Raw genomic sequence first — 56,137 nt, forward strand, 5'->3', positions numbered from 1 at the left:
GCAAGGTTAAAACATCTGACCATCCTATGATCCAGAAACTCCAAATAAGGTGCATCAGAGGACACGCAGGGAAATGTTCATTGCACTGTGTTTTTAAGAGGAAGAAGCAAAACAAATATGAATTACATAAAGTGTCATATCATCACACAATAGAATACTACAAACACTAGTGGAGGAATCCCACTTACATAATGTTGAATCAAAAACACAGGTACTTCAACACACTTTCTGTAAAAAAAAAATACAGGAAAAACAAAGAAATACATTTTTAGGTACATGCATGTACTTGATAAAACTAAAAGTAAACATAAAGAAAAAAAAAAAAACAAAGAGCAAGGGGATTACAGCACAACTTCAGGGTAGTGATGAGCTCTGGTCTGGTAAGCACAGGACAGGCACGGGGAAGAGCCTGTAGGTGACTTGGTTAGCAATTCCCAGTAATACTGCCAGTTTGGCAAAATATTCATGGATATTTCATTTCCATTATATTATTAAACAAATAAGAAAAGCAAAATGCTGTTTATAAGAAATGAACCTAAAACACAAGAATATAAATTGAAAGTGAAAATGTGTTAAGGTGGTTAGTCAGAATATTATAGTCCATTATATACAGTAGTGATGCATAGTTTTTTAGTAAATAATTTTATATTATAAATAGTATAATTTTTGTTTATGTACTGTGTATGTATTGGGGTAGTAATTCAGGCTAATATATATGTATATAAAAATATGTACATATATATATGTATGTGTATATATATATTATACCAAACTGTAATAAAATAATGTTTAATCCCAGTGGCTTGAGTTGGAGGCAGGAGATTGCAAGTTCAAGGCCAGCCTCAGCAACTTAGTGAGGTCCTAGGCAACCTAACCCTGTCTCAAGAAAAAAAATAAAAATGAACTGGAGATGTGGGTCAGTGGTTAAGTGTCCGTTACAAAAAAATAAAAATAAAAAAAAAAATAAGAAACTTGACTGCCAGTAGCCCTAAGAACCTCTTGGTGAAGTGTGCCAACAGATAAGTACAAATATATTTGTTGTAGCATTGTCATTTGTTACAACAAAACCAAAAAGCACATGTGCACTACTCATGGAAATTGAATAAGCAGCTGCACATTTGGGATGCTACACATCACCGAAAAATAAACAAAGCTATGGGCATCAAAAGAGATGAATCTCAAATTTTAATGTGAGGGAGGAAAAAGCAAGTTATAGAAGCACATGGTGTGATCCTATTTATATAAAGCTTAAAGGTAGATGAAACTAGACAGTAGTTTAGGGATATATGCATATGACAGAACAAAGAAAGGCAAGGGAAAGACTAACATAAAAACCCAGAGGAAGGGGCAGGGCCATGGATAGTGGGTCAGGATGGGTCCCCAGGAGACTTTTGAGGTACTGGTAAGCACACGGATTTGTTTTATTATTGTTGCTATTTAAATCATTGAACATGTGTTATAGATGCTCTTTTGCATGTATGAGAAATTTATAAAACAAAAGGAAAATGCCAATGGCAGCTTGTGCTCCTTGGTCCCGGCTCCCTCCTCTGGTTTAGTCAGAGCCTCACCCCAGATTTCCTGCCAACTCTGGGAACTGCCATCCCTAGCCCAGTTTCTTACCTTCCTGTTATCTTCCACACTGTTATCAGACTTACTTTCGTAAGTGACATGCCACATCAGGCCACTCTCCTGCTCAATCACCTTCTGTGGCTCCCTGTTGTCCACTCTCAAACTCCCTAGCTCCACACATTTTCCCCCATCTGAAGTAGCCTTCTCTCTCTTCCACTTTCCTTCACTTTCCCACTTCAATCCAGGGACTTCCATTTTCCCATCTCAGCCACAGGATGGCCTCTTTCCATCCCCTGTCTCTGAGACCTCCAGGTCAGAATTTTGCGACTGAAACAAGGTGAGGTCACAAAGCCCTCAGGAAGGAGAGGCCTCAGGGGTGAGGATTCTGAAGCTCCGTGGACTGGCGCTGGGTTTTGATGTTCAAGAGACACTGGAGGAAATTATAGCTCCTTTCACATGGTGAGACTTGTCCAGGTGACTCACGGGTCACACAGGGATCAGGGTCTTGGACTCCACTCAGATCTGTGGGACCCAGTCAGGCACAAGCTTTTCTGTTGTGTCTACACCTTTAGGGAACAGGAGCAGGAACCGGTGGACAGTGGGGACATAGCAGAAATTTGTGGGAGAGGATGTTTTGTATCTGTTCCCAGCTGTTCCTCCCACTCCATCTGCCCTAGAGAGAAATTTGCAGTGTTCTGGTGTGAAGTTCCCACTCTCCGGGTTGAGGGGTGTGAGTGACTTTACTATCTCTCGGGGTAGAAAACGCATCCTGGGGCTGGGGTTGTGGCTCAGTGGTAGAGCGCTTGCCTAGCACGTGTGAGACTCCTCAGCACCACATAAAAATAAATAAGCAAAATAAAGGTATTGTGTCCATCTGAAACTAAAAATATTAAAAAAAAATGCATTCTGGCTCAGCATTGACTGGCAGGGTCCCTCACACCTCTCTGAGCCCTTATTTCCATGCACATGGTAGGTGGAATGAGTACCTGCTCACCAGGGAAAGGTAACAGACAGTTGGCTCCACCTGGCCTACTTCACAGGTAGACGTGAGCCGCCCGTGAGATGGTGGCAGGAAAGAACTGGAAAAGTGTCGGGCACTGTGCCCACGCTGTTTATTGCATGTGGAGGCAAAAGTGCCACCAGCTTCATCTCCTGTTGACAGCACTTTCCACAGCAGTCTTGGTTTGAGGAAAGAGTTGGGGCTTGGATCCCTGTCACTGGGTTCTGATTTATAGCACCCATCAAATTAAGTGGGTTTCCTTAGATTCCTAGATTTGGAAAAGTATTTTTAAAGTTAGAAATCACTTTAAAATTATATCAAATGCTTTTTATATTCATTTTGGTGGTCACATGAGATAAACTGCAATGATCAGTTTCTTGGAGTTTAACTGTCCTTCTGCTGGGGATAAATGCTGGATGCTGAGTCCTAAAGCTCAATGCAGCAAGTTGCTGTCCAGCTTGGTGCCCTGCATGGCGGAGTTGGACTGCCTTTGGCATCTCCTGGCCTGGCCGCCCGGTGCATCGTGTTCTCCCAACAACTCTGGGGATGCGACAGATTGTCATCCCCTTTTCAGGTGGACATACAGATATCCAGAGAAGTGAGTTGGCCATCCATGATGGCCGTGGAGGGTGGGCACTGGAGCCATTTGCTCCTGGTTTGCTCTCTCTCCTCCCTGACCTCTGCCCTCTTCTGTTGCCCACCCCAGTGTGAGGAGATGGAGGCGACCACACAGAAGCACATCCAGGGCCTGAGGCACAGCAAGGAGGATCTGAACAGGCTTAACCAGGCCATTCAGCAGCTGGCTGTGGAGGTGGACGGTGCTCAGGGTCAGGTGAGGCGTGGGAATGGGGGTGGCAGGCTGGCAACAGAGGGAGGGTGCCCATTAGTTATGACAAGTATTCCAGACCCTCACATCTTTAGCTAGAAACCCTCCAGAGTTTTCTCTTTGTAAACATGTGAGCAAACAGAAGCAGGCTGCATGTATGCATCATGCCTACCTTAGCCTAGGGCTCCATGTACCTCATGTGGGTAACTAGCATGTAGTAAATATGTAGGAATATATGATGGTTGTATAGTTATGTTTATATGGGCATTACATTTTTGAGCCTTTTTTGAGTCTTTGCCTACTTCCAAAAAATGCAAGATTTTACCTAGAATTCCTGTTTTCATTAAAACACAAACATCTGGCCATATTAGACCACGATTCCCACATGGTAACATCTGGTTAGAGAAGAGACATCACTTTCTCCTCTATCATCTTCTTACGGGGTACAAGTTCTGGCGTGCCTCAGTGCCCACCACTCCCAGTTGTATCTTTGGGAACCTAGGGAGGAGACCCTTTGACATTTTTTGCACCTTGGCTTCGCTCTTCCTTGTGGAAGAGAAAAGGCATGGAACTCTGGTATCTAGAGAACCCAAGGACTGAAAGCCGGAGAGGGGTCCTGGGTCATCAGGGAAATGGAAGAGAGTGTTTCTCTGTGGAACTGGATACTGCTGACACCTGTTTAACACCTGCCCTTCACCTCTAGTGCTTCTAGCCAGGCAGGCCCCTGCAGGCGTTTGTGTTTGTGACTGGAGCTTTAGGCCTTAGAAAGGAGAGGATCCTTATGGATGCGTCCTTTCTCCCAGTTTCTCTTCCTCCCAGCCCTCTTATTCCCCAGCAGCCCTCCTTGTTACATCCCCCTGGAAGGGCTTCTGCTTCTGCTCCCAATCTTGTCTAACTTTCTGCAAATGCGAGTATCTCAGGCTTGAGGGCCATTCACCGTGAGGGTTTTTTTCCTCCTCCAGGCACTGATGAACTTGAAGGAGGAGGCGCTGTTCAGGCTACAGGGCTGGCAGGGCAGGTGGGTGGGCCTATCATGGTTCAATCTCCCTATTCCTCAAGCAGCAGGCTTGACTCAAGTGTGAATGTTTGTTACTATTATTATTTTTCTGAGACCCTATACTTTAGTGTCTATGGGGGAAGGTATCCTTTCTGTTGGTTTTCCTCATGAGACACGAATCCCAGAGTTACATGCTCAGTAGTATCTGATGCTTCCTGGATCCTAGCTCTCATGAGGGGTGTCACCAAGCTAGATTGCAAAGTGCTTTCTCTCAGCCATCCCAGATGGCTGGCACCAAATCTCTACTCTGAATGCAGGAGGTGGGCAGATTTTTCTTTGCATCCTGTAGTTTAGACACAGACCTAGCACAGGCCCGATCTCTCTCTCATAATCATGGACCATTTCCAGTCCCTCACTGGCCCTCCAGCCCCAGAGAAAGATCTGGATCCTAGACAGCAGAAGAGCAGAGACCAAGGATGTCTTCTGTCCTTGGTCTTCCCTTCACCCTCAGCCCTGTGAACTAGAGAGAGCCAAGAACCTGGCAGCCCTGCAGGAGAAGGGCACCTCGGGTGGTGCGAAGGGCAAGCTGGCCTGGCTGGAGGCCTCGCTGCAGCGGGCCAAGAAGGACATTGCGCAGCAGCTGCGCGAGTACCAAGAGCTCATGATGGTCAAGTTGGGCCTGGACTTGGAGATTGCCACCTACCGCAGACTTCTGGAGAGTGAGGAGAGCCGGTGAGGGGGAGAAGGTGCTTCTGGTTGCTGTGGGTGAGCAGGGCATGATGGAGTGGCTGGGGAGGGGTCCCTGGGAGGGGAACTGGTTCTCTTGGAGCCAGTTTCCCCACCTTCTTACAGCTTGGGAACAAAAGGGCTCTGCTGATGAGAACTCTGGGCACCAGGGAGGGCGTTAGCCCACAAGTCTTTTGCCTCTCCCGACTCCCCATGTCAGACAGCAGGGGCCAGTTTGCCCATCGAGACAGCTGCAGAGACCAGGGTGGGAATAAGGTTTCTAGTGTGCAGTGCCTTCACCTCTGCCTCTCTCCCCCAGGCCTGGGAACACAGAACTGTTTGGTAGGGCTGGCTTGTCACTATACATAGCAAGAGGAAACCCAGCATTTCCAGTGTGAACCGCAAATGCCAGGCTGAGGGGCGGAAAGGGGTGAACTCCCAGCAGGCAGGATCCACACAGACATGCTGCAATGATCGTCTCCTTTAACTCCTACAAAAGCCTAGGAGGGAGGGGTTCTATCTCCACACAAGTGACGGGTCTCAGGGCAGATAAATGACAACCTCAAAGACAGGTAAAAAGTGATGGTGAGACTTGAACAACGTTCTTTAGATCTCTGAGCTGTCTCTTCTGTGGTCCCTTTATAAGTTTAAAATGTCCTTTTCTAGTTTTCAAGTCAGTTTAGGCCAAAGAAAGGGGGCCATCTTTTGCTTCCTTTTCTTCCGAGAAGTCATCCACTGAAGTGAAATATATGGATGAAGGCAGGCGGACTGAATTTAAAGGTCTGGAAGGAGTTTTGATTCAAAGGACTGTGGGGATCAGAAGGACCTATGGAGCTTGCAGAATTGAAGTCTCTTGGCTGTCTGCGGAGCGTCAGAGTGTCTTTCTTGGAGAATGGAGAGCATAAAACTCAGTAGGTAGATTCATTTACCTGCTTGCTTCTCCCTACAGGCTCCGCCTGGGATTTGGGGCAGGGAGTGTGGGTAAGTAAACAATGTATCTTGGGTAGAGGTCAGCTCTTGTGTTGCCCCTCCCCCGCATTGGGTGCCTCCAACCTGAGGGGTATTTCTGTCCTTACATCTGTGACTGCCATCTCTGTGTAGCTTGCCTTGGTTGGGGATTCTTCTTCTCTTGGGGGCGATTCTTTGGGTGTTGGGAGAGGACTCTGTTCCTTTGGGGCAGTCTGCACAAGTGTCGTGGTGGGAAGGGTCTGGGTATCTGTGCCCTGGAGAAGCTTGTGCGGTCGGTCTCCTGGGCGGGACGGGCACCGGAGGGTTCCCTCCTTCCCACGCCGCTCTTCGTCCAGCCCTGGGTAGCGCCGCAGCCAGCAGGCCGGGTTTGGCCTCTGGCCCTACCTGCCGGCTGGTGCCTCGAGTCGGCTCTGGTGCCCTGGACGCGAGCGCCCCCAGCGGCGGCGGCGCGCGCTGTGGCTGCCTGGGCTGTGTTGGCGGCTTCAGCTGCAGCGGCTGCCGTGGATGCTGAACACTTCTCACTCTGCTCTGGAGAAGACCAGGAACCCCAACTTCTGCCCCCGAAGATTTGGCCCTTTTGTCTCAGACGCCCTCTCCCATGGAGCTGGCCCTCTCTTCACCTCTCCCTCTCAGTCCTCGCTGCGGAGCCTAAGGTCTTGGAACGTAGCTCACAGAACTGTGACAGATTTGTCCCCAAGGCAGATGGCCTGGTCACTGGTGCCATGGGAAAGGCATGGCCTGTGGCTTCCCTGGACCCAGCACCCTGCCGCTCTGAGCTGCCCCCACCCCTCTTTTCCAGGGACTCCTTCTTTACAATAAACAGTTCTGCAGTGACTGAGCTGCTAGGATTTTTCTCCCGGGCCACCCCAAACAAGAACCGAATTTATTCCCATTGGCATGAGGGAGGGGGGCAATACCAGGCTGACATTTTTAGTAACTTTGCTATCAAACCTTCGGATGGGGAGGGCGAATCAGAGGGTCCTTGGGGAGAAGCAAGAGAAGGGGAAACTCTTCCGGGAGGTCTAGCTTGGGATCTGCAGTCGGCTCTCCTGGACAGAGTTGCTGAGAAGAGCATTTATTCACCCACTCCTTCACTCTATCAGTAGTTCTTTCTGCGGTACTGGGGTTCGAACTCAGGGCCTTGTGCTTGCGAGGCAAGCACTCTACCAGCTGAGCTATCTCCCCAGCCCTATCAGTAGTTCTTGAATGACCAGTCGCTCAGGGTCTTTCATAGTGTTGGGCACTGGGGATGTGACTGTGACCAAGACATTTTAGACCTGGCTCTCTGGAGGTGACTTCCTACCCCAGGAGACAGACGTAACAAGGAAACAGATCTGAAAGAGAGGAGAGTGGGATGAGGGAGCAAGACTGTCTTCTGCTGCCCTGACAAGGCACTTGAGGACAGGCTCAGAAAAGATGGCCTCTGCGGGTGGGACTAGGGGAGGTGAGCACAGCTGAGCAGCCCAGGACTGAGTTCTGGGTTAGCAAGTGACCTGAAAGTGGGCAGAAAGAAGCATGGGTACCTCCAGGCCGAAAAATTAGTTTGATCTGAGTTTTTGGAAGGCAACTGGACTTTGGGGGCCGAAGACAGGACAGTTTGGGGGTGGGGTGGCCAGAGCAAGGCTGAGTTTCTGGACTCTTTCCTTACCATGCACACTGGGGAGAGCAGCTTCTGCTTAGTAAACTCACATTCTTTTCTGTTGCACAAAGGATTACATCATCAATGTGTCTTGGGAACAATAGTTCCTGCTTTCTATGTCTCTGGGTGGGGCTAAGGTGCGTCATTAGCCAGAGGCCCTGGCTTTACCTTTTAAGGTACTCTAGTGCCAGAGTGTCTGCTGTGTTTTCCTGTTTCCCTGTCCCAGAACAGGTATTCAAAAGGCCCCCTTCCTGGGTAAATAGAACAGTCTCATGCAAAAGGAATGAGAGAGAAACTTGACTGGCAAGTGTCCCCCACCTGAGGGGTAGGGCATGTATCCCTGCTAGACTCATGTCAACCACCCTGGATCAAAGGTGACCTACACCAATGGTATAAATATTCTTCCTACAGTTCCCAAAGCAAAAGAGCAGCCCAAAAGCAGAGCTGCCCTGCTTCCGGATGCTGGATCCAGATCCGTGTTCTTGCATTTTGCTAGGAGGTAATGAGATTCTGTGATTTTCAAGGCCAGTTTTTCCAGCTTCTGCTGCAATGAGCATGTCGATGAAATACTTTGTGGGAATTGTAGACAGAAGTGTCCCTGAGGACTGTGGGCAGGGTTTCAGGTGTGTGTTCGCAGCCTGCATTTCTAAGGACTGAGCCTGCATCCCCCTTCCAGAGCCCTGAGCCTGAACTTGCCTCTGATGTCCAGGAGATTCCCAAGGGCTTTGGGTCAGTTTGGAGTCTCTTTCTGGGTGAGGGCCACGTGGGTCACCAGCAATGTTTGTGGTTTGGGGACCCATGAGAGATTACCCTGGCCATGGGCACATTCCAGCCTGGGGTGGGAGAAAACTGCTTGGTGCTTTTATGGAGAGTCATTCACCAGTCCACTTACATGCTCTGTGAGTCAGGTGATTTTTGAAGGGAGGAGGGTCATCAGTCTGTTGTTGCTTCTTGGCATCAAGGGACCATAAAGTGTCATCCTTCTGCTGGTGCCACACGCCTGCCTCACATTTCATAGCACTCAAATAAGTCGGATGCTATCTTAGTTGTGTTCACAGGCTCTGAGTCCCCTGAAGGCAGTGACTGTCGCATTCAAGTATACCCTGGGCCTTTCACAGAGTGGATGTGAATGGGGGACTAAGGCTTTGCGGTTCAGGTGGATCTACCCTGTCCTGGGATATATTGGGTCCTATTTTCCTATCATCAGCATATCTCACCCTACATAACCCCTTGAAAATTTTCTGTGGAATCCAAATGCAGTCCTTCCTGTGGCAATTCCATCTGCAAGATATCAACCAAACCAGCTTGGAGTAAGGAAGGAAAGACCTAGAGTCTGCTCCAGTCTTGCTGTTACCTGGGCCAAACTCTTCCCCTATTTCTGGGTCTCAGTCCCGCCCCAGATCAGATCTCAGATCTAAGTGGTGAAGTCATTTTTCCTCCCTGCTTAGTCTCTCTGAGCCAAAGTTTATCTGTAAAATAGAATGGTACCTTCATAGGGTGTTTGAGAATGGAAGACACTGCTGTAGGTAAAGTGCTTATAAAGCGTTTAAAACAGGAAGAGTCAAATGCATTACTATTTTAGTTACTGGAGTTCTTTGGAAGATTTTTTTGTTTGGTTTTGTTTTGGGGATGCTGGCAATTGAACCCAGGGCCGTGCACATACTAAGCATACACTCTACCATTGAGCTATACTCCCAGCTCTTTAGAAACATTTTGAATATCTTTAAAGAAGGCTGTCAAAACTGTAAGGCCCTCTGATCTCTTTCTGTCCCAGCTAGAGCTAAAGTGACAGATGGGCAGGAGGGTAGGCAGGCAATCCCGAGGGTAGGCAGGCAATCCCGAGGGTTAGAACAATGACTCCCTAGCCAGAGGACGCCTTCCCAGAACAGCATCCCAAAGCACCTGCCCATAACTTCTCCCACCTGAGCCTGTCTCCATCCGTGACCCCTGCCTTACTACCACACGTGGGTCCACTCAGTGTACCCATGCCCATGTACCCACCAACCTCCCTCTTTAGCACATATACACATGTAAACACACATCTGCATGCCTGCTCACACAGAGAAACCTTCACAGTCACACACATACGAGTGTTTCCACACAGCTGATAGAGTTGGGTGTGTACCAGGATATAATCACCCTGCTTCACACACAGCCACCTATAGACCCCGAGCTAGCAGAACGAGCAGATGTGCAGACAGCACACACCCACGCAGCACGGTTGCAGGGAGCTCGAATTCCCTGTTTCCCTCCAGCTCCAAGTCCTGTCCTATCTCTCTTTTTAAGATTGGTTCTTTTTAGTTACACATTACAGCAAAATCCATTTTGATATAATTATACAAACATGGAATATATCTTATTCTAGTTAGGTTCCCATTTAACAGAGCTTTAAATTGGTAAGGGACCTTAGCAGTCATCTAGTCCAGATTAAATTATAATCTATCTATAATCTATATTATAATATACATAATATAATATAGAAATTATTATACAAATTATTACATACACAATCATAAATTATTAATCATATATAAATTAAATATATATAATTTATATATAATATAATTTATTTATAAATATATAAATATAATTCAATATACAATATAACAGATGATATAATATATAAATTATATAAAAATTATATAATTATATAAATGATTAATTATACATAAATAAACATAAATTAAATATATGTATATATGTATATATGTATATATATACATATATATAAATATAACACAATATATAATATAGATTATATATATAAATTACATGTATATAATTACACATATGTAATATATGTAATTTATATATATAATCTATATTATATATTGTGTTATATTTTTAAAATATATATATATATATATGTATATATCTAGTCTAGACTAGTGAGTACATTGAATCCCATGGATGGGAGGGGACCTGCTAGTGGTCACACAGTGAAGAAGTCCATTGCGTCACTGTTCCCCACAAGGACATGGTGTGTCCACCCTGGCGGGAGCCTGGAGGAAGGAGAGGCTTGTGGAGCTGGACTGGGAAGGGGAGCAGCAAGACCCCCAGTAGGTCAGGGAATGAATGAATGGCAGACCTTCAAGGCCCAGTCGGGCTGGTGTAACCAGTGAGACAGGAGGGGAGGGATCAGGGAGTCCATGAGGACTGGAGAGGCAGGTGGCTTCTGACCGTGGGGGAGAGGCAGAGGGGCATAGCTGGTGTTTGGGCCTCAGGACTAGACTCCTGGCTTCGGCCCTACGTCTCAGCTGTGTGGTGTCACAGTGCAGAGAACTGGTTACAATAGTGGCACACCATGGAACTCTGCAGGCTGTCAGAATTCCAGCTCGGAATCTCATGAGGAATGTCCACAAGACCTTGACTTGATTCCTCTCCTTTTAAGAGCCTTTGTTCAGACCACTCACTTCTCCTTTTTCGATTTTTAATTTTTTCACATTTCTCTTGTCCTGAGAGGTGGGGGTGGGGGAATTTCACTTCTGCTACATTTTCTGGTCTTGGAACTTGGAGTTTAGAGATTCACTCTGCTCTAAAGATGTTCGTTCAGGAACTCACCGTGGCCCATGGTGCTGCTGAGCTGCCATCCCCACTCCGCAACACACACGCTTATAAGATCCTTGTCAGTGTCATGAATGCCTCCCTGCTGAAGGGCTCACTGGCCCGGAAGATGTGGAGCTTTCTCCCTGTACTCGTAATCTCTGACCATGAATGAGCGTAATAAGAGGCTGGCCACAGCCCTGACCCCTGGAGACACTTCTACTTTGCACTCTGCAAAATAATTATACTAGTGAAAAATGCATATATTATTTTGTGGCAGTCTTAAGTATTTTATGTACAAAATACTAAGCTGATCTTGCAATAAGTGCTCAGTTATCATTATTTAGAGATATGCAAATAGGTATAGAGAGAGCCAGCACATTGCCTGAGTTCCTTTGGCTGGGGAGAAACAGTCATTTTGGACCCAGACAGTCTGGACCAGAGTCTCTGCTCTCACCTCTGGGCCACATCATCTTGCTATGAGTAGTTTTCTATCTTTGAGGCAATGCATCAGTGATGGCAGGTCTCCACACCTCAAAGAGACTCCAGTTTTGAAAAAGAAAGCCATGTCAAGACTTTCTGAAACTTTTAATCATATTCAAGTATCCACCCCTAAGGAATTCCAATAAATTACTCAGGCATGAGTCTTCCCCACCAAAGCAATGAGTGATGTTTCTTAAGCTTCACGTCACTAGGGAATCTAATATTCATTATCCACCAGTTTACAGATGTGCACAGAATGTCTTCTGGGAGGAAGATATGGTCTAATGGAAGGAGCACAGGGTTCACACCACAGTTGAACCACTAAACCAAGTGGGAGGTGGGTCTAGTTACCACATGTCTCAATTTTTGATTTCTTCATCTGCGAGATGTATCATTAAGGTTGTGTGATAAAATCATTAAAGTTGTGTGGACTAACATCTGTCATGTAGGGCCTAGCACAAACCTTGGCTAAGTCAGACTGTTGTGAACCCAGAGGCAGAGAAACGTGCAGGAGGCACCAGCCCTGGGTCTTTTTCTGTTCCATGTGACTTTGAGGCCCCTCTCAAACCCCAGTACCTGAGGAGGTTAACATACATGCACACAAGGTCCACTCTTGACTACATTGATTTATTGGAAACACAGCAAGACAGAGATGAATAGGGCAGAAGAGGAAGGGGGGAGGCTGGGGGGCTCTAGCCTGGGCCCCACGGTATCCCAGGGTATGACCCTGGTCCTGGCCCTCCTGCCCCTGAGCCCCCTTTCTAGGCTCCAAGGGGACTTCTGGGTTAGCTCTTCCCAGTGCTGGGCGGCAGAACCCAGGAACAGGGGATCACACAGGGAAACCAAAGGGGCTGGGAGTGAAAGGGACCCGTCCAAGTGCAGAAGCAGTGGAGCCCTTGCTTCAGGCCCCTAGGCTGGGCCAGGCTGAGCTGGAGACTCAGGAGAAAGGCCCGGACCTAGGCTGCAGCCAGAGCGACTAACATTTCCGGCAGCTGCCAGCGCAGGAGCCCACTCCCAAGGAGCTAATGCCGCAGGAGCCCACGCCGCCAGTGCCCAGGCCGCAGGATGTGACGGAATTGCAGGGTGCACACATTCCCGTGTTCACCGCCAGATTCCCACTACAGGGGGCGTTGCAGGCGCTGCCAGTCACCGGCCGGGAGCCGGACACACAGAGGTCCCCGCACACGACTCCGCCCCGGGAGCTGCTGACACCTGCAGTCCCAGAAGGCTGAGTCAAATTTGGGAGGCAGGGCAAGGCATCCTGCTTCCCTAGGGCATCTTCTCAAGGTCTTTCTTGTCCCTCCTGATGTGACAAGCTGAACATTTATATTCTGCTCTCACTGATATCCCTTTTTCCATATACCTCCCCCACAGAGAAGGGATAACTCTGTCCACACCGGGCCCCAGTACTCACAGACATTCACGGCCCCAACACCTTCACACAGCCTGAGGGTGGACAAGAAAAGGAAATTAGTGACCGGGCCTGAGCTGCAAAGAGAGCTCCCAAAGTCTTAGTGTGGGATCTACAGGAAGAGTCAACAAACTAGGAGCCAAAGGCCAGAGGAAACAGGTTGTCCCTACATACCCTACCTTCCCAAAGTGATAAATCACAGGCTTCAGCCCTGACTCCTGGCCATTGATCAGCCAAGGAAAAGGTGGGTTCTGGGCAAGGGATGGTATGGGGGAGACAAACTATCAGGGGCTGGGCCCACCTCTGCTCCTCGCCCTCCAGCAGGCGCCGGTAGGTGGCGATCTCGATGTCCAGGCCCAGCTTGGAGTTCATCACCTCCTGGTACTCCTTGAGCAGGCAGGCCATGTCCTGCTTGGCCTTCTGCAGGGCGCCCTCTAGCTCAGCCAGCTTGCAGCGGGCGTCGCTCAGGGCCGCCTCGCCCTGCTGCTCAGACTGGGTCACGGCCGTCTCCAGCTTGGTGTTCTGGGGGCCCAGAGAGGACAGGGAGGTCAGGGCCCCTGAGCGAGTCTGCCCATTGCCTGGATGTGTCCAGGTGCTCCTGACAGCTGGCAAGCTGCCAGAAACAGGCCCTCTGGCCTTGTTCACCTGGGTCCCCCGGAGTGAGCACACTGGGGAACCCGGTCAGGCAAATGGGCTGCAGAACATGTGGTGAGGTCCACACAGGCCCAGGCTGGCCGTGTGGCACTGGGTAGGCCCAGCCTCCCTGGTGTTGGGCACGGCAAGCCATACCTGGCACTTGGCATTCTCCACCTCGGCCGTCAGCCTCTGGATGATGCGGTTCAGCTCGTTGATCTCCTCCCTGGTGCGGCGCAGGGTCTCCCCGTGCCTGATCACCGTGGCCTTCATCTCCTCACACTGGGGGCGCAGACAGGCTCATGAGGCTCAGCATGGGGCACGCACGGGCCGGGCACCCAGACGCCAGCCCGCCCTGCCACCCCCACCCGAGAGCCGTCTTCCTCCTCCCACCATCCCAGGAGGTCAGAGTCCCCAGGCCGAAGAGGCCTTGCTCAGAGATGCTGCTCCGCCCTCCAGCCGCCTGGTGCGGAAGGCAGGGGTCCCCAGTCCTCACCTTGCTGCGGTACCAGGACTCGGCCTCAGCCCGGCTGCGGGTGGCGATGTCGTCGTACTGAGCCTTGATCTCGGCCACGATGCAGTCCATGTTCAGGTCGCGGCTGTTGTCCATCTTGACGATGACCGAGGTGTCTGAGATGTGGGAGTGGAGAACGCGGATCTCCTGCAGGACGAGGACGGGGCATGTCAGAGGCCTGTTGAGACCGCAGCCCAACTCGGCATACCAGTGCCAGCTCCTCAGACTGCCCTGGTCCCCAGACCCTGCCCCTCACACAAGCCCAGGCCCAGAGCCCCCACCCAGATCCCTGTCCACCTCTCCCCCTCCCTCGAGCCCTCTGCCCGGCCTAGCAACCTCACCTCCTCGTACAGTCTCCTCAGGAAGTCGATCTCCTGGGTCAGCGCCTCCGCGTTGGCCTCCAGGTCTGACTTGCGCAGGTAGGCACAGTCCACGTCCTGGGGACATGGGGCCTTGAGCTTGGGGGTCCCATGAAGACTGTGCCCCCAAACTCCTGTCTCCTCTCACCCATTCCATGCAGGCCAGGGGAGCAGGATCCCCAGTGTCCCACTGCCAAGCATCTCCTACCTGCTGACCCTTCCCAGACGCACCTGGCCACCTCCTCCCCTGTCACAACAAACCCTTGGATATGGCTCAGCTGCCTGGAAGGGCCCCTCCCCTCTCCTCTCACCCTCTGCTCCTGCAGGAAGTCCTGCCCTGGCCCTTCCCCATCCCACAGCAGTCCTCCAGGAGGGCACCCGGCCACTCCTGGTCCTGCTGCCCCGTCCCCTAGACTCTGGGACGGGATCCTCACCTCCTCCTCATCAGACTTTCAGCATGCCACAGACCAACTCCCCCACAGCACACAGACTAAACCCCTGCGCTCCAGGGGACCCGGCCCCAGACCACAACCTCAGAGCAGAGCAAGGCAGCCAGAGGTCAATGCAGCCATGCCCCTGCCCCAGAGCGGGTGCCACTGGATATCTCAAGGTCATTTCCCTTGTCCAGCCCCGGGAGTGCCATTTGATGGCTGCCTCCCTGGAAATAGCCCATCCTGACGTGCAGAGGTCACTGCACCCCACCCTTTGGTTGAGCCCCCACAGTGCCCCCAAGAAGAGTCTGTCCCCAAATCCCTCAGGACTGCTTCCCTCGGCCATGACACTCACCTTCTTCAGAGCCACAAACTCATTCTCAGCTGTGGCCCTCAGAGAAACTTCCTCCTCATACCTGAGATGGGAGAGAGGGCGGTGAGGGAGGGCAGGTAGGTGACGGCAGACCCCACCCTGCTCGCCCGAGAAGGGGCCCTGCCAGGTCCCTTCTGGCTGGAGTTGGGTGTGTCTGGGATCCTGTCTCCACTCTGAGTGGAGGATGGAGAGGGCTCACCAGGGACCTTCCAGTCCCGTGGCCAAGGCTGCTCTGAGGTCACCTCGGGAGGCAGATAAGGACTCGGGCCTGCCCCATGCTGGCAGTGGGATCATGGCCTCTTGGGTGCTGCAGCCCAGTGTCCTCTCTCCATGGTGTCAATCCTAGCTCAGCTGTGAAGTGTCACAGACCCAGCGGAACTCAGAACTGAGCACCCAGGGCAGTGGGACACCTGGAGTGGCCTCAGAGGGTGGAAGGGTGAGGTGGGGGCGGGCACTCCCAGCCTCAGGGCTGCTCCCAGGCAGAGTGGACAGACACTGCTCCATGCACGGATCCTGCAACTCCCTCTGCCTGGCCCCGGGGCCACCACCTCCCTGGGCATTCTTATCGTCTGTGCCCAGGGCTTTCCCAAAGCCAGTCCACAGGAACGCCACCCGGCCACACTCACTTCTTCTTGTAGCCCTCCAGCACCTCCTGCACGTGGTTGAGCTCAGAGGCCAGCCTCCCGCTGTCGGCCTCCGCACACTCGGCCTCCCGCCTCAGGGTCTCAATGTAGCCCTCGAACAGGGGCTCCAGGTTGCTCTCGCAGCACTTGCGGTTCTGGTAGAACTGCCACTTGGTCTCCAGCAGCTTGTTCTGCTGCTCCAGGAAGCGCACCTGCCATTCGGGGTGGGAGGGGGTCAGGGTCAGCCAGCTCTTGGTGTGGGGTGAGGTTTGAAGTGGCTTCTGACCCTGGAGCTCAGCAGAGACGAGGCAGAGGCGGGCCCTGGGAACAGGGCCACTCCTCCCTTCCTGCTCTTGATGCACGGTGGGAACAAGGGCCCTGCTCTCAGGTGAGCCCAGCTACCCATCCAGATGCATCCGAGGGACACGGGTCAAGTGCCAATTCAGGGCTCAGCAGCCTACTCTGAAGCTAGTGGGGCTGGGGCCCTCAGCCAGTGCACCCGCTTTCAGACCCCATAATGGGGTTCTAGTGACGGGCAGTATGGGGATGCCAGGCCATCTGGGACAGAGCTGGGCTCTCCTGCCCCTACCCACCTCCTCTGGTAGACATCCCTTCCCTGCCCCAGCGCACAGTCCTAGCTGGGGCTCCCCAGGCCTCTGGTCTCAGCAGCAGCTGCTGCATTCGTCTTCAAGCAGAGTAGCTTGTGCCCAGAGCAACCTGTTTCCTCTCCTTTTTTCCATAAGGTCTGCTTGTCTGTCAGTGGAGTCTTTCTGGTTCTGGAGTGCCTCTCTGGTTCTGAGTGCCTGTCTGTGTGCCTCTCTTCCATCACACTGTGCACTCAATGAGATAGAGGTCTTTCTGCCTCTGCCTCTCCTCTCAGTGCTCAGGCCTGGCTGTGCACCTGTGGTGGGGATCAGGAAGGGTGTGATCCAGGACACCCACCTTGTCAATGAAGGCAGCGAACCTGCTGTTGAGGCACTTGATCTGCTCCTTCTCCTCATGCTTCACGCACTGAGCATTGGGGTCGATCTCCAGGTTGAGGGGGGCCAGCAGGCTCTCGTTGACCGACACGGAGGTGATGCAGGGTGGGGTGGGTCCACACACGCCACCGGAGCGGTAGCCGAAGCTGCGTCCGCAGGATCCGGAGCGGAAGGCCCCACAGACACTTTGACTGCTGAAGCCCCCAGAGAGGCCGCGGTAGCAGGAGATGCCGCGGTAGGGGGCGGCGGTGATGCAGCAGCGGCCGGGCCGGGGCCCGCAGGCCGAGGCGCAGCTGAAAACTCGCCCTCCGAATCCTGATCCACAAGTCATGGTGCTTCTGAACGTGTTTGCTGCAGAGGAGAAGATGGGAGATCTGGAGTCCTCGTGGAAACTCCAATGTGCATGACTGGCCACTCCAGTCCTATTTATGCTCAGGTTCTGAAGGGGCTTGGTTATGGAGATGGGTTGGGGCAATTTGAGCTTTATGGGCTTGGGCGGTTAGCCTTGTCCAACGCCTCTCCAGAATGTTCTTTAATGGTGGAGTGGCCCGCACCCTCTTCTTTGTAAAGCATGCCAAACTCTGGGCCCTTGGGGACTCAGCATGTTTCCACTTCAAAGTGTCTTGCTGGCCCGGCATGCTCCCATCTTAGGGTATGGGGGAGGGCTGTGCAGAGGGCCAGGAGGGGGAAGAATGGGGCCAGGGAAAGGGGACCTGTGACTTGAGTGTGATGTGAGGAGGAGGGGACTGAGGTGTTTACAAATCATAGCTGGCTATTTCCATTCCATAGTGACTAAAACATCAATTCGCATGTCCCCAACCCTAAATTCTACAATGGGTGGCTGAAAATTAACTGATTTTCCTAATATGACAGCTCTCAGCAGATTATTAAATCTTTTTTTTTTACATATTTTCAACTTTGATTATGAGTTTTTTTCAGAGAGAAGTTGCAATAATACAACAAACACAGATAGATGCTCCACCTAGATACCTAAACAGTTGTTAACATTATGTTACATTTGCCCCATTATTTGATGGTTTCAGAAAGCATCGCTAGTAATCCTTAAATACTTCAGCAGGCATTTATGGTGTGTGTGTGTGTGTGTGTGTGTGTGTGTATGTGTGTGTGTGTGTGATGTTGGGAATTGAACCTGTGGCCTGGTGTTTGCTAGGCAAGCTATACTCTAGCCCCATCAGCACATTTTTCTTAAGAGTAAGGATGGTACTTTTTTTCACATGTAAGAAAATTATAATTCCAAAGTGCCACTCAGTAGCCATCCCTTATTTGAATTTTCCTAATTGTTCATAGATTTTTTTGTGTGTGTGTGTTGTGTGTGTGTGGTACATGGGATTGAACCCAGGGATGCTCTGAGCTGTACCCTCGGCCCCTTTTATTTGATTTGTTAATTTTTTGTGAAGTCCAGAGTGTCATGCATCCCAGGGGATAAGCACTCAACCACTGAGCTACCTTCCCAGTTCTTATTTTCTAGTTTGAGACAGGGTCTTGCTAAGTTGCTGAGGCTGATCCTGAATGTGTAATCCTCCTTCCTGAGCCTTCTGAGTCACTGGGATCATAGGAGTGTGCCACCACGTCAGGCTGCCCTAGATTTTTTAAAAATAGATTTTATATGATTTATCTGTGGCTTTCTCCCTTGTGTTTTCTATAAACTGGAAGTTGAATCTACAACTGAATTGCTAACGTGGTAGTTAATAGATACAAGTGGCTATATAAATTGGTATCAGTTAAAATTAAATAAATAAAAAAACCTAGTTCTTCTGTTGCACTTTGTATATTTAAGTCCTCGATCACTACATATCACTAGTGCCTACTTCATTGGTGAGTACAGATTAAAAAAAAACATTTTCACTACCCCATAATTTTTTTTTTTTTTTGGACAATGCTGGACTGGGATCTTGATTAGTTGTAAATTGAACATTTTGGGGCAGAATACTTCACAAAAGATGCTATGCCACATTATATCAGCCCAGGAAGCACAAAGTGTCAGATTGGTGATGCTAATTATACACTTGAATATGTTTTTATCTTTACAGTTGGAAAGAACTCTAGGGAAACATAATCCTATTATGATTAAAGGGTATTTTATTGTTTATGTACTATGTGATCATCATTATATGATTTAAATGATTTCTAATTCACACATCAGCCAAATGAAGTATGTACCGTCATCCCAATTCTACAGATGAGGAAATGGAGGCTCAAAGAGTTTAAATAACTTGACAGAGCCTCACAGCTGGCAAGTGGTTGAGCAGGAGATATGGTACTTTCTCACCTGTAAATGATGACAACCCTTGTTATTCTTAATCCCTATAGAGAAAGTTGTTTAGTAGGGGATATCTCTGGATTTAGGACGGGGGAGAGTCAGGAAAAGGGGCAGAGTCAGAGGGGATTGGAAAGATTAGAACGAGGAGGGCACGAAGGGAGGAAAGGTGGGGAAAGGGAAGATGGGACGAATCTAACAGAACTTCCATAGTACATCCACGAACTTGCCATGATGAAACCCGCCATTGTGTTCATCCACAAGACTGGGGTTCTAACAAGAATAAGATATTCCACGCTTGCATAGCTGTATCAAAGTGGGTTCTATGTCATATATATCTAAAAAAAAGTCCAATAAAGTTTAAATAAAAAAGAACTGGAGTGGATGAGGTGTGCGAGTGGCTTAGGGCACCCTGATGCTGTTTGAAGGCTGGACAGGAGTTGGGTAGGATGTGCAGGGCAGGCCGGGATGGACACCACCTCTTTCCGCTCCTGATATGACTCTGGGATTTCTAGACCTGTAATTCTCTTGATAGATTGCAATATGTCTGATTTACCTATGAACCAACCATACCCCAAATGAACAGGTCTAGAAAAACTACTGCATAAAATACAGGGGTATGCATTAAACTGAAGAGAACAGAGCTGTGAAATGACTTGACTCATAGCCCTGGGGGAGAGGGGACGAGGCAAGCAGAGCCACCATAGGGAAGGGGCAAGGGGGTGGCTGGGGGAAAGAACAGGAAGGGGGAAAGCAGGGCAGGGCTCAGTGTGTCTGTGGAAAATATTCAGGGTGGGGCCTGTGACATGATTGACATGGGGTCACAAACTCCTGGGCCACCTGGTCATCTAGAAGAGGATGTGGCAACTGCTGTTACCTTATGTGTTCAGGGGCAGCTAGGCCAATGCTTCCGAAGCTTAAGTTCTGGGCAATGTCCACAAACAGCAGTGTCTCCCCAAAACCAGCTGGCTGGGTGTCCGAGGAGTGTTGAGTCAAGGTGCATCTCCCACACACTTGAGTTTTTCTGCTATGTAACTCCTTATAAAAATGCCATGCATAAACACGAGCTAATTACTAATGACTGGCCCTTGCTAAGCAATTTTCAAGATGCAAGAAACAATTTCAAACAAGATATGAAGAAACTCAAGTGTGACACCACTTCATTAAACTTCTCAAATTATTGATTGCTGCTAATTTTTGAAGACCTGAAAGGACAATTAAACCTGTTTTTGTCAAGTGGAAAAGTTTGTAGTGGAGGAGGGGGAGGGGCGGGGGCCTTTGGGAGACTCACCATTCTTGGCTCTGGCAGTGTGTAGTAATTTTATGAAAGTTAAAATTATTTTTGTTGTGAAATATGTCAACACACATAGAAGGATGTGTAGGTGTGTACCTGCCCCTGTAGGAAGAAAGAACATACTGGTATCTTAGGAGTCGTCTATGTAGTATACCCCAATAGGTTTGTACTTCCCTCCTTCCTGGCTAGGGTGACCCCTCTCCTGGACTTTGTGCTTAATTTCCCCTTGTTTTTCTTTATAGTTTTGGAAACAATGCAAGCACCCCTCAATGGCGTATTGGTTTCTCAGTTTTTGAACTTCGTAGCAATGGAGTCACACTGTAGTATTCTTTATTTCTGGTCTCTTTTGTTCAGGGTTGCTTCCTGCAGTTGTATTGCGTGGCTTTCACTGTGGAGTGCTCATCATATGAATAGAACAGAGTTTATTCACTTTTCTACCTCCATATACTCGGGCGTTTTCTGGAGTTCTGTATGGTGAGCTGAGTTGGCACCAATGATCTTTTCGTGTATTTTGGTGCATCTGTGCAAGAGGTTTTCTGGAGTGCATTTTTTTTTTTTAACTGTGGAAGTAGTGTATCTTCAGAGCAGAATGCTTTTTTATGGATATTCTTCCAAACTCAAAAAATAACAACCTGAGCCAGGTGCAGGGGCACATGCCTGTGATTCCAGTGGCTCAGGAGGCTGAGACAGGAGGATCGAGAGTTTAAAGTCAGCCTCAACAACTTAGTGAGGCCCTAAGCAACTTAGAGAGACCATGTTTCTAAATAAAATACTAAAAAGGGCTGGGGATGTGACTCAGTGGTTAAGCACCCCTGGGTTCAAGCCCCAGTACCGGAAAAAAAAAAAAATAAAATAAAAAAATCCTCGATGTTTATTGTTCTCCATACTAGGTACCTTTCTGAGAACCCAACATGTGTTAACTTAAGTGATTTTTACCAAAGACCCCCTGAGACTTGTGTTCTTAGACACTGAGGCCTGGGGAGGTTAAGAGATTGCTTAGGTTGTGAGTTTAAGATAGAGTTGAAACTCTCAGCCTGGTGCTCTGGAAGGGCTGAGTTTGTCCCATTGCCCCTCTATCTGTCCACCACCTGCCATCAACAAAAGTAGCTCCCAGTGGTGGTGTCTTTATGCAACACACCAGCACACACTCACACTTCCATTCCCCTGTGCCCTCTTCAAGGCCCTGCAGGGTGCCATTGGGGCTCAGGACCAGAAGGTGGAGGAGAACTCACCCTTGACTCAGTGAGCTTTCAGTTTTAAGAGAAAAGCTGGATGTGTAACCAGATCATGACAAAACTGCAGCACATCAGTGTGTACCGATGTTTTGTTTGTGGATATATTCCAAGGACTTGGCACATAGTAGGTGCTCAGTACATATTTGTTGAATGAATAAAATGTACCAGCTGCATATTAAGTGCTGAGTAATGGAGCCATCAAAGTTTTGTGGCCAATTTTGTAAAGCTTTGTGGTAGGATGGGGTGGGGACCAAATGAAGCAGAGCAGAGGGTAACCATTCCTGGGAGTGGGATGGGGAGGAGCGATGTTCCTTGCTGGGACCTGAATGAAGTGAGGGGGATGTGTCCTTAAACAAAGTGAGCCAGCAATGGAGGCAAGGATCCTGCAGGCCTTGGGCAGAGCAGAGATGAGGGTATAGGCTTGGGGAGGGAAAGAGCGGCATGGATGGGAGGGGATTTCTATGGAAAATGGAGAGAAGGAGATGTCTTAGATTGTTACTCTAGGGGGCCACTTGGAAAAAGGAAGGAGGCCGGCTATGGGGTGGTTGGGGAGAATGGGAGGGAGAGACATGATCAGGGACTGTGGGAAAGGATCCAGGGGTTAGTGGTGGCGGGGGGACACTCCAGGGATGGAAGAGCAGAGGAGGAGGAAGAGGAGGGAAGGGGCCCAACATGGAGGGCAAGATCCAGACCTGCTGGAGTGATGGGCAACCTTAGCTCCAGATTTATAACATCGGAGTCCCACAGGGCAGGGCTGGGGTAGGCACGGGGCTCAGCCTAGTTAGTGGAAGGCTCTCAAGAGGCAGAGCTCCTGTGTCAGGATCCAGCCCCACCCAGGCTTCCCTCAGGGACCTTTGGCTCTTTTATCCAATGGGACTCCCCTCTGGTGGGTTGCAATGAATAACTGACCAGTGTCCTGGGTTCTCCTGGCTGAGGAGGCAGGGCTCTGCCTTGAAGTGCTCCTCAGTTTGCTAAGCCCCTGCCCACCTAGTGGCTAGACCTGAGGTGAACCCCCTCAACAACAGCTCGGCAGTCTGCTGTTGTGTAAACAGCAATTCTGTGATCCCATCAATGTCCCTCACTGGAACCCATCTGGTTCACAGAAAGCCAGAGCTGCAAGGTTAGAGAGGACACAGCCCCTTGGACATCGGCAGCCTGGCAGGCAAATGGTTGGTATCCTCGCAGTCGGCAGTCTCAGAACAGGTCTGAAGGGTGACGCTGGCCCTGCTTCACAGCTCTCTGCCTCAACTGGCTTCCTTTCTCTCCCTCTGTCACAGTACCTCATGGTCCCCTCCACTCCTGCAAGGGTCTGTGGGCTCCCCAGTCGTCCACTCTCTGAAGTATCTCTGTGCACACCTTTTTGCCAACACTGTCCTGTCCGTCTCCTTCCCCAAGCCTGCCCTCACTCTTCCCAGGAGCCCTCCTTGCTTTTCCTGTCAGACCAGCTGCATTTCACACGACTCTGGAATGGACACAGGCAGTAGGCATTGTGTTCCTTAGCATCTGATGGAACATCTGAAAAGCAGCCGTCTCCAGACATCTGACCTTCGTCACAAATGTGGGTCTGTCTTCCCTGGCAGACTAGGAGCGTCTCCTTCCTTCCCTTAGTTTATTCTTCCCTCCAAAATTAAGGCAGGGTCCAGCATACAGCTGGGGCATGTCAGCCACCCCATCCATGAATGTCCCAACGGGAAGGTGACATCTGGTCTTAGCAATCCTCCATCTTGGGAATTCTCCTCAGCACAGGCTGCACAGGAAAAGGCTGGACTGAAGGGAGCTCTGAGTGAGGACTTCCCAATGTTAAAACCATTCACTTTGCTCATTTTCCCCAGGCATCCCTTGGCACAAAGTTCCACTTGGGCTGAAAGAAGAGACTGATGTCCAGATGGCAAGGTCTTTTTGGTTGACATATCTTCTCAAACAAGATGGCCAGCCCAGAGGGGATGTTTTCTTTGATAGAAAGTTTCCCTGAGTGCAAACTCTTTTTGGAACTTTTGGAAAGTTCTTCCTCGACTCCAACTTCCATTTGTCCATCTGCAGTGAGAGTTTACCTTCTCTTGCTCTCTCTGGCTTTCCATTATACTTGCATCTTCCACTCCCAGCACCATGGTATCCCCTGGCTACCCACAGATCAGGAGGTTTTGGGATCAGGCCAAAAGCAAGATGAGTGAGCATGACATTGTTTGATTTATGACTGAGGTTTGCTGATCGTCAGTTAAGGTCACATAATAAACACAATCTATGAATTATTCACCAATTACGGACTTCAGATGAACCAAACTTCTTTTCTACTAGTGTGGTTGTCCAAGGATGAATGATATTTTTTCTTGGCTAGGATGAGAAATTCTCCATGGGCCTTGCTGGGGCAGTCAGCTGGACTGGGTATTGAAGTAGGGGCATTTGGGTTCTTTCCCAGGATAGGAGAAATAACTAGAGTTAAAGGTTTCAGTTCTTTCTGCCACTTGGACAGGCCCATATGGTAGAAGGGTGGTATTAACATTTACTGAGCATTTTCTTTGTGCCAGGTTCTGTATTACACATTGCCCATATATTACTCTATTTAATCCTCTTGCTAGTACTGGAAGACAGGCACCATTAATGTTAATTGAACATAGATGGTTTAGGAATGTGGGTGGGTAAATCCATCAAACACTCCAACATGTCCACAGCAGCAGCAGCAACAAAAACAAAAATGATTGTACACTTGGAGTATGTTGGGCTCAGTTCTAAGAGCTTTGCATGGACAAATTCCTTTCATCCTTACAACAACTTTATGAGGTGGGCGCTATTATTATCCTCATTTTACAAATCATGGAGGAGGTACAGAGGGGTGAAGTAATTGCCTGAACATACACAGCAGAGGGTGGCCAAGCTGGAATTTGACACTAGGCAATTGGGAATCTGGTTCTGTCTTCTCAACTGACATGTATTTTCCACTTTTGTCTTGTAACCATATTAAGACATATTTGACACAATGACTGAGTGTACACACACATACACCACAACTGAAACCAAAAGGCAATGGAACAATAGTTATGCATAGGAAACAATATAGGGGACGGGGATATAGCTCAGTTGGTAGAGTGCTCGCAAGCACAAAGCCCTGGGTTCAATCCCCAGCGCTGCCAAAAAAAAAAAAAAAAAAGAAAAAAAAGGAAACAATATGGGGCACTCTGATATTTTTCTATTCTACTCTGTTTGATGTTTTTTCATCTAGTTTATTAAAATAAAATTTTAGCTGCTCCCATTGGTGGGTTACAACACGAACTTCAAAAATTAATCAATTAATTAATTAAACAAACAAACAAAAATCCAAGATAAAACACTGCCCTAGAGCCAATGGCCTCTTAAAGATAACAACGAAACCTATATGCATTGTGCTCTGGAGTTTACTGAACATGTACACATCTCTAAATTTCCAAGGCTGCAGTATGTGGCAAAGCCTTAACCCATTTCCCAGGAGTGAAAGGACTTGCCCCTTGTCCTGCCCCCAGGGCTAGTCAGGAAAGTGCCTTGGCCTCTACTCAGTCCTTGTAAGTTCAGGTTCACACTGGATGAACAGCAATATGGATCTGTTCTGACACCTGTCAAGGTTCTGACAAATTACTGTGCAGGGAGGGGCGTTCAGGAAGGCAGAGCATGGAAAGCAGCAGGACCCGGGGAGGGAGGTGTGGGCAGGCCCCCTCCTCAGATAGCTCTATGGGATGTAGTATTCAGAGCCAATGATATGCAGACTCATAAAAGTGGGGCTCACCCTAGACCCTGGAGGAAACACAAAGGCTTGGGGTGAAATGTCAATATTTGGTCATTGCTTGAGGGCTTGGGGGAAAGGACTGGGCTCTCCTGGGGACGGTAAGCCAGTGTGTGCCCCCCAGACCTTGTGGAAGATTCTGAGGGAAGGCATGCCTCCTTTGGGCATAGACAGGCCCAGAGGCCCTAAGAGCCCATCTGTGTTCCAGTGAGGGTGGGCAAAGGTGAAGATGTACCACTGGGTGAGTGAGACTGTGGGAGGGAAGGGCAGCCAGTGAGTGGAGACAGTGAGAGGGAGCAGGCCAGGGAAGGATGGAAGGAAGAGGGGAAGGGGTGAGGAGAAAGGTTAATAGGTACAGGTAAGGGTTTGGGAGCAGGTGCGAAGGTGTTGGATTCCACTGTGACAGACTAAGTTAGAAAATTTTGTAAATGTGGGGCTTTGGGGGTGCAGAAAGAGGCCATCTGGGTCAGGGAGGCCATCAAACATATCCCAGGTTCCACACCATCTGAAGTGCTGATCCAACGTTTCTGACCCAGTTCGATCAGCACCACGGACAGCGGCGCCGACCTCACCCAAAAAAGCAGCTCACCTGAGCCACAGTCCCGCCCCTGGCCCCTTCATTCCAGCTTGAATCACTGCGCCCCACGTCTCCCAACCTCTGCATTTCTGTCTTAGAAGGTTGAGGTGTGTGTGTGTGTGTGGCAGGGGGAGTGAGCTGGCCCTTTGAAGAAGAAAATTGTGCAGTTTAGGGCAAAGGACCATAAACATCTGGTCGCTTCTGGGCACCAATTAAGCACATTTAGGGAACAGCCACGGTAGCTGAACAACCCAAGCCTATAAAGGCGTCTAATTGTGCCTAACCACGTGGTCAGTCAGGCTCCGCAGATATATAAAAGGCCTAGAGAGGTGGAAAAAGTAAACAACTGAAACCACGTCCACTGCACCCTCCATTTGGACGTCTCCAACGTCAGAGCCTCCCGTACCCCCAAAAGCACCATGACTTGTGGATCCTACTGTGGCCGCGCCTTCAGCTGCGCCTCGGCCTGCGGGCCCCGGCCCGGCCGCTGCTGCATCACCGCCGCCCCCTACCGCGGCATCTCCTGCTACCGCGGCCTCTCTGGGGGCTTCAGCAGTCAAAGTGTCTGTGGGGCCTTCCGCTCTGGATCCTGCGGACGCAGCTTCGGCTACCGCTCCGGTGGCGTGTGTGGACCCACCCCACCCTGCATCACCTCCGTGTCGGTCAACGAGAGCCTGCTGGCCCCCCTCAACCTGGAGATCGACCCCAATGCTCAGTGCGTGAAGCATGAGGAGAAGGAGCAGATCAAGTGCCTCAACAGCAGGTTCGCTGCCTTCATTGACAAGGTGGGTGTCCTGGATCACACCCTTCCTGATCCCCACCACAGGTGCACAGCCAGGCCTGGGCACTGAGAGGAGAGGCAGAGGCAGAAAGACCTCTATCTCATTGAGTGCACAGTGTGATGGAAGAGAGGCACACAGACAGGCACTCAGAACCAGAGAGGCACTCCAGAACCAGAAAGACTCCACTGACAGACAAGCAGACCTTATGGAAAAAAGGAGAGGAAACAGGTTGCTCTGGGCACAAGCTACTCTGCTTGAAGACGAATGCAGCAGCTGCTGCTGAGACCAGAGGCCTGGGGAGCCCCAGCTAGGACTGTGCGCTGGGGCAGGGAAGGGATGTCTACCAGAGGAGGTGGGTAGGGGCAGGAGAGCCCAGCTCTGTCCCAGATGGCCTGACATCCCCATACTGCCCGTCACTAGAACCCCATTATGGGGTCTGAAAGCGGGTGCACTGGCTGAGGGCCCCAGCCCCACTAGCTTCAGAGTAGGCTGCTGAGCCCTGAATTGGCACTTGACCCGTGTCCCTCGGATGCATCTGGATGGGTAGCTGGGCTCACCTGAGAGCAGGGCCCTTGTTCCCACCGTGCATCAAGAGCAGGAAGGGAGGAGTGGCCCTGTTCCCAGGGCCCGCCTCTGCCTCGTCTCTGCTGAGCTCCAGGGTCAGAAGCCACTTCAAACCTCACCCCACACCAAGAGCTGGCTGACCCTGACCCCCTCCCACCCCGAATGGCAGGTGCGCTTCCTGGAGCAGCAGAACAAGCTGCTGGAGACCAAGTGGCAGTTCTACCAGAACCGCAAGTGCTGCGAGAGCAACCTGGAGCCCCTGTTCGAGGGCTACATTGAGACCCTGAGGCGGGAGGCCGAGTGTGCGGAGGCCGACAGCGGGAGGCTGGCCTCTGAGCTCAACCACGTGCAGGAGGTGCTGGAGGGCTACAAGAAGAAGTGAGTGTGACCGGGTGGCGTTCCTGTGGACTGGCTTTGGGAAAGCCCTGGGCACAGACGATAAGAATGCCCAGGGAGGTGGTGGCCCCGGGGCCAGGCAGAGGGAGTTGCAGGATCCGTGCATGGAGCAGTGTCTGTCCACTCTGCCTGGGAGCAGCCCTGAGGCTGGGAGTGCCCGCCCCCACCTCAGCCTTCCACCCTCTGAAGCCACTCCAGGTGTCCCACTGCCCTGGGTGCTCAGTTCTGAGTTCCGCTGGGTCTGTGACACTTCACAGCTGAGCTAGGATTGACACCATGGAGAGAGGACACTGGGCTGCAGCACCCAAGAGGCCATGATCCCACTGCCAGCATGGGGCAGGCCCGAGTCCTTATCTGCCTCCCGAGGTGACCTCAGAGCAGCCTTGGCCACGGGACTGGAAGGTCCCTGGTGAGCCCTCTCCATCCTCCACTCAGAGTGGAGACAGGATCCCAGACACACCCAACTCCAGCCAGAAGGGACCTGGCAGGGCCCCTTCTCGGGCGAGCAGGGTGGGGTCTGCCGTCACCTACCTGCCCTCCCTCACCGCCCTCTCTCCCATCTCAGGTATGAGGAGGAAGTTTCTCTGAGGGCCACAGCTGAGAATGAGTTTGTGGCTCTGAAGAAGGTGAGTGTCATGGCCGAGGGAAGCAGTCCTGAGGGATTTGGGGACAGACTCTTCTTGGGGGCACTGTGGGGGCTCAACCAAAGGGTGGGGTGCAGTGACCTCTGCACGTCAGGATGGGCTATTTCCAGGGAGGCAGCCATCAAATGGCACTCCCGGGGCTGGACAAGGGAAATGACCTTGAGATATCCAGTGGCACCCGCTCTGGGGCAGGGGCATGGCTGCATTGACCTCTGGCTGCCTTGCTCTGCTCTGAGGTTGTGGTCTGGGGCCGGGTCCCCTGGAGCGCAGGGGTTTAGTCTGTGTGCTGTGGGGGAGTTGGTCTGTGGCATGCTGAAAGTCTGATGAGGAGGAGGTGAGGATCCCGTCCCAGAGTCTAGGGGACGGGGCAGCAGGACCAGGAGTGGCCGGGTGCCCTCCTGGAGGACTGCTGTGGGATGGGGAAGGGCCAGGGCAGGACTTCCTGCAGGAGCAGAGGGTGAGAGGAGAGGGGAGGGGCCCTTCCAGGCAGCTGAGCCATATCCAAGGCACCAAGGGTTTGTTGTGACAGGGGAGGAGGTGGCCAGGTGCGTCTGGGAAGGGTCAGCAGGTAGGAGATGCTTGGCAGTGGGACACTGGGGATCCTGCTCCCCTGGCCTGCATGGAATGGGTGAGAGGAGACAGGAGTTTGGGGGCACAGTCTTCATGGGACCCCCAAGCTCAAGGCCCCATGTCCCCAGGACGTGGACTGTGCTTACCTGCGCAAGTCAGACCTGGAGGCCAACGCGGAGGCGCTGACCCAGGAGATCGACTTCCTGAGGAGACTGTACGAGGAGGTGAGGTTGCTAGGCCGGGCAGAGGGCTCGAGGGAGGGGGAGAGGTGGACAGGGATCTGGGTGGGGGCTCTGGGCCTGGGGTTGTGTGAGGGGCAGGGTCTGGGGACCAGGGCAGTCTGAGGAGCTGGCACTGGTATGCCGAGTTGGGCTGCGGTCTCAACAGGCCTCTGACATGCCCCGTCCTCGTCCTGCAGGAGATCCGCGTTCTCCACTCCCACATCTCAGACACCTCGGTCATCGTCAAGATGGACAACAGCCGCGACCTGAACATGGACTGCATCGTGGCCGAGATCAAGGCTCAGTACGACGACATCGCCACCCGCAGCCGGGCTGAGGCCGAGTCCTGGTACCGCAGCAAGGTGAGGGCTGGGGACCCCTGCCTCCCGCACCAGGCGGCTGGAGGGCTGAGCGGCATCTCTGAGCAAGGCCTCTTCGGCCTGGGGACTCTGACCCCCTGGGATGGTGGGAGGAGGAAGACGGCTCTCGGGTGGGGGTGGCAGGGCGGGCTGGCGTCTGGGTGCCCGGCCCGTGCGTGCCCCATGCTGAGCCTCATGAGCCTGTCTGCGCCCCCAGTGTGAGGAGATGAAGGCCACAGTGATCAGGCACGGGGAGACCCTGCGCCGCACCAGGGAGGAGATCAACGAGCTGAACCGCATCATCCAGAGGCTGACGGCCGAGGTGGAGAATGCCAAGTGCCAGGTATGGCTCGCCGTGCCCAACACCAGGGAGGCTGGGCCTACCCAGTGCCACACGGCCAGCCTGGGCCTGTGTGGACCTCACCACATGTTCTGCAGCCCATTTGCCTGACCGGGTTCCCCAGTGTGCTCACTCCGGGGGACCCAGGTGAACAAGGCCAGAGGGCCTGTTTCTGGCAGCTTGCCAGCTGTCAGGAGCACCTGGGCACATCCAGGCAATGGGCAGACTCGCTCAGGGGCCCTGACCTCCCTGTCCTCTCTGGGCCCCCAGAACACCAAGCTGGAGACGGCCGTGACCCAGTCTGAGCAGCAGGGCGAGGCGGCCCTGAGCGACGCCCGCTGCAAGCTGGCTGAGCTGGAGGGCGCCCTGCAGAAGGCCAAGCAGGACATGGCCTGCCTGCTCAAGGAGTACCAGGAGGTGATGAACTCCAAGCTGGGCCTGGACATCGAGATCGCCACCTACCGGCGCCTGCTGGAGGGCGAGGAGCAGAGGTGGGTCTCTTAGCTCTTTTATTGCCCCAGTCCTGCTGGGTTATCCGCATGCCATGTCCCTCACACTCCCAGCACCTCTCAACCTCCGTTTCCACACCTCACCAACCTGCAGCTGGACAGGAAACCTGTGTAAGTCCTTTGAGTCTATTCTAGCCCCATGTGAATCTCATGCTTACCTAGGTCTGATATGGGTGACTTCCATAAATCTAACTTCAGATTTGGGTGTCTGTCGCCATGATCTCTGTTTCTTAGGTCAAACTTAGCCTTGGGTCACCTTCACAAAATGGTACTTTCGGAGTCCTGCTTGCTATGTCCTTCAGGATTTCAGCTCTTCTCTAGCTGGGTCCTGCCCAGACCCTGCCCTATCCTGGGAATCTGATTTATTTCCTAATGACTGCTTCCGTCAGGGAATTCCATCAACCTGTCCTTACCTATTGCAATCATAATAAGTACTCCAAAGTGATCTACCATTGTAGCCTGGCACTGAGGTAGACAAAGAGCAGGATCTGTCCCTTGTGGGAGGTATGACTTACTCTCAGAGTTGTGCTTTTTAGCTTGCTCTGGAGGTGAGGATGGAGGTAGGGGAAAATACCTTTTGGTCATTCAGACTTCCTTCCCATGGCGAGAGGGCAGTTCTGTAGCTTCAGCCTCTTAAGGACAAACTCTTCAGAACCAGAGCTTATTCTTTGTCTTTGATTTTTGCCCCCTAGTTGTTTAGTTGGTTGGGTGGTTAAGTCTGCCCCGCTCAAATACATTTACAAAAATCAGGACAACATAGAAACTGCTGCAGGGAACAGTTCTCAAGTGCTCACTGCATGCTGGGCACTAAGCACTGCATGTAAGGGAGTTGATTTTCCTGATGAGGAAACCTAAGAGGAGAGGTTTCACAGTGCACAGCTAATGAGCAGCGGAGAGCAGGCGCTGAACCCACATGGTGAGGTGAATCTGGGGCTCCCCTAGCTGGTTTCTTACCCTAGAGGGAGGGCCACGAATGGCATTTTGCACCTGGTTGCTGGTCGCGGTACTGACTTCTCCCCTTTCTTCTCGCGACAGGCTGTGCGAGGGCGTTGGCGCCGTGAACGTATGTAAGTAGTCCGAGCTCTCCCCCTTCTCCAGCGAGGGTGGCCCAAACCTTTGGGGAGGGGGCATCGCGCTCGCTGCAAAGCCACCTGACTGGGGCTGCGCCTGACGCTGGCTGCCTGTTCTCCCCCATCCAGGCGTCAGCAGCTCCCGCGGTGGCGTCGTTTGTGGCGATCTCTGCGTCGCCGGTACTGCCCCTGCTGTCAACACCAGAGTCTGCAGCGGCCCCTGCAGCGGCAACGTGGTGGTGGGCACCCCCAACGCCTGCGCCCCCTGCGCCGGGGCCGGCGCCTGCAGCGGCGGCTGTAAGAAGTGCTAGGAGGCTTCGGCTGCTGCAATCGAAGGCCACCACCCTCTGCCCAGCCAGGACCTCGCGCAACCCGAACGCACCACCCACTGCCGGCCACCCCAGAACCGGTCGGTCGCCGGATGTGTACACCCTGCACGTCCTTCCCGCCTGCTCCCCTCTGGGCGCCCTGAGCCCCGGGAGGCAGGGGCGGCGCCTTGGTCTCTTTCTATAACCTTTCCCAGTAGTCAGTTTGTTGTCCCGAGGATTCATTCTTTCCTTCCGCCTTCTGTGTTTTTGCTGGATTCATTGGTCCTGCCTGAGCCCCTTCTCCCGAGCTTGGAGGAACAGGGCCAGCCCCCGAATCTCCCTGACAGCATTTTCCGGAAGTCTGCCCACGTGCTTCTGCCTGGAAATGTAGATGGGAATGAACATTGTTGCTGGTTTTCCTGTAACTCTGTGCCGGACCTGGCCGAGGGAGGGAGGGCACCACCTTCCAGGGCTGTCTGCAGAAGCTTCTAAAAAGCCAATGACTCAGCTGCCTGCCTGCACGTTTGTCTTTGTCTCACTCTGTGCCTCCAATAAACTAATTGTAGCGAATCAAATCTGCTGTCTTAGAAGTGCTTGGGGCCTGTTGCAATATCTGGGGCCTGCTGTGATTGACAGGTGTGCCTTGCAGTGATTGATAGATGCCCCCCCCCCCCCACCAGGGATTTCCTCAGGCCCTCATCATCTACCTAGGTATCTTCAGTAGGTGAACATGATTGCATAAGATGCTGTCCAGTTGGCCGTGAGCAACCAAACAGGGACTTGGGGAAAACAAATTCTCAAGGGGGCAGGATGGAAAGTCTAGTGGGGCCATGGGTTTCTCTAACCCAGGGTTCCTTGTAGCAGCACTACTGACATTGTGAGTTACATAATTCTTTTGGGGGTGGTGGTGGTGCCCTATGCAAGTTGTCGCCCTGCTGGCTTCTATTCACTAGATGCTGGCAGGGCTCCCCAGTTCCCTATTGTGACAACAGAATATGTCTCAAGATGTAACCAAATGGGTCCTAAATGTTCTCAACCATGGCGGTTTTGCCTGCTCCCCCACTCCCCAGAGCATTTTGGGATGTGCGTGAGTTGGGGAGAGAGTGAAAAGAAGGTCACGAGAGCGGAGGGGTGTGGAGAGGGAGAGCTCTGGGCTGGAAGCCGGGAGAACTGGCCACTAGTTCAGAGTTCTGCCGCCCTCTAGGACAAGGGCGACGGATGGATGGCTTCCACTCTGAGCTTCCTTCTGTTTCCTTGATTGGAGAGGGAGGGAGGGTGGACAGTGTTCCTGAATTTGCTCAGCTCTTTAAGTGAGACAAGGCGTCTGAAAACAGACCTGGTTTGAACACTGGTCCAGCCATTTGCTACTTCTGTCATTGTGGTCATGTCTGTTGTCCTCGCTGGGCTGAAGCTTCTTCATGGATAGGGGACTGGAGGGAGGAGTTTCAGACCTCTAAGCACACAATAAACCACTCAGACGGAGGGGCTTGGCACAAGACTGCATCGTTTCTCATGGTTCTGTGGGTGTGCCTTGTGCTTCTCCTTTGCATGATGTTGTTTGGGGTGCTAGGATGGCTGGAAGGGCCAACATGCCTGCACCCTTAAGGCTAGATTTGGTGCTGGTCACCAGCTTGGAGCTCAGGTGGGGCTTTTGGCCAGGATGTAGCAGTCAGGATCTAATCAAAGGACAATAATTGACTAGAGAAAGTTAATATAAACAGAGGATCAGAGGAACAAGGGATTGGATAATAAATAGCAAACACTGAAGAATGTAGGAACGGGGCACAGGAGTGTGGCTCTGTGGCAGAGTGCTAGCCAGGTTTGCATGAGGCCCTGGGTTTGATCCCTAGCACTGGAAAAAACAGAACCAAACATACAGGAACTATAAACATAAGAAACAGCTCCTGCCCCTGGGTCTTTTCTCCAGGATTAAATAGTAATTTCCTCACAGTCTAGCTAACCTTGTCTCCTGAGGACATCCAGGTTCAGCCCGATGCCAGCTCCCAAAGCCAATGTCAGAGGCTTTAGGGGTTACAACAGCACCCCACTACCAGGTACCACTTCTCTTCCGCTTAGCTATTGCACATAACAAAATAGTCCCAAACTTGGTGGCTCAAGACAACAGTATTTTTCGTGATTGTGTAGACTGATGGGTGAAAGATCCAAAATGGCTTCACTCATAGGGTTGGCATTTGGTGGTGGCCACTGGTGGAGAGTTTAGCTAGGGTGATGGCCAGGGCCCTCTGGGCTCCTCCATGTGCTACCACCTGTCATCAGTTCTATGAAGAGGGTGGCTGCAAACACCCTCAGGGCCTCTGAGCATGGTATTGGAAAAGTTCACCATTACCAACACCTTTTCTGTGCGCAAGCTTGTGCCACATTAGCTCTGGTTATCTGCACTTCAGAGCTACTCTAAAAACTTCTTACAATGCAACCTACTGGCACCTTATGAGCACTCTATAGAGGGTGGAGGAAAACACGATTCTCAACATGAGAGCTGAAAGGCTGGCCATTTTCAACATTCTTTCCATGGCTGCAGGCTGGTGCCATGCTAGGAGTGCTCTGGTCAAAATCCTTTCTTTTTTGGTACCGGGGATTGAACCCAGGGGCGCTTAAACACTGAGGCACATCCTCAGCCATTTTTTGCATTTTACTTAGAGACAGGGTTTCACTGAGTTTCTTAGGGTCTTGATCAGTTGCTGAGGCTGGCTTTGAACTCACAATCCTCAGCTTCCTGAGCCGCTGGGATTACAGGTGTGCACCACTGTGCCAAGCTGGTTGAAACCCTTGCAAAATGGTTCCTACAAGCTTTCTTACAATAGTACCTGTTGGAAGTTCATGAGCATTTGCAGAGGTGGCAGAAAACCAGCGTTTGAGCATGGCGGTTGAAAGCTTCTTCATTCCTAGTGCTCTTTCTATGGATGTAAATGGTGCTGCTAGGAGTGCTCTGGTCACCCCACTCCATCCATTCTCTCTCTAATGCTCTGTAGAGCAGAAGCCCAAAAGGTCCCTTTCACCACATTCTGTTCCATTAGTCAAAGCCTTCTCAGGGCCAGTCCAGATTCAAGAGGAGGAGAAATGAGTTTTATCTTTGCTATGAAGAGTAGCAGATGCAGAGAGGGAAGCTATTGTTGGGGGACCATTTCTGAAGACAGTCCCCACAGGAGGATTAAATGAGACAATACGAATACAAGTTTGGAGTAGAGAGTACCGCAGAATAATGCTGGAAACGTGGCATCCATCATTGTTGTTATTACTATTCCTGAAATAGCAGAAAAACATCCTAAGCCTCTGAAGAGAGGAGGCGGAGCGAGGCAGTAGAAAAAGCGTGGAGACCGGAAGCCAGGAGACATGGGTTCTCATCCTGGCTTTGCCACCAAGAATGGGTGGTCAAGGCCCTTCACTTTTGGGACCTCAGCTAGTTTATCCATGTGAAGGATGGGGTTAGCCCACCAGTCCCTTGAATGTGTAGGAGCCTCAGCTGGTGTGCCAAGCAGGACAGGTGTGGGACTGTTGCTCGGGGCTTGTGGCTACCGCAGGCTTGTCAGCACAGAGGGATCTGATGGTCAGTTGGCTTATAGTCATCAAGCCGCAGGGAACTTCCAGAGAAGAGGCAGTTGTCTCTCTGTGCGATCCAGAAGGCCTTGCTAATTGGCCAATACCTACACAGTGCATGGGAAATACCATGGCGGATACCATGCTGGTGATCAGCCATGGAAGTGCCAGAAAGGAAGAAGACTTGAGAAATGCCCGGGAGGAAGGAGAGAACTTTTATGGGGTGGGTTGGAATTGGGGGCAGGAGGGAGCATTTTAAGCTTTCAGGGGACTCTGGAAAGCAGCCTCCCAGCCCCTCTGGAGTTTCCCTGCTCTTTGTCCGACCCTGCCTCTTCACGGGCCGGTCCCATGTGAGAGCTTGCCTGTCCTTTCTGGCTAACTCCTCACCTACATTAACTTCTTGCTATAACACGTGAGCCTTAGGGACAGGGACAAGCATTGCTGACCATTTCCTCACTTCCATGAACCCAAACCTGTGTAACAGCGCTTGGTGTGGAGCGGGTCTCAGTCATTGTTGATTCCGTGGGGGCTCCTGATCTTCCGTGGGCCTCAGGGTCAATACTCCTTCCTCCAGGAACTCACCCGCTTTCCCCGGCGAATAATCCTCCAATTGGGCTTCTCTTGCCCCCACCCCAAAAGCCTGGGGCTCGTGGCAGTGGCCTTCCCCTTGGTGGAGAGGTGGCTGTGGTGGAGAGGAGGTGGGGCCCGGGACTTGGGACTGGAGGCTCTAACAGTTGGAGAGTTTGCAGCCTCGGTCTTGCCTGGGCCCTTGGGCCTGCAGGGTGGAAGGAGGGTGCATCACCTCCACAGGCGTGGGGCTTCCTCGGGTCCTTCGGATGCTACTGTGATTACCCCAAGACTAGGACTCCTTAGGTCCTTGGGACCTTGGCTCTCTGAGAGTCTGGGTCACTCTGAAGGCAGTGGGGATCCATGGAAGGTCATACTCCTGCTCCCTGGAGGTCTCTCTTGCTGCTGTGGAGCAGGGACTGGAAGGGAAGAAGAGTAGGGCTCCAGGCAAGATGGAGGTGGCCTGGGCCAGGACGGAGCAGCAGGGAGAGAGGAGAGAGGGGGTAAGTGAGGTGTACAGGAGGCAGGAAGGAAAGGCACTTCCTGGAAGGGAACTCTGTTGAGGGTGTGGGAAGTGGTGAGCTGGAAGGGCCGTGGGTTCCCAGGGTCTCCAGGACTGCCAGGGGAGCTGTCCTGTGGGAACGGGGACGTGGGGTCTGCTGCTGAGCAGGGAGCAGTGGAGAATCCTCAGGACTTGGAGCTCAGCTGGGGTGTGACCAGACAGGACATTGACCACGGCAGGAACTGAAGGCAGAGGCTCATGTGGCTGCCGACCGCAGAGTCGGGAGAGGAGAGGGGGCCCTGCAGTACCTGAGTGTGAGGCGAGGGGGCGGGGGTGAGGGATGTGAGCCAGGGAGCAGGGCGGCCTGGGAGGAGCTGAGGGCCTGGCCTGCGAAACTGGAGGGGAAAGGCCCGAGCCTCGGGGCCTGGGAGGGGAAGGAGAGAGGGGTTCAGAGAGCCGACAGAGCTTGATGTGGAGCCTGGAGGGCCTTAGGGGGCCTAGGGAGTGAGGGAAGAAGGGGGGTCCTCCAAGAACAGCATGGGGAGATGGGTGGGGCCGGGAGGTGGGGAATGAGAGGAGGGTGCATGCGGAGGGGTGGAGGGATGCGGGGTTGGGCCAGGCCTCACGGGGGCTCCTGGAGGGTGGGGTTAGGGGCCTCTCAACCCTTCTTCCCCAGAGCTCCAAGCACAGGAGAGGTCAGGCCAAGGAGGAGGGGCAGGGGAGCCCTTAGTACTGGGGTAGAAACTCTGAGGTACATGGGAATAGGGTGCTGGGCAGGCGGCTGAGACCGAGGGCCGGGGCCTCTCACTAGCCTCGGGGCTTTTGGGAAGGCTCTCTGGGAGCTGAGGAGGGTGTGAGTGGAGGGCAGGATGGGGAAGGTCAGGGATGTCGTCTCCCCTGGTTTGGTGGGCAGCGTGGTGGGGAGGACAGTGGCAATGGGACGTGGCTTCCAGACAGACACGGGGTGACTGCTGGCATGTCTGCTGGGGGTGCCTGTGGTGTCAGGAGCAGAATGTGGGTGTGAGGGGAGGAAGGCGGGTGTGCCCGCGAAGGGGGTGAGAACCAGACACGCATGTCTGTCTGTCACACACAGACTTCCAGTGGACCCCACGGTCTTCTCTGCTTCCTTCGGGACCAGTTGGAACTAACTCAGGCTGGCAGGTGAGACTGAGGTGGATGTGTCATGTACACCAGCAGCACCGTCTGGCCAGGGAGGGCAGCTGTACCTGGGGAAGGCCCACAGGTGCCCAAGCTGAGGGCAGGCCAGAATGACCATGGTCCCCAGGCCTTATCGCTGGGCTGGGTGCTCACCAGATGGTGGCTATGGATTCCCTCTGACAAAGTAAGACAGCAAAACACAGAGGCAGGTCCCACAGTTTATTGGAAAATGGGCGACCAGAGGGCAGAGAGGCGTGGGAAGCAGTCCCAGGCGCTCCTTCCGGGGGGAGCTCTTCTTGCAGCAGGGGCTGGAGGCCAGGATAGGGGAGGGGTGGTCCATGCCTGGCAGCAGGTTGGGAGGCGGAGGATGGCAGTGGGCAGGAGCGGGTGGTGCGTTCTCAGAACGCAAGGGGAGAGGCCACCGATGCTCCGCTGCTCGTAGCTGGAGGAGGCGCCCGGCAGGTGCGGCATGAGGGGCTTCCCGGGAGCTCCTCTGGGCCACCTAACACCTGCCCTGGCCGCAGGGCGCGCACATCCCAGTGCTCACTGCCAGGTTCCCGCTGCAGGGGGCGTTGCAGGCGCTGCCTATCACAGGCCGGGAGCCTGACACACAGAGGTCCCCGCACACGACGCCGCCCCGGGAGCTGCTGACACCTGCGGGAAGGAGAGCGGGCTCAGGAGGCCTGGCTGGTGGCCACCCATCCAGCCATTGTCCTTTGGTCTAAGGTGCCTAGTCCACTGGGGAAGGCCACACATGGCCTTTAATGCTAATACTGAAGCTGTGGAGGGAACCTGAGCTTGGGAGCCAAGAGTTCTGGGTTCTGTTCAAGATTCTGCTTTGAGCCCTGGGCAAATCCTTCCCTTGCTCTGGGCTCAGCTTTCTCACTTGACCAGGACTACACGGACATTGATTATTCCTTCTTTTGTGGTATCTTCTTTTCCTTTCCAACCTCATTTATATTGTGAGGTTCTTCCTGCAAGCTAACCTCAGTCTCTCCTGCTGCATGACCAGTCTTGTCCCCTTTACTGGGTGGATTATTGTAACACTTTTCTCAGGGTCTCTGTATACCCAAGTCAGGAGATTCTTACTGTTGCTCAACCTAAAATTTTCCTTTTTGAAGTTCGAGATACTTACAGACATTCACAGCTCCAATGCCTTCACACAGCCTGAATTGGGGAAAGGAGGGGAGAGAAACAGAAAGGAAACCAGAATGAGATTAAGATTCTTTAGGTGCTGGAGTGGCGCAGCTCAGGGCTATTTCTGATTTACGTTTATGCCTTTGTGCAGTTTTGGAAAGTGTCTTCCTGGCACTTGCAGGAGTGCAGAGGCAGACTATTCAGCAAGCAGAGTGAGGATTGGATTTCAGCTCTCATTTGCCCTTATCTGACTGTCTTTGCACAGTGTACAGCCTGAACTACCATACCTGGTAGACTTGGATAGGCCCAGCTTTCGGAGTGAAAGGCCCTTCTGGGCACACAAGGTCATCACTGGAGTTTGTTAGCAACTCTGGTCTTGGGCAAGGGATCTCCTAGAAACCAGGCACGGTGTGGATCTTGGAAGATTAAGGATGGAAGTCTTGAGGAGCCTGAGGTTCTGACCCTAGCAGGGTCCTGGGTTCCATGGGGCTCTGGATATCACAGTGACAATGACCTTGTGTGATGAGGGGAATATGCCCAAGTCTTAGCTCTGTGACATATTGAATCAATCAGCCAGGAGTCTAACATGGGGCCAGTCCTTGGGATTATGACTGAGACATGAAGGAATCTGAGGGGGCGGGTCTATGCAAGCCGTTCTTGGGGCAGCTGGGGTGGGCCCACCTCTGCTCCTCGCCCTCCAGCAGGCGCCGGTAGGTGGCGATCTCGATGTCCAGGCCCAGCTTGGAGTTCATCACCTCCTGGTACTCCTTGAGCAGGCAGGCCATGTCCTGCTTGGCCTTCTGCAGGGCGCCCTCCAGCTCAGCCAGCTTGCAGCGGGCGTCGCTCAGGGCCGCCTCGCCCTGCTGCTCAGACTGGGTCACGGCTGTCTCCAGCTTGGTGTTCTGGGGGCCCAGAGAGGACAGGGAGGTCAGGGCCCCTGAGCGAGTCTGCCCTGAGCAAGGATGTGCCCAGGTGCTCCTGACAGCTGGCAAGCTGCCAGAAACAGGCCCTCTGGCCTTGTTCACCTGGGTCCCCCAGAGTGAGCACACTGGGGAACCCGGTCAGGCAAATGGGCTGCAGAACATGTGGTGAGGTCCACACAGGCCCAGGCTGGCCGTGTGGCACTGGGTAGGCCCAGCCTCCCTGGTGTTGGGCACGGCGAGCCATACCTGGCACTTGGCATTCTCCACCTCGGCCGTCAGCCTCTGGATGATGCGGTTCAGCTCGTTGATCTCCTCCCTGGTGCGGCGCAGGGTCTCCCCGTGCCTGATCACCGTGGCCTTCATCTCCTCACACTGGGGGCGCAGACAGGCTCATGAGGCTCAGCATGGGGCATGCACAGGCCGGGCACCCAGACGCCAGCCTGCCCTGCCACCCCCACCCGAGAGCCGTCTTCCTCCTCCCACCATCCCAGGGGGTCAGAGTCCCCAGGCCGAAGAGGCCTTGCTCAGAGATGCCGCTCAGCCCTCCAGCCGCCTGGTGCGGGAGGCAGGGGTCCCCAGCCCTCACCTTGCTGCGGTACCAGGACTCGGCCTCAGCCCGGCTGCGGGTGGCGATGTCGTCGTACTGAGCCTTGATCTCGGCCACGATGCAGTCCATGTTCAGGTCACGGCTGTTGTCCATCTTGACGATGACCGAGGTGTCTGAGATGTGGGAGTGGAGAACGCGGATCTCCTGCAGGAGTGGAGGGAGTGAAGGAACTGAGTTATCTGGGCTTTTCCTCACCTGCTCATGCCCATAATCCCTTTGGCTCCTATGGAGCCAACCTCCCATCTTTGGAGCAGAAACTCCCGTAAGGAAATCACTGCACAGACAGTAAGTCCCCATTAGGGACAACAACTACTGCTTCTCGAGTGCCTGCTTCTGGGATTATTCAGGTCCCTGGGAACCCAGGTTGCTTCCTGCTAGCTGGCAGACCCCTGATGCTTCTGCGGGGCGGACCCTGTTGACATTCTCCTGGAGCAACCACACGAGGAAGGCCAGGGAGCCGGGCTGAGGCTGTCTGCTGCCCTGTGGCCGGTGCTGCTCCCGGCTGCCTCATGGGAGGACACGGGATGCTTCCCGCCCACAGCATCCTGGCCCCGCTCCCGCCTCTGCTGAGTTGGTCTCTTCCTCTCCCGCCTGCTCCTTCCTCTTCACGTTCCCTGGAGCCTGGTCTGGGTTGTCAAGCCTGTTTCAAGCCTGAAGGGGTCAGGGACTCCATAGTGCCCACCATGGCTGAGAGCCCCTCACCTCCTCGTACAGTCTCCTCAGGAAGTCGATCTCCTGGGTCAGCGCCTCCGCGTTGGCCTCCAGGTCTGACTTGCGCAGGTAGGCACAGTCCACGTCCTGTGTGGGGTGACAAGCGGCTCTGAGGCCAGCTCTTCCAGGCAGGGCACTCTGAGCATCTGGCTGCAGTGAGTCAGGCCAGAGGGGACAGGTGGAGGGACTCCGGGTGGGCTGGTGGCTTCAGATACTCACCTTCTTTAGAGCGACGAACTCATTCTCTGCCGTGGCCCGAAGTGCGACTTCTTCTTCATACCTGGGGTGGGCGAGAGGACAGGAGCCTGTCTGCCAGCTCTGGGCCTCGGTTCTGGACATGCCCACAGATGGGCCTGGTTCCCAACCCTCCGCTGCTCATCCTACTTCTAAAGAAACGAGCAGGACCCAGAGAGGTCAGGCTAAGGTCCAGGCCTACTGGGGTCCTTTGGGACACAGAAGCACCTGCTCTTGTGTTGACTCTTTTCTGTGGTGGCAGGAAGGCAGGATCTAGAAATTGTGCAGGTGAGGTTGTGAGTGTGCATGTGTGCACACACACATGGTGAGGGAGTGCAAGGTGGCGGTTTTTCTCACCTAGCCTCCGTTTTCCTTTCTTCTGAGCCTTCCCTGGGATGTGACTTTGCAGCAGGTAGAGGGAGTCTTCCCTGTCACCCCCCCTCCTGGAGGAACCAAGAGAAGTGGAGCCTGCCTGTGTCCTACGGTGTGGGGTGGCAGCTCCAGGATGGAGTGGGGGTGGGGGATTGTGGTGGGCCAGAGGATACCATGGCTAAGAATGTTCTGGAAGGAGACTGGCCACTCTTGGAAGTAGTGCCTTTTATTCTTTCTTCTTTTTTTGTAGTACTGGGATAAACCCAGGGGTGCTCTGCCACCAAGCTACATCCCCAGCCCTTATATTCTATTTTTAAAATGTTGAGCCAGGGTCTCACTAAGTTGTTCAGGTTGGCCTTGAACTTGCAATCCTCCTGCTTCATGCTCCCGAGTGGCTGGGGTTACAGGTGTGCCACCACGCCCCGTCATGCAGATGCCTTTCGAGGGCCCAGGGCTCCTCCTTCACATCATGTCATGCTTTGTAACTGAAGGTCTAGACCTGTGACTGTCACGTCTGCTCCCCATCAGACTGTACCCCCTCAAGGTCAGGGCCATGCCTACACTTGTCCCGGGATCACTGTGCCCACCCCAGTGTCTGACTGGCACAGGTAGGCAGGGTGGATGGAGTGAAGGAGGACACTTAAGAAGGACGTCCAGGACCTTGAGAGCTGCATGCAGAGGGACAGGGGACCCGAATGCCTCTGAAGGGTCTGGGAGACGGAGAAGCGGGGGAGCAGCTGGTGGGAAGGCAAGCTGAGGCCTGAGTTCAGGACGGCAAGGGAGGCCTGGGCCTGGAGGAGGGACGGGCGCACAGGCTTTCCCGATCTCAGCGGCCATCTGGCCTCAGACCTGACACTGCCCTGGGCTCGGAGCTCCCCCACAGCTGGCCCCTCCCCACTGCACTCACTTCTTCTTGTAGCCCTCCAGCACCTCCTGCACGTGGTTGAGCTCAGAGGCCAGCCTCCCACTGTCAGCCTCCGCACACTCGGCCTCCCGCCTCAGGGTCTCAATGTAGCCCTCGAACAGGGGCTCCAGGTTGCTCTCGCAGCACTTGCGGTTCTGGTAGAACTGCCACTTGGTCTCCAGCAGCTTGTTCTGCTGCTCCAGGAAGCGCACCTGCCGCCCAGAGGAAGAGCCTGAGATTCTCTTCTTGCAGGATCAGAGGACAAGAGGGGATCCCAGAACCAGGACCTGAAAGCCCTAAACTCTTAGACCTGAGAACTCCCTGTTCGGGATGGCATCCATCTCAAAAAAAAAAAAAAAAAAAAAAAAAAAATCACACCAGGACTTAATCAGTCCATCACTTGGAAGTCCTTCTTGAGAGCTGACCTCAGTCTCTTCTAAGGCAATTTACCCTGGGTCATGAAAAGTGTTTAAAGAAGCTGATTGTAGATTCTGCTCTACTTGTTGACAATGTGTCCCTGGACAAAAAGCACTTAGACCCTCTGCAGAGTGGGGCACTTAAAGCACACCCCACTGTGGTGATTTAAAGAGCCCTGGCACAGAAAGTCACGTCCACACTGAATAGCTGCTTCAGCAAGTCAGGTGAGAAGGGCCGTGCGCATTTGCACAGACGCACCTTTTTAGAAAGGCAGGCTATAAAAATTGAAAGATAAAGCATGTGCCAATTATTCAAACCCCACAACAACAATGCAATTAGAATAATAGTCAGCTGGGATATTGGCATAGGAATGCCCTGCGCTCCACCCTTAGTCTGACTGAGGGGCTGGAGCCCACTGACTACTGAGCGCTTACCTTTGCTATGCAGGGGGTCTTATCTCACGGTAATAATTACAGACTGCTGGATCCCAAGCAAAGTTTAACAACCATCTATCTCCTTGCCACCAGGCTGGTCCACTACCCCTCTCAGATTCTTTTGTCTGATAAATAGGCACATTTCTGGAAAGTTCTTTCTCATGTTATCTTTAGTGTCTTAGGTTGTTAGCCTCTCACCTTCATGTATTTTGGAACTTCCTGGTCTGCTCAGTCTCTAGTGGGACTTGAGGGTGGGTCCTGAGAGTCCCTCCTGGCTCCTCATGGGAGACTCTCTTCCTGGCTCTCAAGTCACCACCACATGCATGGTGCCTGGATTCTGGGACATGGCTGCAGACTTAGCCCTATGCTGACTCTGCAGATGGAGTCTGCGGAGTCCAGACTGTTACTGCCTGACTTTCCATAAGGCCCATGAGGATAGGGACTGTCTGTTGCTCACCCCAAATAAACCCCAAATGCAATAGCTTGAACAAAATACTCGGGCCCTGCTCAGTTACCAAGTCACCACGTGGGGTAGAAACAGCTCAGTGTGGCCCATGGGGTCAGTTCCAGGCATTCTTCCCATAACATGGCCACTGACCCCAACCTTCACATAGGGAGCACCTCCTTGCCATGTCGGGAGTCACTTGGCTTCAAATGCACTGAACACACACACGGTGGCCTTTTGCACACAAGGCGTTATCACCTCCCTGCATTAAAAGCTCTGCCCCTAGTTCTCCTTTTGAGCTTTCGGTGTGTTTCCCCATCAGACTGGCAGCTCCTGATCCTATTCTTGTCCTTCTGTCTGTCTTAGAAGTTTGATTACTGTTCTCTTTGGCCTGTGGGCTTACATGGGCAAGTGCTCACTTCTGACTCTTCCCCTCAGTGCTCAGGCCTGGCTGTGCACCTGTGTTGGGATCAGGAAGGGTGTGATCCAGGACACCCACCTTGTCAATGAAGGCAGCGAACCTGCTGTTGAGGCACTTGATCTGCTCCTTCTCCTCGTGCTTCACGCACTGAGCATTGGGGTCGATCTCCAGGTTGAGGGGGGCCAGCAGGCTCTCGTTGACCGACACGGAGGTGATGCAGGGTGGGGTGGGTCCGCACACGCCGCCGGAGCGGTAGCCGAAGCTGCGTCCGCAGGATCCGGAGCGGAAGGCCCCACAGACACTTTGGCTGCTGAAGCCCCCAGAGAGGCCGCGGTAGCAGGAGATGCCGCGGTAGGGGGCGGCGGTGATGCAGCAGCGGCCGGGCCGGGGCCCGCAGGCCGAGGCGCAGCTGAAGTTTCCAGCGCGGAATCCGCAGCCCGCGGAGCTGAAGCCACAGGTCATGATGGAGGCGAGGAGGGTCTGAACAGTGGAGAAACTGGCGGAGGATGCAGCCAAGGGCTTGTGATCCCGGGCTGTGGCAGGCCTATTTATGTGCCAGGAGCCGCTGGCATTAAAAGGGGCAGTAAAGAGACAATAGCTGTGTTTTATTGGCTTGGCATCACCCGACCTCTTAAGCTCCGACCCGCTTGCCTCCTCAGTGTGGCTGTGTCAACAGTCCGGCGACAGGCCTTTTTTCATCTTCAAAGCCCTTTACAAGCTTCCTCCTTGCCTCTGCCCCTCCCCTGGGCACTGGAGTGACAAAGGGACAGGGGCTCCTGGAAGCACTGCTCAGACTCCAAGCTCTGGGGTGCCCCGACATGCGCAGAGCCTGCTCTCCAAACCCTTTCCTGAGAGGGGCATAGCTGGGCTGTGTGCCCTGTACCTGTGGTCTGGCCTCGGGTGGAGTGGTGGCCTGTCTACCCCAAGGAGGGGCCTGTGTCCCAAACAACTCTTTATCCTAGGTTTCCTTGCCTTCCCCTTGACCTCTGAGCAGGATCCTTTCCTTATGGTCAAGATCAGCCTCTCCTAGCCTGGTCAGGGATGGGAGGAGGGTGGAGGAAGATGGTTTTGCATTTTGGGTATTCCTAGTGCAGGGACCCCAGAGGGGACATGGGAGGAGCTGAGTCAGAGAGTTCAGGACACAACCATGAGTGTTCTTCTGAGTTCTGGGCATCGTTGCTGGTGGGATCAGGAGTGGGGGTGGGGATGTGGTATCCCCAGAGCTCCAGGGCCTGATCAGGGAGGGCACATGGGGAGGGAGGGGGGCTGGGTTTGAGGAGGATCAGGCATTCTGGCATGGCTTTGATTGGCGATAAGAAAGGAGTTCAGCTCAGGCGTGGAGACTAGACTCTGTTCCTTCCTTCATTCTTTTGGGCGTGCTTACTGAGTGCCACCAACTCTGTACCGTCTGTAGCGCTCGGTTCTGGGAATCACCAGCGGGGACCTGGGTGATTGGAAATAGGAGAGAGTGGCATTGTACTTGGGGATTCCAGTGTTTGACCAGTGGCGATGGGGAGAAGTAGCAAGTGGAGGGGAGGCCCCCATAATGTCCCGCCTGAGGAGATGGGAGCTGATGGGAATCCCTTAGGTCCTCAGTGGGGAAGCTCAGCAGTGGAGTCCTGGAAGGATGGAAGAGGCTGTGGGTGTGGGGGGTCCCTAGGCTCCTGAAATGGGATCACTTCCTCTCCTCAGAGGACCCACTGTGTGAGAGAGGGTGGTCCTCATGTGGATGTCCCTAAAGTCAAGCTCTCTTAATTTTGCCCCATTCCCTGGAGCTAGGTTAGGTGATGGCTTTGGTGGGTGGACAGGGGGACTGAGCCAGGAGGTCTCCCCTAACCAGAGAACTTGAGCCCATAAACCCTCCTAGGCTTTGAGGATGGTCCCTTTGATGGCCTGCCACACCGGCCCAGTCTGGGTTAAAAATAACCCTCCACGTGTCTCCTGGGCCTTGCCTTTTGACCTCCCCATTGCTGCTCAGGGTGCTTGGAGATTTGGGGATGACAGGGAAGGGCTCTCCCTCCATGGGACCTGAGGGCTGGTGGAAGAGGGCACTATGGAAATTTGTCAAGGAGCTGGACAGCACCCGCCCTGATCCTGAAGGAAGGGCTCCCCCAGCCCTCCTCTCGGGCCCTGCGCATAGGCTTTGGTCTCTGGGGTGTGGGTTGTGGAATAGGGCGTGAGAGACACACCAAGGGGCCCTGGGGTAGCTGCTTCCAGCTTCCATGGCTGCTGGGATTTTGGAGCACCTTTCCAGGGAGGCTAGACAGGCTGTACTTTCTTACTGAGCCTTTGTGGGGCCACATCTGCCAGACACCTAAGAAAGAACCTGGGCTTTCTCTTCTCTCACCTTGACCCACATTGGAAGTGGTGAGCACCTGAAAGGGGGGTTGGTACATATTTAATGAATCAGTGGGGTTTTTCCTTGATCAAACACTGAGGGGTACAAGAGCCCACAAACCTCTCCATCACTGCCCTGGTAACCCCATGACCCTTCTCTGACCCAGCGGACTTGGCATCAAGTTGGACCCCGTCACTGAGGGGCTCTGTGCAGACACGTACCCTCTAGGGTTCGGGGAGCCATGGCAGTGCCCGCCCCTGTGTGGACTGGAGCCAACGGAGCACATACTCCAGAGATTTTTTTTAAAAAAGAAGAAGGCACAGTTTGAGTCCCAGCTCGGCCACTTATGAGCTCGGTGATGAGGCACAGGCTGTCCTCGTTTCCATACTTGTCAAATGTGAATGGCAACACACACCTTGCCGGAGGATTCAACGTGCCAGGTGGTGGAAAGGGCCCTCCACCCCCACGCCATGCAACCTGGTGACTTGGTTGCACGTAGCCAGCAGGGCCTTGCAAAGGGACAGCGTCATGGGACAATGAGATGCCAACAGGTAGGCTTGGGTCAGCAGAAAACAGTCCATGGCTTTACAAGGCCACATCACCACCTCAAAAAGCCTAAATTAGAACACTATTTGTAAATGGCTCAGAACAAAGGGGACTGGGACCAGGAGCCCCTTGGAAACACAAGACAGGAAGCTGATACAGGGCAGCGGCAGCCTGAGGGTGGGCTCCCTTTACCTGCTAAGGGCCTATATAAAGCCTCTGGTCTAGCCCCAGGTGGTTTCAGTCACCAAGGTCCCTGCTCTGTCCCTGCCCATCTGTGACTGGCCTGGGTCTGCCTAGGGGCCAGTGGGGAACTGGCTTGTCCTGGCTGCCTGGAATGACTGCTTGCCTGTTGTCTGGCCTCTGATTCCTGCCCAGCTCTCTGGGCCAGGAACCCCAAACTGGCCTTTTTCCTGACTGTATTTTCTGGTGGTAGTCTGCTTCTGTCTGGCTTCTGATCCACAGATGCTTTGACTTTGTCATTTCTTCTTGTCTTAATAACCACAGGCCTTCAAATCGGTTGTCTTTTCTTAATGGAATTCTGATAAACAAGCCCGTGATGAGCATTAGTAAATATATCTACGTGTGATCCACTAACTTCCTTAAAATGACTTCCCCGAGGTGGACCTATTGGGACCAAGAGACCGTCCTGGTTCCAGGCGTGCCTGCCTGGTGCTTGCTGGCTGTGGAAGTGGTGTTTCCATGGAGAGGCTGCTGCAGGGGAGTGGTAGGTCTGGGAATCAGGAGATGTGGATACAAATCCCATTTCTGACATGTGTGACCAGTCAATCTCGGTGAGCCTTGTTTCTTCAGGTGTAAGAGCAGGAGTATAAGACGGTCCTCCTGGGCCTTCGTGCAGATGAAGCAGCTGGCGTGTGGCAGGCATCAAGTCAGGGACATGCAACTGGCTCCCTGCCCCGGACCGGAGGGGTCCCTGTGCCTCCACTCACCTTCCTTCTCCCAACCTCGCGCTCCAGCTTTGCCTGCTGGCCTTGAACTCCTAGCACACCAAGGTCGATGGGCTCCAGCTGATGGAATGTGGCACTGTCACATATTCAACAGGAACGAGTACTGTGCACAGAGAGGACAGAGAGGGATGCTCTTTGTTCTCAAGGATCCAGCTGTTGAGAGGGCAGTTTGGTCAACAGTCACCTGTTAAAGGTGTACTAGATAAAGCTGTTCTTTGAGGCAGTTCATGACCTATCCTCTGCCAAGTGACAAAAGCACCTTGTCTCAGGAGCGCAGAGAATCTTGCCGTGGGTGTCGCAGCTGGAGATGCTCTAAATATCAGGCCTGAGGTGGGCTTTGAAGGACGGGAAGAGTTTGGAAGGTCAGAAGGGTGGTGTCATGCCAACCAGTAAATGGCAGACAAGCGCTGGCGAGGCTTAGAGACATCATGTTGGAGGAGGAAGCACCCGTCCCAGTGAAGATTGGAAGCAGGACAAAGATGTCCACTCTCAAGGACCTGCTTGTGCATGCTGGGATTCCTGGCCAAGGAAAGAAATGTGTGTTAGTACTGGAAGTGAAGACATAAAACTAGCCTTATTTTCAGAAAAAAGGGATTATTTCCATGAAAAACCTAACAAAATAAATCAGCAAACTATGGAAATAGCAGGACAGGTGAACAGAACTGCCAGTAACAGGCTCAATTTGCAAAAATCAAAAACATTTTCTGTTAGCAGTGACCACCAATTGGAAAATGATAGAAAATAAGATACTATTCCTAAGAATGATAAAAACTATGGAGCATTTACAATATAACTGTATAATTATTCACAAGATCTTTATGGAGGATGATGTAAGACTTTATCAGGAAAAAAATGCACAAGAAAACCTGATACCATCTTTAGGAATACTTTGGCCTAATATTCTAAAGCTAGACATTCTCTCAAAATCAATTTGCAACTTCAATGCAAACCCAATACAAATTCCATCTGGATTTCTTTTGAGGAACTGGATAAAATCAATCTAAAATTTATGTAAAAGAATAAAATTCATTTGTAGTAAAATCAGTTATGAACAAGGAGAACTCAGGCAAGATATGTGAGGACTAGAGAGCAGTGACAGGTAAGTGACAGGTAAGTGACCTGAGGATCAGGTCCCTTACTTGAAGGTAACTTCAGTATTTGATGCAGACACCAATAAGCAAAGGGCCATTTATTGGGTTGGTGAAATTTGTTAAAATTAGTCTCACCAGGCCAGGTATGATGGTACATATCTGTAATCCCAGCTGCTTGGGAGACTAAGACAGGGATTGCAAGTTGGAGGCTAGCCTCAGCAATTTAGTGAGGCCCTCAGCAACTTAGTGAGATTCTACCTCAAAATTTAAAGAAAAGTGAGGCAAGGGGCTGGGGAGGTATCTCAGTGGTAAAGCAACCCTGGGTTCAATTCCAAGTAGGAAAAAAAGTTTCATTACCACGTAGAAAGTACAGGGCTGGAATTCAGTTTATACCACATAATATGGGAGACCTCAGATGAATTAAAGAACTGGACATGAAAGATAGAACTAAAAAGCCATGTGAAGAATATGTAAGCAGAAATGAAGATATAGCTCAGTTGGTAGAGTGCTTGCCTCACATGCACAAGGCCCTGGGTTCAATCTCCAGCAACACCCACACACACAGAATATGGAAGTAAACATCCTTGTAACTTAAGGGTGGGGGAAGACTTCATAAGCAGACCTGAAAAAGGTAAAGATGTCCACTATCAAGGCCCTGCTTGTGCATGCTGGGATTCCTGGACAAGGAAAGAAATGTGTGTTAGTACTGGAAGTGAAGACATAGAACTAGCCTTATTATCAAACCCAAAAAAGGTAAAAAGTAGAAAAAATTGATTGACATGACTACTTTAAAATAAAGAGTTCAAGTTCAGTGAAAGACTACCTACAAAATGAACAGCTAATAGAATAATATTTAAAATATTGAGGGATTCCTATGCATCAACAAGGGAGAGACAGGAAACCCAGAATAAGCTCGCTAAGGATCCAGAAAGCTCACAAAATGGAAAATCCAAATAGCTTGTGAGGGTAGGAAGAAAGAATGACTGTGCCTGATCCCTGGGAAGAGACAGGTTAGAGCCACAAGACATTATTCTGCCATCAGAATGGCAAGGATCAGGAAAGGGTGGATATTACCAATGATGGGTAAGTGGGAGAGGATGGGAACCCTCATGCCCTGGAGGCTGGTATAGGTGTTTTGGGAAGTGCCGTAGCATGATGCAGTGAATTTAGGCATGAGTAAATTTAGGCATGACCTGGTGTGATGGTGTGTATATGATTTAAATGTGTCCCCCAAAGCCTCGTGTGTTGGAAACTTGGTGCTCACTGGGTGATGTTGAGAGGTGGTGGGACCTTTAAGAGGAGGAGCCTAGTGAAAGGTTATGTTAGGCAATAGTAAGCTATGAGCCGTGGAATGTAAGTGGTAACTTGTAGGCAGTAGGGATGCCACACTCTCAGGTTGGTTTTAATTCCCCATATTACTAGGAACATATGGTCCTTGGACTGAGATATCTATAAGCAACTTCAAAAGGGGAATCTAGGCTGTTAGTCTAGAAACAAATGATCCTTGCCTTGTGGAAGATAAGTTGCTTCAAACAGATATTCCAGACTATTAGATTCTCTGTATGTCAGGGAATAAGATGGATAAATGCAATAAAACACTCCCTTCCAACCAGTAAACAGAGGGCCAACTCTGACAGGTCTGAGTGACTGAGAGTTGCCTTGGTTTTATTATAATAGCTTTCACATCTCATTGTACTTATAGATTTGTTCCGCCTCCCACGGGCTTCGCTTGGGTGCCTGTGGGTAATGAGCACGTGCACTACCAAAGTGGTTATATAATCGAGTAATTGTAAATCATAGGAATAGGGGAGGAATAAATTACCTAGTAGGTGGAGTATGGTTATGGCACATGCTTAAAACTAAATTAATTGTAACTCTATTCTTCCCTAGCACCACCCCATTGTGAATTAGCATCCGAATATCAGAGAAAATATTGGGCCTTTTGTTTTGGGGTTTGTCTTATTTTGCTTAGTATGATATTCTCCAACTCTATCCATTTACCAGCAAATGCCATAATTTCATTCTTCTTTAAAGCTGAGTAATATTCCATTAAATATATACCACATTTTCTTTGTCCATTCATCTGTCGAAGGGCACTTAGGTTCCATAGTTTAGCTATTGTGAGCTGAGCTGCTATAAAGATTGATGTGGCTGTGTCTCTGTTATATTATGTAGAGGGAGTTAAGGGAGGGGAAGGTTTTGGGGGTAGGAAGGACAGTAGAGTGAAACAGACATTATTACCTCATGTACATATATGACTGCATGACTGATATGATTCTACAATATGTACAATCAGAAAAATGAGAATTACACTCTGCTTCTGTATGATCTGTCAAAATGTATAAATGCATTCTACTGTTATGTACAACTAATTAGAACAAATTTAAAAAATTTAAAAAACTAAATCAATTGTAGAGAACAAAGAAACATGAAGTCCATTCTTCAGTGGTCTGGTCACTCTTCCGCTTTCTTTTTCTCTTTGCTTCCATGAAAGTGTATTTCCACTTCTTTTGTCATCCTCATTTTGCCTTATAAAATCTTCTTATGCTGAAACTCCAAGCCTTGCCTGAATTTTTTTTCTCTCGTGAAGGATTCAAGGATGGAGGGAATTTTCACTCACGATTCTGTTATCAGGTTGTTTGGGGTGCTGACCTCTGGAGGAATTAAGGTAGTTCATGAAGTGCCCTGAGTTAGGTTCTCAGAGAGAGGTTTTTATAAGATTGAGCCTGACTCCTATCTGTTGTCTGGCTTCCTGTCTTACCATGTGATTGCTCCCTCTTGCACATTCTTCCACCATGATGCTATCTGCCATGAGGTGATGTAGCCAGAGAGGCCCTTGCCAGAGCCAGTGCCATGCTGTTTGGACTTTCAACCCACAAAACTAGTCCTGCCTCAGCTATTTTGTTATAGTCGTGTAAAATGAACTGATACACCCAGCAATTTTACTCTTGAGAGAAACACTACTCCCAATCTTGCAGTTCTATTGCAAGGACAAACTTATTCATCATGGCATTATTTGTTGAACAAGGAAGTTGGAGGCAACCTAGGTAACCATAGATTGGATAGAGACAAATGAAAGATAATGAATCCATTTCATGGAACAGCATGCAGAAAGTAGAAGCAGTGAAGTTGATGTACTTACATGGTGTTGAGTTAAAAGAGGAAATACCACAGCAGGAGCTTGGTAATGGTACCATACCATTCATGCAGCTTCAAAACACACACTTCAGAAGCATTGCGATTTTCTTTATAGTAACAAATACATATCTGGGAATATATATATATATATATTACCCTAGGTTCCTTTGGTCATGATAAGAGAGAGAGAAGAGGAAAAGAAATGAAGAGAAACACGTGAGGACCCTGTGCAAAGAATAGATGATGTGGTGGACTGCTGTCTGAGATGTCCAAAAGAAAGCCTGCACATTGGGTGAGGTGACCCTAAAAGGGAAGTTAAGGAGCCTGACTTGGGGGGGTGCTGAGTATGAGGCTGTAGAGTCTTCACAGGCCTTTCCCTGAGTGTTTGGTGCATGGGGAGATGCCTCTAGAAATGGATTTTTGGGGGCAGGGGGTGTAAATAAGGCTGTCTAAGTATAATATAGGTTGGAAAAGGGATGCCTGGGGTCCAAGATCTGTTTTAGGAAGTGAATGTACAAAGTGGCTGCTGTGGGTTGCCAGGGAGGGGAACACCACAGGGTGCTGAGCACTTGTAACAGGCGGGCCATTGGGAGAGGGGAAACTCCAAGCAGGGAAGAGCCAGGGAAGCTGCCCTCCATGTTGATGGGCCTGGGAGGGCTGTGTGTAGGGCAAGAACTTTCCCAGGTGGTGGCACTGGGCACCTTCTGATGCCAGGTGAGGGTGCCCTCTAGTGGAACTGTTGCTGCAGTCCTGACGGACTCAGAGCACCTTTTCTGGCTCTTTCTGGAGCTGTGACTCAGAGCTCAGGACTTTGATCTGTGCACGTCACTAAGTTGTGCTGCAGCCGGGGGGAGCTCCTGGGAGAAGACAGGGAAGGGCTTGTTATAAGCATTTCTGGGCCCACTTTTTCTTCCGTTATATCTCCTGAAACAACTACTGCACTTGCAAAACTTCTCAGCTGTCAGAGTGGGGAACTACAGGGCATCATGTCCTGTCCCGTCCTCCTGGCTACATAGCTCCTGCAGGATCCCTCCAGGGATAGGGAGGATCTGACCTGGAAGTGAGCCTTATGTGGAGTCCAAAGTTGAGTTTCTGTTTCAGCACATCCGCCATCCTCTGCCTCTTTGAATACCCCACAACATCCTTTCCATCCCACAGAGGTCTCCACTCTGCACCCTACCCCACCCCAGACACATGCTCAGACTGCTGCTTTCAGGACTCCTCACGAAGCAGGTCACAGGACCCCAGGTGCATGTGACACAACTCTGGGCACTGTTTTGGCCTGTAGTGTTCTCTGGGAACAGTGAGGGGCTCAGGTTGGTCACTCTTCCCCTCATGTGGTCTGGGCAGCAGCATTGGACATGGTGCATCTGTGGGTGCTACCTGCAAGTGTGGGAGCTCCTTAGGACAGAAACCACCAGCTGTCTCCACTGAGCCTCACCTGAATGCAGAGCCTCCACTAAAACACCTATCTTCAAAGCTGCTAACTTTTGGGACTCAGTAGTTTCCACAGTAACTGGAACAGATTCTTAGCTGGATTCCTTCATTTGCAACCACTCCTGATTATTAGGACTGTTTTTTCCAAAATTTAAGATGTTCTAGATTCATTGTTAAATTTTAGTCTAAAGTGCCTCTTGGCCCTCTTTTTTCTCCCTGGTGCTAAGCCATCCCCACAGACCCAGGCTGGTCTGTTTGTGGCTTTCTTGGCTTGGTGGGGTGGGGTTTTTCATCACCACATCCACTTTCTGTCTCTGTTGAGCTTTTCAACATGGATGAAGTCAGGGGAGGAATTGTTAAGCAGGCCTCTGCAAAGTGGCAGCTGTAAGGGCAGCAGCCTCAGTGGCTGCCTCTATAACTGGCTGGTGGTGTTATAAGCTCATCATTCTAAGCTTGATTCCCATGAGGCCCCCTGCACTGCTGCTGCTGGCAGTATCTGGCCACATCTCACCCTCTGTGCAAGAGGAGCTGGAGGGATGTACTCTTCTGTCTCAGATGTCCTCCTAGACCATCTTCTGGGCCTGGGACTCTGAAGGGAGGTGGATAGATCCAGTGTAGAACTTTCTTAGAACAGGGGAACCTAATAACCATATGAACTCAACTTTGGGTCTTAGTTGCAAATATAGGACCACAAGAAGACTCTTCTGGCTCTCCCATTCCTCACTCAGGCCCACAGTGAATATCCTGGCTTATTGTACATATACTTCAGTAGCTTTTCAGACCACTTCACCCTAGAAATCACAAAGTCCTGAGCCTCCCCTTCTCCACCAGATGCAGAGGACTCCAAGTTGCTTGCCCCTTTTCCTTCCTCAGTCCAGTGATGCCCACTCTCTTCCAAGAGCTCCAACCCAACCCTGCTCCTGCCTCCTGCCTGCCTGGGGCAGACTGAAGCCCTCCCCCTTCTCCTCTGGTTCAAAGCTCTCATTCTGCCCTGGGCTCTCTGACCTGTGCCCCATCCCACTCATTCTCAGTTGGAAGCATCTTGGAAGCAGGGATGAATTTCACGGGATGGAAATGTTCCTAAAGCCAATTACTGGCTTTCCTGTTGCATTAAGTACATTGAAGTTTATTTAGTGGCTCAGGATTATGAAAACCACCAAGCTCTCAGAGACCACCCTGGGCAACACCCACCACTTCAGACTGGGAGATGCTCAGAGAGAGTACGGGGCTGTCCTCATGCTCCATATGCAACTCAAAGCTGAGAAAGAACCAGTTTCTGGTTCTCCTTGAGGTGTCTCTGCCTCAACTTTGCTTTAACCAGCAAAATAGAGATTCTGCAGCAGTGCCTTGTTGATTCAGATGTTTTACATCTAACCTGCCCAATGACCCTGAGCTTGTGCTGCATACTGGAGAGAGAGAGAGACAGACAGACAGACAAATGTGTACCCATGCTCAAGATCCCCATGGTTTGTGCTCTTTTTAAGTACACAATGGCTTGAGATACCTGTGGAACCTCAAGGTGGAAATAGCCATAAAATCTACCACTTATCGAGCATGCAACATGCATCACTCCCTTTGCTAAATGCATGCACAATTATCTCATTGAACACTCTCAACCTGCTCAGGTAGGAGGACTGTGATCAGTGATATTTTTTTTTAACCAGGGATTGAACCCAGGGCACTTAACCACTGAGCCACATTCTCAACCCCCCTTTTAAAAAATATTTTATTTAGAGACAGGATCTCTCTGAGCTGCTCAGGGTCTTGCTAAGTTGCTGAGGCTGGCTCTGACCTTGCAATCCTCCTGTCTCAGGCTCTGGAGCCTCTGAGATTACTGGCATGCGCCACTGACCCTGGTTGATCAGTGTATCTTTATGCTTGTAGTTGACTTTTCCTGTATATGGGAAGGGCTTGACATGGGTTGTACTGTCAGGGAAGGGCAGTTGCCTTGGATGGCAAAATGGCCTCCAGGGAAGCAGAGTTCGTGAAATACAAGGTGCTGAGCTGGAAGACTTTGTGAAGAGGTGTTCCAAGTGCCAACCATCATCCCATGGCATGTGGGGGATGTGTTGAGTGTTTGTCATCAAATGGGGAACAGTAGCAACCTAGGATTCCCCATCTTTGTGTAGGTCTCTTGCTCTCTCCTTTCTCTGGACACTCAGAGTGGTATGGGGCTTAGGAGACTGGTCTTGGGTGTCCGATGAACATGGCTCTTCTACTGACTGGCTTTGTGACCTGTCCGTTTAATTGAGTGCCAGGGA

General features: G+C 51.7%; 4 protein-coding genes across 5 annotated transcripts; 2 read left to right on the plus strand and 2 right to left on the minus strand.

Moving 5' to 3' along the window:
* The first annotated feature begins 1,372 nt into the window (after nucleotides 1-1,372).
* Nucleotides 1,373-6,598, plus strand: LOC124982889 (keratin, type II cuticular Hb6-like). Its single transcript, XM_047549770.1, has 5 exons — nucleotides 1,373-1,402; nucleotides 3,276-3,380; nucleotides 4,904-5,124; nucleotides 6,068-6,099; nucleotides 6,423-6,598. Exons 1-5 carry the CDS (start codon nucleotides 1,373-1,375, stop codon nucleotides 6,596-6,598), a joined length of 564 nt encoding a protein of 187 aa, XP_047405726.1.
* Nucleotides 6,599-12,582: 5,984 nt separating this feature from the next.
* LOC124982526 (keratin, type II cuticular Hb1) lies at nucleotides 12,583-17,407 on the minus strand. The gene is made up of 9 exons (XM_047549318.1): nucleotides 17,039-17,407; nucleotides 16,100-16,308; nucleotides 15,456-15,516; nucleotides 14,652-14,747; nucleotides 14,293-14,457; nucleotides 13,953-14,078; nucleotides 13,465-13,685; nucleotides 13,167-13,198; nucleotides 12,583-12,964 (listed from the first exon to the last, which is right to left on the minus strand). Exons 1-9 carry the CDS (start codon nucleotides 17,405-17,407, stop codon nucleotides 12,729-12,731), a joined length of 1,515 nt encoding a protein of 504 aa, XP_047405274.1. The 3' UTR covers nucleotides 12,583-12,728.
* Nucleotides 17,408-26,630: 9,223 nt separating this feature from the next.
* Nucleotides 26,631-32,388, plus strand: LOC124982559 (keratin, type II cuticular Hb6). 2 transcript variants are annotated; one of them, XM_047549405.1, is made up of 9 exons: nucleotides 26,631-26,996; nucleotides 27,727-27,935; nucleotides 28,519-28,585; nucleotides 29,296-29,391; nucleotides 29,586-29,750; nucleotides 29,965-30,090; nucleotides 30,358-30,578; nucleotides 31,632-31,663; nucleotides 31,796-32,388. In XM_047549405.1, exons 1-9 carry the CDS (start codon nucleotides 26,631-26,633, stop codon nucleotides 31,975-31,977), a joined length of 1,464 nt encoding a protein of 487 aa, XP_047405361.1. In that variant the 3' UTR covers nucleotides 31,978-32,388. The 2 variants fall into 2 exon arrangements, with proteins under 2 accessions (XP_047405361.1, XP_047405362.1); XM_047549406.1 differs by having other exon boundaries at nucleotides 28,519-28,579.
* A 5,617-nt stretch (nucleotides 32,389-38,005) lies between these two features.
* On the minus strand, nucleotides 38,006-44,823 carry LOC124982361 (keratin, type II cuticular Hb3). The gene is made up of 9 exons (XM_047548891.1): nucleotides 44,440-44,823; nucleotides 42,648-42,856; nucleotides 41,354-41,414; nucleotides 41,126-41,221; nucleotides 40,403-40,567; nucleotides 40,063-40,188; nucleotides 39,575-39,795; nucleotides 38,892-38,923; nucleotides 38,006-38,410 (listed from the first exon to the last, which is right to left on the minus strand). Exons 1-9 carry the CDS (start codon nucleotides 44,821-44,823, stop codon nucleotides 38,259-38,261), a joined length of 1,446 nt encoding a protein of 481 aa, XP_047404847.1. The 3' UTR covers nucleotides 38,006-38,258.
* Nucleotides 44,824-56,137: the final 11,314 nt, after the last annotated feature.

The sequence above is a fragment of the Sciurus carolinensis genome, chromosome 4, assembly GCF_902686445.1.
Source record: "Sciurus carolinensis chromosome 4, mSciCar1.2, whole genome shotgun sequence".
NCBI classification, from domain to species: domain Eukaryota; kingdom Metazoa; phylum Chordata; class Mammalia; order Rodentia; family Sciuridae; genus Sciurus; species Sciurus carolinensis.

Coding starts and splice junctions, on each gene's coding strand:
- LOC124982889 (XM_047549770.1), top strand. CDS start 1,373: ATGGGTCCCCAGGAGACTTTTGAGGTACTG. Junction 1,403..3,275: donor AGGAGACTTTTGAGGTACTG/GTAAGCACACGG, acceptor TGCCCACCCCAG/TGTGAGGAGATGGAGGCGAC. Junction 6,100..6,422: donor ATTTGGGGCAGGGAGTGTGG/GTAAGTAAACAA, acceptor CTCTTCGTCCAG/CCCTGGGTAGCGCCGCAGCC.
- LOC124982526 (XM_047549318.1), bottom strand. CDS start 17,407: ATGACTTGTGGATCAGGATTCGGAGGGCGAGTTTTCAGCTGCGCCTCG. Junction 14,458..14,651: donor TGAGGAGACTGTACGAGGAG/GTGAGGTTGCTA, acceptor CTCGTCCTGCAG/GAGATCCGCGTTCTCCACTC. Junction 13,199..13,464: donor CTGGAGGGCGAGGAGCAGAG/GTGGGCCCAGCC, acceptor GTCCACCCTCAG/GCTGTGTGAAGGTGTTGGGG.
- LOC124982559 (XM_047549405.1), top strand. CDS start 26,631: ATGACTTGTGGATCCTACTGTGGCCGCGCCTTCAGCTGCGCCTCGGCC. Junction 26,997..27,726: donor TCGCTGCCTTCATTGACAAG/GTGGGTGTCCTG, acceptor CCCGAATGGCAG/GTGCGCTTCCTGGAGCAGCA. Junction 29,751..29,964: donor AGTCCTGGTACCGCAGCAAG/GTGAGGGCTGGG, acceptor CTGCGCCCCCAG/TGTGAGGAGATGAAGGCCAC.
- LOC124982361 (XM_047548891.1), bottom strand. CDS start 44,823: ATGACCTGTGGCTTCAGCTCCGCGGGCTGCGGATTCCGCGCTGGAAAC. Junction 39,796..40,062: donor TGGAGAATGCCAAGTGCCAG/GTATGGCTCGCC, acceptor CTGGGCCCCCAG/AACACCAAGCTGGAGACAGC. Junction 38,411..38,891: donor CATTGGAGCTGTGAATGTCT/GTAAGTATCTCG, acceptor TCCTTCCCGCAG/GTGTCAGCAGCTCCCGGGGC.